Source organism: Patella vulgata, chromosome 9 (assembly GCF_932274485.2).
Source record: "Patella vulgata chromosome 9, xgPatVulg1.2, whole genome shotgun sequence".
Taxonomy (NCBI): Eukaryota; Metazoa; Mollusca; class Gastropoda; family Patellidae; genus Patella; species Patella vulgata.
Window position 1 is genome coordinate 40,288,311 of NC_065887.2, and position 72,089 is coordinate 40,360,399.

The window sequence follows — 72,089 nt, forward strand, 5'->3', positions numbered from 1 at the left end:
ACATGTATAATTTTTGTGCTTGCTTGGCATTATTTTGACAAATATAAATTTTTGTAAATGTTTTTAAAACGTTCCTTTGCTCCTTCCAGTATTCTCAATTTACCCTTGTATTTTTTAGTGCTTTTTTTATCTTTAAAAAAAAACTTAAAATGTGCTTTTTATATTGTGATTTTCAATCCAAGTGACTTTTTAAATATGTATTTACTGTTTTGTAATTCTTCCATGTATTTTTGCAATCCACTGTTTGCGATGTTGATGAAATCATTTGGTCATTATCCAAAAATAATTTTGTACAAATTTGTTTGGTAGATAGATATATGTTATTTCTTATTGCATAAATTTAAAGAGCAAGATAGCATAAAGAGATTTTCGTATCTTTCGACACTGCCTATATGGGGGACATTTCTCTTTTTTGCTTTTTGTAGAATAGATCTGAGCTGTTATGTATTTAACTTCAGAAACCAACTCGACTCCACTTCATTTAAGATATTATTTCTTTTAGAAACCCTAACTCCACAAAACTATACTCGTAAAATATTATTCCACAAAACTATACTCGTAAAATATTATTCCACAAAACTATTCACTTGATATTATACCTTTTATAAATCATAAGACAGTGCCCATACACTTAAATTATTATTCCTTTTAGAAACACATAATTGCACAATACTGTACACTTTAGATATTAAAATATGCATGTAGGATATTATTCATTATAAAAACCATAAGAGAGTCCCGATGGCCGCTACAAAGGTTCATTATACAATTTTAGATTTTGTCCTTTATGAAACAATAATTTTCACAGGAATATAATGGTGTTATCCTTTTTGGAAACCATAGAGTATATGAAATTTTTAGAAATCAAAGTATTTCCATTACATATATTTTGACAATTCTAAATACGACCTTATGTGTGATTCCATTAAAAGACAATTTTAAAGTGCAATGTTAATTGTTGATGGTGATTTTTTTAGTATTATTTCAATATTTATAAATAATGATGCAACAACAGGCCGAGATAAGATGGCCAAAACTCTTGGATCCCAGATTCTCAAAAGACAAAGGCATATCAAGGATATAATATTTTCATTGGCTGCAAGTTATAATATGTGTTTGTTAATTAATTTTCGTCCAGTAAAACCCCAATTTCCGTTTTTGAAGAAATCTGAATCTTAATAATCCATGGTTAAAATGGGATTTTGTTGTATGAAAAGCTATAAACACACATGGAAAATGATTACTAATATATTTGGGCAATAACTGTTGGAAAGATCACCCAATTATATTAGATGTTTTCCTGTAAGTCTGTTTTATGTTTCGATCCAGTTACTATTAAATGCATCCGAAAGATTATTACTGTATGATGTTGGCATGGGAAGCCATGAACAATTTTATTGAAAATACTTTAACTATTCATGGTTTTAAATAGTTATTGAATTCACCATGGTTTTTTTATAAAAGAGATCCTGTAAGATTCAACATCTCAAGTGTTAGAAAACAGAATATTTTGTGTCCTTTGTTGCACCACTATTTTATACTTATCAGTATATTATCTCCATTATTCAATTTACTTTTTTTTTTAAATCATTAACTTGTATACACATTTAGTTTTATTATGCTGGTCGTATATATTCATTCTGTTGATCTACAAATTGATTTTATGTTAACACAGAACCTAGATTGTATTCTTATCACAGGGACACGGAACCTTAATTGTATTCTTATCACAGGGGTATGAAGATATCATACAAAATTTTGATGAAAGTCCAATTAAGATTTGATTAAGGAACCCATTGAGACAAAAGATTAATTTGGATGGGAGATATGGTGAATCTTACAAGTTATTTGGATATGATTTCATGAAGTCCCTTTTCCTTTCTTCTGTAGTAATTAATGACTAGAGCTAGAGTACTGGCTATAGCTAGAATACCACTATAGATGTATTTATTAATTCATAGGATAACTCATTGTATTTCATATGTACATTTAAATCGAAGGGCATTAATGCAAAACTACAAAATATTGGATGTGAAAGTCATGTCTAGTGATGTTTTTACTGCATAATTATAAGGAAGAGGTGTGGTTCCTCTAAATTCCTCGTAACATTCTAAATTACCTTCTTAGAAGTTGAAAACTTGAAGAAAAATGATGTGGTGTCAGTGGTCTGATAGACCTGTTTTTATCATTCAGAAATCATTTCCCACCAGCTCCAATTTTACACCAAGTTTTCAGAGAAAAATACCATCGGGTGTTCTAGAAATCACAACCTGCCCCATTCGCGTTTACGATAAGATAATAAACCTCACATCATTTCAATGTTTGTATATTTTTTTTTTCTCAAAGCATGCCCAATGTTTTAAATATTCAACAGCATGTACATTTATAGATATTGTGAATTTTTGACCAAATGAAAGCCAATTAGCTTTTTGAGCTGTTTAGACGGGAGCCATGAACACCAGGTTTAAAATTAAAATTTTCTGGTTAAGATCTACAAATTGTTTTTATACAATAAATTTAAAACTTTATTATTTTTATTTTCACATAAGAAATTTTCACCCATCCATGCTCAGGTCCAGTCTTTTAAATAAAGTCAGACCCATAACTTGTCTACAACCCAGGGACCATATGCAAGAAAACTTCAATTTTATGGAATTTAGATTTCTTGAATAAGGCCTTTGGACACAATGAATCTTTTATCTGTAACCTGTGTATTGAATAGGAATGAAGGTCAAAGTTCATGTGTTATTATTATTGGCTAATGTTTACCTATTTTTGTTCTGTTAGCATGCGATGGCTATAATCTGTTTACAACAGCTCTTCTGTTGGTTCCAATAATATACCGTACCACCTTAATGCTGTATTGTGGCCAATAAAAAAATTAAAAAGTCTCCATTTAGTTGTTTGTTATTGGGGCCACGGTAGCTCCGTGCGTATGACCATGACTCACTAACCAAGGGAAGCACAGTGGCTCGAAGGGTATGTTGATGGCCCACTAACAGGTTTATTCAAACAAAATATATTTCTGAAAACTGTTTCCCACGCTTCCATTCATTTTACACATAAACCCCCTTCTGTGAGAAAGAACAACTCATGAAAGTAGGTGTTGCACGCAGAAAGGGTGGGGGGACGGGTAATCCACATGGACAAGGTTGCCTTGGGGTGGGGGAAGTAAGGTGCTCAATGGAAACGCTTAAGTTGTTTAGGGTTTGAAGGATGTATAGTGAAACAGGGGAAGGAAATCCAAGTAATAAGAGTTATTTGTGGTCCCCACCACAGATCAGAATTCCATGTCATCAGAAAAATCGAGAGTTGTCCAAAGGCAGGGAGTGTCGCCATTGGAAAAGGGAATAGTTATGATAGAATAAATTGAGGTTTTGTAATCCGGGTGGGAGCGTTCCACTCCACAAGATGGAGTATCTGGGAAAACAAGAATTGACCAAAGGGGGCGGGAATAGGATACACGGTAGAAATGATATCAACACCAAAGCAAGATGCCGCCATGGAAGATGGGGATGTTAATCTGTGAAGAGATTTTCCGATTGGCGAACGTGTTCACTTAAAGTTAGAGACATGTATTCCACAAGGTGAAGGCCCCTGGATTTTTTAAATTGTGTTCCAGTGCCATGACTGTCTTAATGTATACACACACACTGGGTATTTGCCCGAGGAACCCATTCTAATCTGTGTACGCTGTGATGAGTTTAATCTATGCTATACAGCTTGCTTTTTTATTGTTTAAACACTGATTTTGTTGAAGTACCAATAAAATAAATACACTCTTCAAATTAATAAAGTATGAGAAAATTATCATTTACATAGTCTGAATGCCAATCTATAGGCCTATTATGTCAATCTATAGGTATAATTAGCCCCCCAACCCCTCCCCCTCCCTCTGGATACCCGATCCCAGACAGACACCAACCAACCACCAACCAGTACGAAAATTCGTGGATCGGCGCTTGGTAGATTATAGCATTAGTTAGATGATCCACTTTAATAAAAACAAAAAAAGCGAGAGAGAGAGAGAGAATAAATACGTGATATCTATATAAATATGTAGCTTATTAAATAATTATAGCATATGTCTATTTTTAGCAGTCCACGCTAAATTAACATGTGTTAAATTAACATATAACATATAGCAGTGTGCTATGAGGGAAATTTTGCCCAGGCAGCGACACTGTGTCCTACTCTCCGGAACCACATGTTAGTCCCGAAATGACCTAGTTTGTAACCTACTTTACTTTAACCCCTTGTAATTAATAATTTATAGTTCTACTTTGATTCAGAATACACAAATGAATAACTTTTTCACTTAATCTCTGAGAGTCACCGGAACCCCCACCCCCACCCTCTCTCTCGCTCTCTCTCTCTCCGTTCCGTGCACGACATCCGTCACAACGTGTAGCTAAAATGCTAAGACTAGTCAGCTGTTATGGAGGCAACATTGCCCAATAATGGATTTGTGGAATGCATTTCAACCAGATACTAGGATCTTTCATCACCTGTATCACACGCCACAGTAAACAAGGGTAAGGGTTAGTCGTTAGGAACATTTGCGGTAATCGTTCTAACACTTTACGCCCTGGTGCTACCATCATATGGGGTCTAATCCCCGCTCGCATTCTCTACTTCTTATCGTCCTTTGCTCTTCTCTACCCTTCTCTACTCGTCTCTCTGCTCTGCTTTACTCGTCTCCCTGCTCTTCGTTACTCATGTCTCTGCACTTTTCTATTCGTCTCTCTCCTCTTCTTTACTCGTCCGTCTCTCTCTGATCTTCTTTACTCGTCCGTCTCTCTCTGATCTTCTTTACTCGTCTCTCTCCTCTTCTTTACTCGTCTCCCTGTACCTCTCTACTCTTCTCCCTGCACCTCTCTACTCGTCTCCCTGCATCTCTCTACTCGTCTCCCTGCCCTTCTCTACTCGTCTCCCTGCACCTCTCTACTCGTCTCCCTGCACCTCTCTACTCGTCTCCCTGTCTCCCTGCACCTCTCTACTCGTCTCCCTGTCTCCCTGCACCTCTCTACTCGTCTCCCTGTCTCCCTGCACCTCTCTACTCGTCTCCCTGCACCTCTCTACTCGTCTCCAAGCCCTTCTCGACTCGTCTCTGCTCTACAGTTTTTTTTTTGTGATCTGATTCAATCGTCCGTGATCGCGCTTGACGAAGATCGCTTGAAACCGCGACGAAGATGAACTTGTGGAATTTTGATATCATTACGATAGATATTTATGCTGCGTTCGAATCGGTAATTACGCGTTTTCGGCATTAAAAAGGCTCCGAATAACATTACACGGGTTATGTTTTCTGCTTTCTAGGTAGAGTTATCTTACCGAAGTCAAGGTAAAACATGCCTACAATTTATTTCGAAAACCCGCCTTAAGTGTACAAATGGAACATATGAACCGCAGCGTGTAACGAATCGTATTTACTAGTTGAAGTTATTACCATTAATGCGACATGGCCAGAACGAAGCACATTAAGCTTCATCTTTCAACATACCACTGTGTTTGAAATTTGAACATTGATATTTTTTAATTTTTTACAGTGTCTTGCATATTGTTTGACCCAATTAAAGTTTGTACTGAGCTCTTGTTTGACATATCAAGGGTAGTATAACCCATCCCGCACGGTGATAAGGTCAGTCAAACAGCACTGAAATGAAATGAAAACCACAACAGTTATGGCTGCCCCATTTGTGTTACGTTTGTGTCTGACCGTTTGTTTAGTTCTGACCGTGAGTACCCGGATAATCAAGCAGAAGCAATACCCAGGATGTCCCGACGGTTGTGAATGTGAGTCTTCTACCACTGTGGTTTGTGACAGCCAGGGCGTGGATTTAACTTATATTCCCAGTGTCCCTATACCGACGACAAAACTCCTGTTTCGGACCAATACTTTAGGGGATGTTTATAGAGATACGTTCCAGAATATATCCGCTGGTGCTGGAATCAAGATTCAAGTGTTAGATTTATCCGACAATGATATCACATCAATCAGCCCCATGGCTTTCTCACGGCTCACATATTTAAAAAAATTGGACCTAAGCAAGAATTTTCTACATTATTCAGACGGATTACAAAAAGCCCTGGTGAGCTTGAAACACATAAATATACAGCACCTGTTATTAAAAGAGATGGGCCTGCAGGATGAGTCAATTCCATCTAATATTTTCGAGCCTTTTACGACCCAAAATGCACTGCAAACAATCGACTTGAGTCAGAATAAATTAGGAGTATTTGACGTCCGGATGTTGATAAATCTGACAGCTTTACAAGAACTGTCGTTAAACCAAAATCGTTTGTTCGTTTTCATGGGCCCTTCCGAAGAAATCATCTTCCCAGTTTTGAAGAAACTGGATCTACGCTCAAACAGTTTTACCGAAATTCCTTTGATTTGTCCGACCAGAAATGCCATTTTTCCTAATCTGACAACGTTCCTTTTGGAAGATAATTTCATCACCAATTTCTACGCGAAAGATCTAAGGTGCCTTTGCAACGTCCACGAACTATCTCTTGGTCAGAATCCATCGGTTTTCGTTCCCGAAAATTTGATAAAAGAAATGTCCTCTTTACGGATTCTACGGATGAACTACATGCTGAGGGTTCCAATAAAGATCTCACCCACGGCGTTCACGAGCCAATCTCTTGAAGAACTTTCCCTGGCTGGCAATGAACTTAATACAGATATATTAAGCCAGAAAACTTTTACTTCGTTGGATAATTTGATTCGCTTGGACTTGGCGGGAAATGAATTTAACAGCCTGTCGTTCTTTGAATCTTCAGAAATAAGCAAGTTTTTCCCACCAAATCTGCAAGACCTGTCTCTCAGGAACTGTCGTTTGGATTCGTTACCAAAAATTATTCATAAAAAATTAACACAATTGGACGTTAGTGAAAACAAGATCGCAAAGTTGGAAAAGGGTGTTTTTTCGGATCTTCCAAATTTAACTATATTAAACCTGAATTCTAATCGGCTGACGAAAGTGAACGAATCGGCTTTCCCTCCAGAACTGAGAGATCGTCTGACTGCTGTCGGAACAGACAACAATCCCCTCATTTGCTCGTGTGCCATTTCTTGGCTTCGAGACTGGATGAAAAAAGAAGCGGAAAAATTTTTTGAAATAGGTTACGTAAATGGATGCATAAAATTGGACACATCTGAACCGATAAGTATTATAGATTACAAACAGGATTGTACAGAGCGTCATCGAAATGTGATTTTAATAGCATCTGTTGTGACTGCTTCTTTCATTACTGGTGTAGCGAGTTTCCTTGTCATTTACTATAGAAAAAGCATCAAGTTTTTCTGTTACATGAGTTCAAGGCGGAGAGACGGAGCTCAATTGGTAACGGACAGTGATACTAGTTCCGTTATTTAATCATAGACTGGGATGGAATAACAATTCTTCGAATATTGTTGGATGCGTTCTGGACGAACGATGTTAATTTAATACAAAATTTACTCAAATTTAAAGAAGCGTTCGCACTCTCATTAAAATAACTCTAGTCTCCTGAGAATACAAAATGAATTTGCACTTTTTTGCAACAGAGAATTCTGACATATCAAATTGTAAGACAACCCGATGTCTATCAGCTATTCACAGCAGTTTATCGAAAATGAAAAATGTGGAAAATGTGTATAAAGTGGAAATCAAAGACTGTTTGATGTGGTACCGTTCCAAAAGTCTACGAAACATACAAGGTCTTTGATTTTTTGATATATGGAACTCGCAATGTGTCTAGCATCTTTAACAACAAAATAAATATAATGACCTAACAATTTGACCGAATGCTGTTGATTCAAAAAAACCAAACAAACAAAGAACAAAACAGTGACGCTAACGGCTTTAAACGAATGCTGTTTATTCAAAAACCCCGATGACGATCAACGGCTTTAACCGAATCAAAAACCCCAATGATAATCAACGGCTCTAACCGAATCAAAAACCCCAAATGACGATCAACGACTTTAACCGAATCAAAACCTCCAAATGACGATCAACGCTTTAATCGAATCAAAACCTCCAATGCGATCAACGGCTTTAACCGAATCAAAACCTCCAAATGACGATCAACGGCTTTAACCGAATACAGTGGCTGATATCTTTCACCTACATCATATCCAACATATCCAAGTAGCTAATTAGATTGCGTATGTGGATGAATTAATTATTGTTGTAAATAATGTATGGATGTGTTCTTTAACAGGAGAATAACTACAAATAGTAAGGTGTATTTATTTTTTAGTTGTGGATAAATAATGTGTAATTAAATGTTTATATTTTATTATAATGCGTCATAGATTTTTTGTTTTTCTAGAACAAGATATTGTTATTTGAAGCTCCAATATGCCAGAATGAAAAATAAAATGAAATGGGGTTTAACGTCCCACACTGACATTTCTATGTCGACTTTCAGAATATAATGCTAAGTGTGTAGAGGTCAAGACAAAAGTAGTTTTAATAAAACAAACTTTTATAAGCTAAACAAGCATAATTCAAGAGTTAAAATTGACTATTGCAGGTCTTTCTTTAGGTCAGAAATGCTATATAAATTATTAATTAGACGTTAATTAACTTACCAAGACCATAATCAACTCCCGATGCTATCGGATGGCTGTGGTATAACTAGATTTTAATACGTATTGTGGTCGATGGATAATCGAGACTTTGTTTATTATCGTAACAATCCCCAGTTGAATACACGTCCCTGATAATGTTAATGAGAGGAGGGTTCTAATGGTCTAATACGTGCGCTGCCATCGAGTCAAGTGGCGTAGATTCGATTTCCAGTTTGTACTAATCCAATCTTGTGGGTTTTCTCCAGATCCTCCCACTGCTGAAAACCCATTACTAAAATAAAATTGAATTATATGTTAGTCCCGAAATAACCTAGTTTGTGTCCAGTGGGTGGTAAACGCTATAGTTAGTTCAGGAAATTAGCAAAAATTGTATACGTTCAAATGACTTTTCAAAACAAACACATGTGTCTAATTAAGATGCGACAAAAACGCCTGTATTAATTGTTAAATTAATCTGAAAAGATTTTGATGGTGGAACTGGGTGCTCGGTTTTGTCGGACAATATCTCTCGTCGGGTTCCATAAACCCTAAACTATGGGGTTTGTGTAAAATGCCTAACCCCTTATTCACCCAGGGAATGATCTCTAGTCCGCGGGATCACTTGTCTGTCGATATCTATTATTGACATATTTACGATTGGTGATCACATGTAAATGCACACCCGTAACGAACTCTGACAATAATACTAACGCACCCACACTAACAATGAAATGTAACACACCCACACGGACAATGAAATGACATGCAATACACCAACCCCGGCAATGCAATGTAATGCACCTACCCTGACAATGATATGTACGTAACACACCCCACATTGACACTGGTATGTAACCATTTTCCCACGAATTGGTTGAATTCAATATAAGAGTAGGCCAGTAGCGCCGCTATCTGGGCAAAGTTTCCCTTATGGTACACTGTATGGCGTATGTCCGTCTTCATTAGCCCACTCGGAGTAGAACAGTAGGACGTTAAACCCCATTTCACTTCATCTAATTTTCCCACTTTTCTGCGACAATCGGACTGTTGAAGATAGACATACGCTATGCTGGGTGCTATGAAGGAAATTTTCTAGGGACAGTGGCATTTCTCCATCGAATTCCAACTGTGAAGGGTTCTTTTATGTGCACGCCAATGTGTACACAGGGGCTTGTGTTTTGTCCCATCTACACAACTAGACACTGCTTTTTTAATGTCGTGGCGTCGGGTTAAAATATCGTGATGTCGAGTGTCGCCTTATGAAGGGCGGAACAACGACATCACGACATGATACCAATCAGCCACCATACCTGCTGGTTTTCTTGGGGGGAGGGGGGGGGGGGGTATACCCATATTTATAGTATTTTTTATAGCGGCGGACTAGTGCACCCGCAGACTAGTGAACCCACGGACTTGTGCACCCGCGGACTAGTGAACCCACGGACTAATTCACCCGCGGACTAGTGAACCCCTCCCCTATTGATTAAAACTGACCCAAGGTTGCAAACCATTGGAGGTAACGGGTTAGGAAGACCACGCCCGAACTATGCTACAGTACGTACCGGTCTAACCGGGGTGAACATGACTTTTTGAGGACCATATTGCGATTTTAGTAATACAGCCTGAAGGTCATGTAATAAAGTACCCGTATATCTATTAATTGTAATTAATCTGAGCTTGCATAGATAAGGCTTTGATTTAACTCGTGAAATATACCACAGCCTGGCTCTACCATTATACTATTATACCGATAACAAATACTCTTTACACTTAAATAATACACAGTGTTAAATTAACACTTCCTTATTGTAATGGCAACCAAGTCTTTAACTCAGTATCATCCAAGACATATTGGACAATTTAAATCAACATTGGGTTTAATGGGGTTCTGGTATCCAATATTTAAGACACAATTGAAAGTTTAAACTTGGCAAACTAATCGCGTGTAAAAATTCTTTCCAGCACCATTTGTAATGTGGAGGTCGGGTGTTCGAACCCTGCATTGACCGAGAAAGTTCATTCAGATTTTCCGGCGTGGTTTCCCCTTGTCAGTGATGTAGGATGGAGGGCTTGACAAGGACAGCTATCTAGTCGTTCGGATGGGACAAAAAACCGAGGTCTCGTGTACACATTGGCGTGCACGTAAAAGATCCCTTGGCAGTTGGAATTCGATATAAGAGTAGGCCGTAGTGCCGCTGCCCGGGCAAAATTTCCCTCATAGCACACTGTATGGCGTATGTCCGTCTTCATTATTAGCCCAGGTTAGGAGCAGAACAGTAGGAAGTTAAACCCCATTTCATTTCATTTCCATTGGTAATGAATTGACTGGATGAACGAGATTAAACATATCCCACAAGGGAAAACTACCGGAGTAGACTAGAATAATCAGACGTCAAAGACTACCATTCAGTTTGCACCTCTTCGCGTATTTCACTGAACATAACTGATTAGAAATTACAGTAAAAACAGAAACGATTGAATGTAAAATCAGTTTATATACATTCACATTACTTTATTATATGCGTTGCGACCCATTTGTGTCAATTTCTAGGTGCCAAATATTAGCGATTTAGCTCCTTTAACGTTCACTGAAAACAACCTTGCTCTTTTCGGGATTAACACAATATGGTAAAATTCTATTTCAATAATTCGTGGGAGGAAAACGGAGAACCCGGATAAAGGTCACCCTAACTCTTTGTCATATGAACGCAACAAATTTTCAAATGTGGCCATTTGGGTCATCGATTTTCAGGGTGCTTTTGGTGTACGCCTTTGTGTACACGGAACCTCGGTTTATCGTACCATCCGAATGACTAGACGCTGTTCTTGCCAGGCCCTCCGTCCTCAACCACTGACAAGGGGAAACCGGTTAGTGATCCAGAAACCTACACAGTGAGCCACCACGGCACCCCATATAGAATGCTTAGGTTTATACATTTGGTTCAACGCGTTCGTGTACAATAAAAAAAACCATTTTTATTCTTTCTGTAGTTTTTTTTAATACAAAAATATAAAAGATACAAAATAACTGTTACATAACGATTTTTTTAAGGTTTATTAATAGCCTATTTTTATTCTTTCTGTAGTTTTTTTAATACAAAAAATAAAACATACAAAATAACTGTTACTTAAAGGGACAATAACACTCTTGCTGGCTTGACAGCTCCAGTAAATAAATAATAGCCTTATTCTAAGTATTAGATGTGTTAGTGTCCTACCTGTTGTGTAAATTATCCATTAAATCCTATTTTACTTGTCCAGAGGGTTCGAAAATATTTTTAAATCCAAGTCACATCTGAAAAGGTTTACGTTAGGCTTTTCAAATCATTAAGTTTAATTGTTCCAATTTTTTTATTGTAAAATATTGTAAAATTGTACAATTTGTTTACCAGAATAAAGATTGGGACATATTATTCAGTTACAACAAGAGTGGTATTGAGCCTTTAACGATTTTTTAAAAGGTTTATTAATAGCTATATCTGAGGCAGTATTTATTGGATATAATGACGTATTCCTAATATAAAGATAAATTAAACGGGAATTTTAGCTAAGACCGACTTATTCCATTGAATGAAGACTTGTCAATTAAGGTTACCTCTATTTGATAAGGCCAACTTCAAGTTTGGCCAAAGGTCACGAGATGTAAACAGGACTACCGCTAATCCTAATCCTAAGCCTAGCCTTAATGCTTACCCCAACCCTAACCTACAATCTCACTAAAAATCACATCTCAGCGACCTTGACAATTGAGTTGGCCTTAGAATCAACACATGCCACAATTACATGGAATACCAGTTTATTTCTGGTGACGTTCCCACGAGGTTTCTCTCGGTTTTAGACAATCTGGTTAAAACACAGATCCTATTTCGTTTCGTTTTTATAGTTCAAAATTAACTTGTCTTTACTACACTTGGTAGTGTAGGTCATAGAAAGTATAAAAAAAAAACGAAACGAAATATAGATCTGTATTTTAATCAGATTGGGTTTTATCAAGCTTGAGCGAACCCTTCTCCAAACGTCGCCAGAATGGGAGAACCCTCGTCGAAACACTCCTGAAGAATGTTTATTCCATATAATTGTGTCTTGTAGACACCTATTTAAAATGTGGCTACTTTGAAAATATTCACAGCCATGGAAATGGTGACTATAAAACCGCCCATAAAGGCCAAAGCGCGTGTTGGCTGGGGTATGGCGAAGAGATAGAAGAAGGTATGGGCGATTCTACAACCGGCAAATATTCTAAAATGTAGTAAGGCCATCTGTACATCTGGTCCAGTTAAAGTGTACAACAAACCAATCAAAACAAAGGCAGTGATATTCTCTAAATCATTCAAGTGGCATCTGAAAATACAAATAGGTCATTTATATTAATTTACTTGAGCATGGATATAGAATGGGGTTTAACGTCCTACTTTTCTGCACCAACCGGGATAATGATGACGGACATACGTCAAACAGTGTGCTATGAGAGTTATTTTGCTAGAACTGCCGCACTACGGCTCTTATTTCATTTTCTAAATCATGATAACTGAAAATACAAATACGACATTCATATTACTTTACTATGTGCTGGGGAAGGGGGGGGGGACGGATTTTGCCCGGATTCTTATTTCGAATTCCAACTGTCATGGTTTTTTTTTTAACGTGCATGCCAACATGTGTTATGAAGCTTACCACCCCACCCCACCTGCCCAATTCCCTGAACTGCTGGCGGGATCCAAAGGTGTCACACTCGCGTTGTAACAGGCGTTTGTCTATGCACGTGGCCATTTAGACGGTGTAAAATCTAGACCGAGAAGTTCAATCAGTATCTGTTTCACAGAGAATAACGAATTGTAGCGGCCTAGAGAATATTCACTGCTGATCAGTGTGCGAGAAGTTGGGTAAGTTTTCGAGAGAAGACAAACACCAGTATATTACAGAGAATATACATGTACTTATGGCTTGAACTTTGTATTTCAATACACGTTTTACAGGGCATGTATATAATGAAAAGCGCATGCGTGGAATCATAATAATTAACTTACCGTCTCACTCTTTCCACATCTGCATGATTGAGCACGGGTTGAAGTTTTTTACCCGGTTTAGCGGCAGACCGACAATCTTCTTCATTCGCAAATACCTGAAATAAAAAAAATTCTCTATTGAAGGCCCTTGTGTTGACTAGTACATCAATAGCCATTTTTATTGGGACTCTAGTTCATTCCATTTCGGGAGTAAGGCGTTGGGTCAGTAATCTAGCTGAAGGGTCCGGTTTAATCCCGGTAATGGCCGAGAAAGTTCCTCGGGATTTTCCGGAGTGGTATCACTATATCACTGGGGTGGGGGAAGGGGCTGATCAGGAACAATTTTCAAGTCGTTCGGAGGTAAAAGAAACCTTGGCAGGTGGAATTCGAAATAAAGAGTACACCGTAGCGCCTCTGTCGGGGCAAGATTTACCCTTAAGCACACTGCATAAAGCTGTGGACACACTAGCCAAACTCTACTGAATCAATCGGTTTCGAAATTCGCCTAGTGTGTCCACGGACATCGCCCGCCCCCCCCCCCCCACCCCCAAATCTCTGATCTCCCCGGAACCATTAAGCAAAATAATCATAGGCGTACGAGTCGGGGCGGGTGGGGGCAGACGGATAACGTGAAAACAAAAAATATTATTTCATCTACATCTGTAGTTGGCAAAATAAAGTGCCCGAAATCTAATAAAACACTTATTTTACTTTTCTTTTAATTGAATACCACGAAGTTGTACTGAATTCATCTAGTTGGCATAATAAAGTGCCCGAAATCTAATAAAACACTAATTTTACTTTTCTTTTAATTGAATACCACGAAGTTGTACGGAATTTACTATGGATTAAAGCATTTTGTCTGGAGCCACTCTACTTTGTGCGACATTTTCCGGGCATCGATTATTATTTGTGAATGCAGCTGCAACAGTCTGATTGGATGGTTGGAATTCGGGTCGGCTTAGAGTGGGATTTCGGTTGCAAGCCGATTGGAAATTTTGAAGTTTCTTAATTCACGGCCTAGAATAGCAGAAAACGCATTTTCTCGGGGAGCGCGAGTCCCCCATACTCCCGAGACGATTGATTGGTTGTTTGGGATTCGGTTAAGTCACCTAAGGTAGGCAATATTGGACCATATTGAAGATGCTGTATTCACAGGCTTGAATAGCAGGAAAACGCGTTTGCGGCAGTTAAATTTTCAAACGTTCATCGAGCTCGTCCGCTTATGCATCACGGGACCATTTTATGTATAAATTTTCTGATAATTCTAGATTTATCTTGGTAAGAGGCTTCATAAAAGGCTTCTGGTTATTAAAAAATTTAATTGTCACGTCATAAATTAAATGTATAATAATGAATTTATACATACGTATACAATTTCACACACCGTCTTCTTTATATTATATATTATTATTGGCATAACTTATTCAACAAGGACGTTACTCAAATATCTATTTTATTTTACACATGTGGCGGCGTTAAGGAGCATAAAAGGTCTGACTATTCATACTATTCGTGCAAACCAGTGAGGTGTTACAATAGTTATACAGAAATAGATGTCAATACATCCGTCTTAACGCTAGGTTGCCACTATCACGACTCGCGCCAGGAAAACGCGTTTGCGACCGTCAAACTTTCTTCTTTTTTCGAGGTGGAAAGGGGGGGGGGGGTCCTATACGTCGTCTGTAACCCGTTCTGCCCCCCCCCCCTTAAAATTCATCGAGCCCGTACACCTATAAAAATAAGCACGTGCTTAGGGCATCATGGGAATGGGGGTACCACGGAATTTCATATTCCTCGCAGTGTTTCGTGTGATTATACCTAATCCCACTTAACACTGCAAAAGAAGCAAAAATCTGTTCCAAATTATGACTGGTCAATAGTCCGATTAACAACCAATAGCTAACTGCGTAATAATATCATTACAGAACTCCAAATTGGACCAACTATGTTTACATAACGTTACGTCATGATTCACAATTTTATTATGCCCAGTTAACCAGTGCATAGCAGAATATTGCAGAAAAACGAGGCTATCAAAACCAATACAATGTAAAAAAATACTGTTTGGAGACGAACAATACTTCCACCGTTTTTAATACCTTAAATCACTGTCCAAAGTTTTAGGGAAGACCCCAGATGAAACGAAGGTCTGTCATGCTGCTGTACTTGGGACAGATTTGATTGAACGGGAAGAATAGACACACTCTCTCAAAAGCTCAAGTATCAGAAGCCAATCCAGCAACTTCAAGTTGACATAAAGTTCATGTCATTATGATTGTTATTGATTTTGCTATTATTTTGTGAACCTTAGGAGGGGTGCTTACTTGGTCTCATAAGGGGGCTATCGCCCCCCCCCCCCACCTGCTTAAATCCGCGCCTGCTAAAGATCGACTACGATGTCCCCTGACAAGACTGGAAGATGTACGGGGTTCAGATAAGTAGAGAACGAGGCATTGGTAACGTAATTGAACTGACAATAGGTTGAGATTGCAACACCATTAACATGGCCGCAATAGGCTTCCATAATCTTTAAACTTGCTGCTCATAAATCATTTTTCTCTAGAATAATTTTACATGTTACAACATGTAAAAATCAGCCCCCATTTCCAGAATAGAAGATGACCCCCATCCCCGAGAAAAAAAATTGTATCTACGCAAAACAAAAGTAACCCTAGCCTAATTTGGGGTCGGGTGGGAATCGCCCACCATAACCCAATGTTAATTACTCTCGGTTTTAATTTTCATTCAGTCTTTCACTGTCCTGCCTTTGCCGGTCACTGGTCAATACATTGTCCTCCCTCCGGTTGAACCGGTCAATACAGTGTGATGTATGGTGTATAGGTGAAGATATGGGACGCCGTGAATTACGTACGTTTTTAGTCATTCTGTGGAATACGGTAAAAAGACTCATAGACATCATCTTTAGTATCACTAATGTTGAATAAAACAGGAATGATGTAAACACTGGGTTGTCAAGACTTAAAACTGTTTCAACTGCCATTTTTGCTATAGATCTTCGACACAACTTTCGATGCAACTATTGTCTATTCACGCTTTATCATCTGCATCACGTGACACACAGACGTCCATGGCCCTAAACTGATCCGCAGTAAATATTAGTTTGGCCGCTTTGACACAGCTCACGGACATGAAATGTATGGAAGCATATGACTGTCAATAGTAAATGCTGACCATTGTCAGTTACACTCACACAAATGCTATTTACACAAATGCTATTTGTATGTCAGTATGGTAGTTGTATTGAATAGACCGTTTATTACCGAGCGAAACAATTCTATAAACTAATCTGTTGTTCTCCCCACAGAGAAATGTTTTACTGTTCAATTGTGACCTCTAGAGGGACCACAAGCCCAAAACGCGATTTTTCATACAATCAAGGGCCATAATTCAGGAAGTTACGATCCGATATGCGCGAATATCGAAAGGAATCAAGATCTTTAGGTTATAAACATGAATTTCAAGCTTCATCAAAATCAGAGTGTCCACAAGCTAAAAACGTGATTTTTTGTACAATCAGGGATCATAATCCACGAAGTTTCGATCCGACTCTTACAGTCTCATATAACAACTTTTGGTCTTCTAAGGAATTATTAGTGAGCAGAAATTCGCCCATGTATATCTTATCACTCGTCACTTTAGTCAGTTATATAGAGGGATAACTCATGTTTTCCTTTTGCGTTCGTCACTTCCGATTGTTGAGACAATGATTAGGCCCACTCATCAATCGTAGCAATGATCTCTGTGATAAAATAATATTTGGAACGTGTTTAACCAGTTCTATCACATATGTGATAATGACTGGCACCAATATTGTCCTTTAAAGGAGCTAAATCGCTAACATTTGGGACCTATAAATTGACAAAAGTGGGTCGCAACGCATATAATACTGTAATATGAATGTATATAAACTGATTTACATTCAATGGTTTCCGTTTATACTCCAACTTCAAATCAGTTATGTTTGGCGAAATAAGCCAGCAGTCTCAAGCGAGTGTAAATTTCTAGCATCTGGTTATTCCAGTCTACATACGCTGTTTTATTTGGCGCAATGTGTCTAGCCTCGTCCCTCGAGTCTCTTGATACATATGGGGCTGAAGCGCATTATGGTACACGATTCGTGTACCAATGGTAAAATGTTTATTTTGTCTTAAATATTGGATATCAAAAGCCCATCTTTTTCTGGTAAGATCACAACATGAATGTTGATTTAATTTGACAAATAAATCGTGTTTTCAATGTTGAAGATTTTGGATAATATTGAGTTAGAGACTTAGCTTGTTTAAGCCCGTCAATGAACTGTATACAGTGTGATACTGATGTATGGTGTAGATAGGTGAAGAATGAAGATATGGGACGCTGTGAATTACGTACCTTTTTAGTCAGTCTGTGGAATGCGGTATAAAGACTCATAGACATCATCTTTAGTATCACTAATGTTGAATAAAACAGGAATGATGTAAACACTGGGTTGTCAAGACTTAAAACTGTTTCAACTGCCATTTTTGCTATAGATCTTCGACACAACCAACGAGGAACCTATTCAGTTCACGCTTTATCAACTGCATCACGTGACACGGAGACGTACATGCCATGATACCCGTGCACCCAAAATTTCCCGTACAGAAAGTTGGTCTCGACACGGCGAATGTACATGCTTAAGTGGCTTTTCTCGAAGTGATCTCTCACGCTTAGTACGCAGTATGATAATACTATAAATAGCCATCGCACTTGCAATTCTCTACTATCAACTATTACAGCTGTGGTTATTTGCCACATATGGTAAGCAAGAATTTCAAAATAGCCTTACGACTACAGACCGCAATTGTTACCCGATTTTAATGAAACTTACAGATTATGATAACATTCATAACATCTCTGAGTCTGAGTAGCCAAACTTTCGGCCACTTCCGGTTGGCGGTTTTCGAGATATGGGGGTCACCAACACACCTCTATGGATACCACACATTTCATGTGGCACGGCTACAGACCGCAATTACGAACCGATATCCACGAAACTTACAGAATATGATAACATTAATAATATCCCATAGTAGCCAAAATTTCGACCATTTCCGGTTAACAGTTTCGTAGATATCAGGTTACCACACATTTCATGTGTCACGACTACAGACCGCAATTACCAACCGATTTCAATGAAACTTGCAGATTATAATTACATTAATGATATCTCAGAGTAGGCAAAATTTCGACCACTTCTGGTTAGCGGTTTCCGAGATATCAGGTTACCACACATTTCATGTGGCACGGCAACAGACCACAATTATGAACTTATATCTATGAAACATACAGAATATAATAACATTAATTATATCTCAGAGTAGGCGGTTAGCGGTTTCGGAGATATCAGGTTACCACACATTTCATGTGGCACGGCTACAAACCACAATTATCAACCGATTTCAATGAAACTTGCAGATTATAATTACATTAATAATATCTCAGAGTAGGCCATGTGCTCGGATGTTATTGTCGACATTCGTAACCATCTTTCAGTGTAGTATTTATGGATGATTAAATGTTCACTTTTCTGTGGATTTTACCCCATAGCTTCAAAATTGATAAAGAAAGCTTTTTTAAATTTCATTTTTTTATTATAATAATAATTTTTATTATAATTCTGTGGATTTTACCCCATAGCTTCAAAATTGATAAAGAAAGCTTTTTTAAATTTCATTTTTTTATTATAATAATATAAATATGATTTAATTAATCTACAGATCTGAAACTTGAAATGAAATTTTTGTTGAACTGAAAAATAATGTAAATATTTTCTCAAATAAAAGTAACAACAAATAAATAATATTTGATTGATCATGAGGACCTTATAGCACATTTAAATTAGCTGTGCCTAAAAATAAAAATTCACGCAAGAAATCTTATCACAAACAAGATGAAAGAATCAAAGAGTTAATTATAACATAAAACCAATCTAATTTGTAGTTGTTCAAGGTTTTGATGAATAAATAGTCATGCAAGTCTTGTAGGGATTCATGTGCTTATTTCAAGATGGAAACTTGTAGAGGATACTTGATCAAAGGAATTGAAATCTCTCAATCTTCAAAAAAATTTAAATCAATTGAACACAAGAATTACTGGTGACAAGACATGTGCCAACAGAATATATTAGGTTGATAAATCACCATAGCTGAATAAAACTTTTGATTGTGTCACGATTCGGCTCACATCACATTTCAATTGCAATCCTGTCAATTCATAATATTATGGTGTATGGACTGACAAATGTAAATGTGACCTAATTAAGACAAGTGATGACCACTGTCCCGTTCTTTACACCACAACCCTCTGTTTAGCTTGGAAAAAAGGAAAAGACCTATTTGGTTAACAGACAGACCTTTACAAACATTGTCAGATGTTTCAAACACACCAGCTAAAAGATTATTATTAACAAAATTTCTGGTCTAAAAAGCATCTGTGATGAACTTAGTATGATTTATCATTTTGAAAACCACAGTTTTAAGTATTTGATTTTGAAGGAACATGACTCTTGGTATCTAAAAACACTGATATAGTCTTGATCGCCCAGGCTTAACATGTTGCTACTTTCACTAGACAAATTTTGGTCTGGACAAAATAGTGTGGATAATCTGTATGGTCTCAGGTCTTACGATTGGTTGAGAGGAATAATGGCCTTCACCTTTTTTTGGAAGTATGCACAATTATAAACTGGTTGTCTGAAATAAGTCATTGTGTGAACTGTAGACAGGAACAGCCAGAGAACCAGTTAAACACAATGGATGCTATTTTATCCAGACTCACATTGATTACAGTTAAAGCAGACAATAGAGGCTGGAATGATCAAGACTATTACACTACATGTATATATAACAAAAATAAATTACGAGAAAATTATGTACAATTTTTGATATCTATCTTAAAACATTAAAATATGACAATGTCCACAAAATCCGTTTTTGAAATGGTTAACATTTTTTTCTGTGGACAGTAGATGAATACTATATACGTTGGAATGTTTCACAGTTAACATTAGATGACCAGTATATTTGAATTATTACAAAACAAATGACCATTGATGAGACACTTCTCTATATCAATAAAATCGTTCATAAAACAGGAAGTAAGAGCAAGGAATCTGTGATTAATCTTCACAGGATCCAAATTAGCATTTTCCTTAAAGATGCATTATGTAAAAGCTAAATCTGCCTATTGTCGGTGTTTATATTGGCTTGAAATGTTATATAAACTATTATTTAGATATTTATTCACATGACAAGCCTTTAATCAACTCTCTAGAGTATTGGATGGCTGGGAATTAAATGGATTAGAAAGCCTGCAAGATTTAAATTGTCCAGTACCGTTGCTATGATAATAAACAATCTATTCTACATCTTAAAACAGTCATAACTTCGCCAAAAATAAATAAATTAACTGAAAATTTCAATATATTCATTTTTCATTATCGTCTTTCATTTATCTAAATCTTACATAATGCATCTTAAAGAATAACCTAACAATAATTATAGGAATTTAAAAAAAAAAAAAAAAATCTTAAAATGGAAGTCGGCTTTGTTGAGAAGGGCAGTTTTTCAGCAATTCATTGTTCTGGGATGGCAAATATAGGTATTAACATTTATGGGTGATGAAACAACCACAGCAAGATGATCCTAACTTGGTATGTGGCTAATAAAACATTTTTCTAACCAGATAATAAATGGTAGCTAAAATATTTGTCTTTCCATCTTATTGATATAGTCTAAAATCCTTTGAACTCTTCACTACAGAAAGTTCACACATATAAAATCTTTAAACATTTATTAAAATTATATCTACAATGTCAGAAATTTATCTACATATATTTAAAATGGACGGAAAATATATACAGAGTTCTTTTCCAATTCGTAACAACCATATATAGTCAATACAAAATCCTAGCATGTAGGAAAGTTAATCTTAATTGCAAACAAAAAAGGTTTTTACCCCCAAAATGGCATGACATTTATATATCACGACGCAGAAAAGAAATCTTCATATATATGCTGGATATTTTGTTTTGTTTACTTTTAAAAATATTTCTCAGGGTTCCACACATACTTCCCTTTGGGTTTCTTCACTTTACTCTTATTAACATTAGCCTTGGATGCAGATTTTGGTGCTGGAATTTTTATTGGTTGCCATGGTATTGGGTTACAGAATGTTGGTTCTGGATATGCACCAAAGTCTGGCTGATCTGAAAAACATGTAATGACATCATTAAACTATGGAACTATGGAAATACATGTAACGCATAACATCTCGTCAAAATACTTCATTCATTTTGAGACTAACATATGGTAATATATAGCTTTATGATCAAGGTGTGCACTGCTAGGAAAGCAAAGTTTGCCCACACAACAGTGTACCTACCTGGTTTGTTTTTTCTTTTGGTCCTACACTTACGTGTCCTACCCACAGATACAATACCTATATGTAACAAGAGGGAATCTTGCTTGTCCTACCCACAGATACAATACCTACATGTAACAAGAGTGAATCCAGCTTGTCCTACCCACAGATACAACACCTACATGTAACAAGAGGGAATCCAGCTGGTCCTACCCACAGATTCAATACCTACATGTAACAAGAGGGAATCCAACTTGTCCTACCCACAGATACAATACCTACATGTAACAAGAGGGAATCCAGCTTGTCCTACCCACAGATACAATACCTGCATGTAACAAGTGGGAATCCAGCTTGTCCTACCCACAGATACATCACCTAACAAGAGGGAATCAAGTATGTCAAACCCATGGGCACAACACCTAGCAAGATGGAATCCAGCTTGTCAAACCCACGGAAACAACAACCTACAAGAGGGAATCAAGTTTGTCAAACCCACAGAAACATCAACTAACAAGAGGGAATCAAGTCTGTCAAACCCATGGGCACAACACCTAACAAGAGGGAATCAAGTTTGTCAAACCCACGGGCCCATCACCTAACAAGAGTGAACCGGGCTTGAAAAATCCTGAGATTATTTTCGACCTACGCTGTACATCAAGATTTAAAACTGGGAGATTTTTGTCAAGAGTCCAGTATCCTTCCCCCGCCCCCACCCTGAAAAGATCGTGCAGTATCCTGTCCTAAGGAGTGCGCCGCCATACTGATAGTGCAGTACCCTGCCCATCATTACTGAGAGTGCAGTATCCCCCCCCCACCCTGTACTGGTTTCCCTAATTTCCCCTTTTATCAAAAAGAGAATAAATACTGTACACCTAACTAATATTACAATTAAATCTTCTAATAATTATAATTATACAAGTAATTAATTTTGTTCTTTGATCCCACCAATCAAATTAATTTAGATAATTCTAGCAAGTGTTTGGCGCTGTGCTTGAATGAAATTGACTTGATGTACTGATTTTTCTGTAATGTATGACAACCATTGGCGTATTACCCATGGCACATATGGACCAGGGTCCACAAGCCTTCAGGACCCCTTAGAAAGTTAGAATACAGAAATGAAATGAAATGGGGTTTTACGTCCTACTCCTAAACTGGGCTAATGAAGACGGGCATACGCCATAGTGTGCTACGAGGGAAATTTTGCCCGGGCAGCAGCGCTACGGCCTACTCTTATATCGAATTCCAACTGACAAGGGATCTTTTTCGTGCACGCCAATATGTACACGGGGCCTCGGTTTTTCGTCCCATCCGAACGACTAGACAGCTGTCCTTGTCAGGCCCTCCGTCCTGCATCACTGACAATGGGAAAGCACGTCGGAAGATCTGGATGAACTTTCTCGGCCAATGCAGGGATCAAACACCCGACCTCCAGGCTAGCGAGCCAGCGTCTTACCCACTTAGCCACGTGATCCCATCTTTTTAAAACAACTACATACTTCGACACCAAAAATGTATAAAATTCTCTGGTTGCTTTTATAACCATTCTAATCTCTAATTACACATTCTCTTCCTTCGTTTATTTGAAACAAATTCAATCAACTCTGCTCATTCCACTAAACATTTACAGTGTACCAGGGTCCCCACGTGTCTTAACAACATGTGTTAAACAAATAAATCTTGTTTTACAAATATTATTAAAAAGTATTTTTGTCTCCGAGCATCATTTGTATTTTTGTCCCTGAGCATCATTTGTATTTTTGTCTCCGAGCATCATTTGTATTTTTGTCTAAGCATCATTTGTATTTTTGTCCCTGAGCATCATTTGTATTTTTGTCTAAGCATCATTTGTATTTTTGTCCCTGAGCATCATTTGTATTTTAGTCTCCGAGCATCATTTGTATTTTTGTCTCCGAGCATCATTTGTATTTTTGTCTCCGAGCATCATTTGTATTTTTGTCTCCGAGCATCATTTATATTTTTCTATGATAAAAACTTCTCAAACTGATTTTGTAACATTTAATTATGCAAAGAAACCAAGATATCAACGATGGATATTCTTCCAGCTTGAATTTAATCGGATTAAAATTAGGCCCATCAAAAATAGGAAATGAAATGGAGTTTTAACGTCCTACTTGCTTGTTTATATAATCTGAAGAGGATGCTGAATGTTAAAAAATGTTCAGCTGACCGCATTTCTCTCTTAAAGATGCACTATGTTAGATTTAGATAAAAAAAAAAGATGGCTGTTTTTGCTATACTAGTTTCAAAATAGATAATGAATAAAAGAATATATTGAAACTTCCAAACTACTTTATTCTGAGGGAAGTTATGAATGTTTAAGTTTTGACAAGAAATGGTTTTGATTGTCAAGTACCATTGTTACAAACGAAGATATGGCAAATATTGTTTAGTCCACTCAATATCTCAGCCATCCGATAGTCTAGAGAGTTGATTATGAGTTTAATTGTCCTATGAATAAATGTCTAAATAATAATCTTTATAAAATTTGAAGCTAGACAGCAGTCTTAGCTATTACATAATGCATCTTTAATAGCCTAGTTAGCAGGGGATTCTTCAATCCTACAAATGATTATCAGTAACTTTGAACAGACTTTGACTGTGACTATAAATGATATCCATGATGATTTCTGTATTTTTATTTACACAAATTATTACTCTATAAAAGAAACATTAATCAATTACCATGGTAACCATCACACACATTTATCACACAAAATAATTAAATGACAATTTTTACGCAAAAATTCAATAATTCATTATATCTGTTGGCCGCAGGCTTCTAAATAAATATAGTACTTCAGGTAGAGGAATTTCATTGATCCATGTAGATTATCATTAAACTTCTGTTTTACTCGATATAAATTGTGTTACCGTGGTAACAAAGAAATAACAGTTAATATGTTGGTGAGGTTGTGTAAAAGTGTAAATTTTTGTGATAAACCGTCAACATTCCACAATAGTTGTAATTGGTGATGTAGAAATATTGAATACAAGAAACCAGGTACGTGGAAAACTTTTTACTTTACTACTTTTTTTGTTTATCCCAGGAGGATAATAAAATTGTATCGTATGTTAGTTCTCAAATGACCTGGTTTGTGTCGATGCAACGTTAAGCTCCATTTCTCTCTGTAATGTTTATACAACCCTAAATAGGACAAGATGAGGGATTTAGTAAACAAGGAAAGTTATATCATTCATAATAATAATAACTAGACCTGCAAGCAGCACTGAACCGGCTTTCAGGAATCAGACAGGAAGTGTGTCATACAATAGCCCATTCAACTTGCTACCAAACGATACTTTAGTTGTTTTGATTCAGTGACACCCAGCTGAGAAATTGCGATTTTTTACTATATTTTCTCAAAATATCGAATATTTTTTCGACTACTTCCGGTTTACAGATCATTGTTGGAATAAATTTAACAAGTGGTATGGGAACTTAACTTCCTGTACCATAAGTTTCAGAAAGATCCGTTGGACAGTTTTTAAAAGAAAAGAAAATTAGAAGATATTTAACGATAATTAGCAAATAATTGGTAGTCTGATTCCAAATAAAATACACTGGTTACCTCTAATAAAAACAGCAGTGCATTTCCGAAGTTTCGTATTGTTTCTGAATATCCCCTTCTTTTTTTGAAGAGTATATTCAGGATTTCTAATCTAAGTTGCCAACACAATTACACAGTGAATTGGCCATTTGTCAATGATATAAAATAATATAAGGAAATTATTGGAAGATATTTTCTGATGATATGTGTTCGATAAAAAAAATCCCCCTTGATACAGTTTCAGTAGCTTGATGACGTTCAAGCCTTAAAAAACCACAACTACTTTGACATTCTTAAAACATACATATGTATGACATCAGATATTTAGCTTCTTGCATTGATTAAATTATTTTGCGACTATGTGGCTGATCATTAACACATCTGAAATATAACACATTGTTTATTGATATCTGTGTTCATTTAGAAGTATATATTATTTCATTATACCTGGTCTAACATAGCAATAATCAATATTAATACCTTTAATGGTACCATCATTAATAGTCTCATCATTATCAAATACAATTACTCCTTAATTAAACTCGCTGATAGTAATCTCAATCTTTCAAACAATATCTGATTTTGCAAACAGCCAATCCACACTAAATACCCTGATTATTGAACGTTTAATTTTAAAAAGTATATATATATATATACAGTATATCAAACGTTGATAAAATATGGACTTGGATTCAATCAGAATAAAAAGAGGCCCATCAAAAGATTTAAAACAACACTTAAACGTGGCGCTGGTTTGTTTATATCGTCTGCAGTTGATGTCGAATGTTGAATAATTTTCAATTCATTATTTCTTTGTAAATACTGAGTGAAATGGAACCAATATTCTAGTTGACTAGGAATTCATTCTGGCATGTTAGGGATTAATCAAACTAATTAAACATCCTCCTTTACAGCAGATCAATAAACAATGGAATTTGAAAGAACTGAGGTGTTCCAGGCCATATTGAATAATGATATTGATATTCTGAGACATCATTTAATACATCATAGTGCTGGTAATCTTCGTGGTAGTGATGGACGATCTTATCTACATGTTGCCGCAGATCAGGGTTCTGATGACATCATATTCTTAGAACTCTTGTCATATGTTGACATTTCGTTGCGGTGAGTATTGTTCGTATTTCACTCTGCAACTAGACTGAATTTAGTTGTATTAAATTATAACGATATATCCATCCTTAATTCTAATCAGATTTCCTTTTGGTTTTTTTTACTTTTGATGGCTTACACTAGGATGTGTGTTTTAATCAGATTGATCCTTGTAGATCCTTCACTGAAAACAGATTGCATTCTTCACACCCAATAAAATTACTGAATATTTTCTTCCAGGGATGAAAGTTCGTCCAATGTTCTTGATCTGGCTATATCAAAAGGGGAAGGCCATGTTCAGAAAATGATATTACAGAAAATGGTTGATGTTTTATGTGATGGATCTTTTAAACAGATAGAAAATCTTATAACGCAAGGATGGTCCATGTGGCCCAGTGAATTTTTATGTATTCCAGGAATAAAACAGGAAATTCTTCCATTTCTTAAAGATATACAACCATTTTGGGTAGGTGTTACACATCCTCTTAATTTATTTTTTATATAGGAAGGTCTGTCATTGAGGCAACTCGCATGGTTTCGATTCCCCGGTTGTACGTAACAAGGAGTAGGGCCATCTGTCCAACCTCATAGGTTTTCTAGGGGTCCATCGGTTTCCTCCCACTGCCAAAGACGCACAAGCAAATTATTGAAATAAAATTGAACCATATATTAGTCCCAATTAGACCTAGTGTGTGTCAAATGGATGTTAAACCCCATCTCTCTCTCTCTCTCTCTTATAAAAGGAATGATTTGAGACTGACACAGTTATTTTTTAATGCTTACATAATAAATACTTGGGATGAGCATTTTGTTCCAACCTGATTTTAAATCATGTTTGTTTTTATCAAGACAAAACATATCCTACATTCTGAAGTAAAGAAAAATAAAATGCAGATTTCTCATAAACAGCTAGGGAACCACGGTGGCTCAATGAGTAAGATGTTGGCTCGCTAGTCTGGAGGTCTCATGTTCGATCCCTGTGTTGGCTGAGAAAGTTCTTCAGGATTTTCTGCCGTGGTCCCCCTTGTCATTAGCCCTGTCAGAGCAGAATAATACAATGTTAAACCCCATTTCATTTAATAAACAGCTAAGGTATCCAAAGAAAAATTAATTGGGGTTTAACATCCTACTTTTCTGCTAATATACGCAGCACAATAGGCACGAAGAAACCACACTTAAAAATCCTGAGGAACTACCTCGGCTGACACCGGGAGCTAACCTGTGACCACCTGGTTATCGAGCTAGTGTCTTACGCACTGAACCACCATGACTCCACCAACGAATAAAGGCATGATAAATTTACAAGCTCAGTGGGGCACATTAATGTGAATTATGAACAGCTATCCACCTTTCCAATCAATGACCTGACTCTTGGATTTCGTTTGTAGTTTTTCTGTGCCTAGGGCATGATTATTGTTAAAAAAAAAAGCACAATCTTACAGCATGATAAATGAAGGTATGGTATTCCGACCTACATTAGTTAAAGATTTAAATCCAATATTATCTTGTACAACAATAAATGGCAGGGTTTTCTTTTAAAAGGATAAGATCAACGACCTGCATTCTGCGATACTGATAGAAAGAAATGGACCAATCAGCTGTGACAGCCGTCTGGTAGCAGAATCAGCAGATGTCACTGGTCTCAGACCACTACACAAGGCCACCATTTTTAACCGCGCCCACCATGTCCAGTATCTGATCAACAAGTTTCCTCATGTACTCAATTTACAGGATTATGTAAGATCATTTATTGTATTACATACCGGTAACAAGATTTCTGAATTCCCGAAAATAACATTTTGGGTTTTTTTGTGCAAGAACTAACACTGTAACCTGGGTATCATTTAATCTTGTGTATTAAGCATTAATTTCTTTCACATTCATTCAATATCCAATCGTTGTTTCAAAATTCAAACAAAATTACTTAAAATCACCCAAAATCATCTAATTTGTGTCAAGTTAAAGGCTGACCATTCAATTTTGATAATGAGCGTCCAATTTACAAATGTTTAATTTCTCGAATAATGTAGCCTATTATTATTGCGAACAAGGAGGCTCGGACTAATGAAGAGGCTTGATCGCAAACCCGTTTTCTCACCTTGGTCTACAAAGTCAATCGCATGTGCATCACCCGAATGCCTTCTTCCCAGCTACATATATGTTGTTTTATCAATATTATGTTTCTCAATTATGAACAGCTACAATGGTCAAAATGATACTGATTTGGATGTAATATGACCACAGAACCATAGACAGACTGGACATTTCTACTACATACATGTAATTTGTCTATATTTTAGTTAGGAAGAACAGCATTACATTATAGTGTAGTGATGGAAGATGAAGATATAACCCAGATATTATTACAGTCAGGAGCTGAAGATCATATTCAAGATGTGGTAAGTATGTGAATTCATGCCGTGAATATAAAAGATAAACAATAGAAAACATATCAGAGAGAGAGAGAGAAATGGGGTTTAACATCCACTCGACACAAACTAGGTCATTCTGGGACTAACATATGGTTCAATTTTATTTCAATAATTCGCTTGCGTGTAGGGTTCTTTAACAGTGGGAGGAAACCGGAGGACCCAGAGAAAACCCACGAGGTTGGACAGACGACCCTACTCCTTGTCACATATAACTGGGGAATCGAAACCACGCATGTAGACTCAATGACAGACCTTATGATACAATGCGCACACATAACCATTCGGTCATCCAACGCCCGGAAACATATCAGAGAATGCAATTTTTAAAAAATCAAATAAGTCTATTTATACTGTTGATAATCCAATAATACCAAAAAATTGAGTGACTTAAATGATTAAGGTTGAATCACATGCTTAAGACACAATTTCATTTTAGAGAAATTATGCTTATTTTTCAGAATCATCACACCGCCCTGACATATCAAGAATTTCCTCACTTGATCAGCATCCCTGATATACAGCGCCACATCAAATTTATTCTACACAAACCCCAAAAGTTACAGTTCTTTAATCCTGTGACTTTTGAAATATTTGATCCTCCAGTTAATGAAATCTTTCAGGATGATTTGTCCAAATCTGAATCAAAGAGAGATCAAAGCAAAATCAAGCACATCAAAACAATCGTGACTCTCTTGCGTATGCAGCAGGTCAAATCTGTCAGTAGTCACCAATTAGAGATATTTGAAGATACCGTTTTATACGAGGCCATAATCATCAACGATGTGGAGGAAGTCAAGTTTTTAGTAAATCACGGCCAGAATGCGCAATGTCGAAGTCTAGAGGGACAAACATATCTCCATCTGGCCGTTACGCAGAATGTCAGCCTGGAAATTATTCAGTTGCTCTTGTCGATTATCGATATATCATTGTGTGATTCCGACGGACATACAGCCCTTGATTTAGCAATCTGTGAACATGCATCGCTGGATATTCTAGACTGTCTCTTGGATTATGTTGTAAATTTTTTAATTGAGGAAGATTTTACACGATTGGAAGAAATGGCGCAAAGAGGTTGGACACATTGGCCACCAGATGGCACTAACGTTTACTTTACTACGGAAACTATAGAGTTCATAAAACAGACACTTAATATTCAGGTTTGTACAAAACAGATTGGCAGGTAGCTTGACACACCCCCTCCTCCCCCCAGCAGCTTTGTCATCCAGTCAGCTTTTATAATGGCATGCTCCATGCAAATATAATTATAAACTGTTCCAAACTACAACTGCTGCTCCTCAAGCCCTTTTGCCATCTAGCTATGCAATTTTCAAATGTAGTTATAGTTTTACTTGCCCAACTAGAGGCTTTTTCCCTTGTTAGGCCCTCCGTCTTGCCCAACTAGAGGCCTTTTCCCTTGTCAGGCCCTCTGTCTTGCACAACTGGAGGGTCTTTCCCCTTGCCTCCATCCTGTACAACCGAATCTATCTTATAATATCTGAATGTTGATTTTTATTTTGTGCAAAGCAAGATGTGGTAGAACTACACAATCTGATACTGGATGGTGAAGAAGATATCGGCCATCTTATCACCAATCAAACAGTTAGATACTGGGATAGGATGGGACTAACATCTCTACATAAAGCTGTTATAGCGAATAATATTCCCTGTATAGAACTAATTCTTGATACTGTACCTGATGTTCTCGATTCCACAGATAATGTAAGTGAATCACCAGTATTTTTATCTGTGTGTTATATTTTCTTACATTACAATGAGTGTTTGCTTCCAGTCTAAATTGTTAAAGGAATGCAACAAGGAGTTTACATACGTGGGATTTTTGACAGAAAAAGTCCCATTCTATTCATTACATTAGCACCGGAGTCTTGTTTCAGATCACCGGAAATGGCATTTCCGGGCTTCTGGTTTTCAAAATTTTCCAGGGGGAGGTCAACCAGGAACTCATGTTTTGCACTTCGCCACCAATGCGACCCCACATCCATGGACCTGACCCTTGTTTTTTGGGGGAAACCTGGCTCCGGTTTCACAAAACATTCTCAGACTTAAGTTAACAATTAACTAAAATATAGCCCATTATAGAACTTTTGTTGTTTTAATGTATCAAATACATTAATAAGAAACTATGTGCAATTTTTTGTGTTTCGAACCCAGGTGTCTTCCGATTAGTGAGTCAGCACCGGGATCAAACCCTGCTACTTTGGGCTCATAGATCCAGTCCTATTGATTTTTCGTGTTCTTTTCAGTTATCAAGAAGTTCATTACATTATGCAGCATGTATTGAAGATCATGTTTTATACAACATGTTACTATATAAATACCATGGTGATTGTAATATACCTGATACTGTAAGTTATATATAATAACATGTTACCATGGTGATTCTCTTATATCAAATACTGTAAGTTATATAACATGTTAGATGGTGGTTGTTACCATGGTGATAGTAATATACCAGATACTTTAAGTTTAAACTTTAATCAAAGTGTTCATAATTTAAAGCTGTTGATTGTCTGCTGAGTAAAATTTTAATTCTATGATCTGTAAATTGACTAACAGCAACAGGTATGTTTTCATGCTGGTCATTTTCACTGACTGGTAATTATGGACGGAAATGAGAGTCCTGATTTCAGTACATTGCAAAACTGAAAGTAGCTGCCGCATACATCATCCAGCAAAACAATGGTAAAAGCAGAACAGTATATGCTGTGATAAAATAACATTATAAATGTATATTTTTCAGTGGGGTTTTACTGCTAAAGACTACAAGTTTCATCCTAGCTTGATCAACATTCCTAACTTATACTACCATATACAGATGACTTATAAACGATGTCCAATCATTGTTAGTGATGAATACTGGTATAATGTACTACAACCATATAGACATCTACATGGTAATACACGAATATAATACTAATGATTATACAGGCATCTGACAAAATGTCTGACATCAAAATAGAACCGGACATTTTGAACTTTGTGTCGGACATGTATTAAAAATATCAATAAAACATTGAAAAGACAAAGATGTGTCGAGAATAATGAATGGCAGCTATGGGATTGTGTTTGACAAATCCTGATTTAATGCCTGACAATCTTTGACAGTTGTCTAGTTTTCAGACTTGATTATAGTCCCTACTATGCTGGATCTCATAGACCCTACTATGCTGGATCTCTTGGTTTCATAGCCACCACTATGCTGGGCTCTTGGTTTCATAGCCCCTACTATGCTGGGCTCTTGGTTTCATAGCCTCCACTATGCTGGGCTCTTGGTTTCATAGCCTCCAGCCCTCCACTATGCTGGATCTCTTGGTTTCATAGCCTCCACTATGCTTGACTCTTGGTTTCATAGCCTCCACTATGGTGAGCTCTTGGTTTCATAGCCTCCACTATGCTTGGCTCTTGGTTTCATAGCCTCCACTATGCTTGGCTCTTGGTTTCATAACCTCCACTATGCTTGGCTCTTGGTTTCATAGCCTCCACTATGCTGGGCTCTTGGTTTCATAGCCTCCACTATGCTTGGCTCTTGGTTTCATAGCCTCCACTATGCTGGGCTCTTGGTTTCATAGCCTCCACTATGCTGGCTCTTGGTTTCATAGCCTCCAGCCCTCCACTATGCTGGATCTCTTGGTTTCATAGCCTCCACTATGTTGGATCTCTTGGTTTCATAGCCTCCACTATGCTTGGCTCTTGGTTTCATAGCCTCCACTATGCTGGGCTCTTGGTTTCATAGCCTCCACTATGCTGGGCTCTTGGTTTCATAGCCTCCACTATGCTGGGCTCTTGGTTTCATAGCCTCCAGCTCTCCACTATGCTGGATCTCTTGGTTTCATAGCCTCCACTATGCTTGGCTCTTGGTTTCATAGCCTCCACTATGGTGAGCTCTTGGTTTCATAGCCTCCACTATGCTTGGCTCTTGGTTTCATAACCTCCACTATGCTTGGCTCTTGGTTTCATAGCCTCCACTATGCTGGGCTCTTGGTTTCATAGCCTCCACGATGCTGGGCTCTTGGTTTCATAGCCTCCGCTATGCTGGGCTCTTAGTTTCATAGTCACCACTATGCTGGATCTCTTTGTTTCATAGTCACCGCTTTGACAGATCTGGATCTCTTGTTTTCATAGCAACCTCTATATCAATTTGCAGACATGTCACATAAAAAGCATCAATCTGCAGTCTTTAGGTCAATGAGTTCCGAGGGTTGGATGGCCAAATGGTTAGGGCTTGCGCGTTGTATCATAAGGTCTGTCATTGAGTCAACTGACGTGGTTCCGATTCCCTGGTTGTACGTGACAAGGAGTAGGGTTGCCTGTCCACCCTCGTGGGTTTTCTCCAGGTCCTCTGGTTTCCTCCCACTGCTAAAGACCCCTACATACAAGCGAATTATTTAAATAAAATTAAACCATGTTACTCCCGAAATTAACTAGTTTGTGTTGAATAGCATTTAACCCCATTTCCCTCCCTAAACACAGTTCCAGAGTTTCGGCTAGGAACATACATCAAGTCTCTTTAAAGCCTCAGAGAGCAAGAAGGTGTTTGCACTGATTTATTCAGAGATATGTTTTATCTTTAATCTACATTCAAGATGATCTGTAACTTTATACATGTAACTACAGCCACATTGCTTTCATATTGACACCCAGCAAGTCATTCATTCAATGACAATACAGCTGTCATTTAACCTCAGGGGTCATACAGCTATTGATAAAACCCTTAGATACCTGTTGTCAAGGTAAACAATGCTCTTAGTAACCCTCTACGGTATACATTAATGGCGTGTAGTGAGGCTTGAATAAGGTAAAGTGATTGTAATATTTACGTGTATAAAACATTATTATCTTTGACCAGATTTAGTTAATCTGATTAAGTAAGATTAATAATTAATATTATGTTATTTGTAGAATATTGATGATTTAATCAAAGATAATCAATCATAGTATCCCAGATTGTTATTGATATCATTTTAAATAATCATGGCACATATCATGTTGATGTTTTACAAGGTTTGCATGTCAATTCACGTAATCTGAAATTATTTATTTATAAATATTTCCTATTATAAATACTTACATGGCATATTTCATAAATATGAAATTTTTATTACTAGATACTATTGAATTAAATACTATTTTGCTGTGTTTATGGTTTTCTTTGTAACACAATACATGCTAATGAACATACATTTAGGATATTTTGAACAAAAAAACCCACAACATTTACTGTACTCTTTGTGCTAATTATATATATGTAAAAAAAAAAGTTTTTTTTTTTTATCACATATTATGTTTGGATAAAGCTTGCCAAATTTGCTTTGAACATCAAACAGTTAACATCATAAATAAAACTTAAATAAATCAAACCAGACTGACTTCTGCTTGCTCGACCCAAGTCTGTGTGTCATCAGAATTTTACGGAGCTTCAGTTTTCAGATTTTTGTATCATGCGAGGGATATATTAAAGATACATTATGTAAAATTTCGATAAAGAGCTGGTCGTTCTTGCTGTAATAGTTTAAAAAAAGATAATGAAAAATGAATTTCAAATTATATTCTGAGCGACGTTGTCACTGTTGGAATTTTTGACATAGATTGTTTATTATCGTAGCAACATTATTTGTTAATCGAAACTCAGCCTCGCACCTCCATCCTTAAATAAAATCATTTAATCTGTTTACATCTGCACCATCGGATGTCCTAGAGAGTTGATTATAGGAATGTCATGTGAATAAATGTCAAAATAATTTATTTAACATTTGAAGAAAAAATAAAAACCTGTAATAGCAAATACAACTCTTACATAATGCATCTTTAAATCCATAAAACAAATAGAAATGTAATCCTGTAAAACTTTCTCCATCACTAATTGAAATAAGACACCAATTCCTTTCAACTGAAATCTCTTTAAGTCAATAAATTGATTTATTTTCAGTTAAAACTATGGAAGATTGTAAACTTTATCAAGCCATCAAAGACAACAATGTTGTTGATGTTAACAAGTTGCTAGCAGACGGTGAAGATACCAAACTAAGGAATGAAAACGGTGACACACTGCTACATGTAGTCGTCAAACAAAATGGCAGTCTGGAGATTTTTAAAGCCTTGGTTTCAAAAATATCAGATACAAGTCTGTTAGTTAGAAATGAAGCGGGACAGACCGTCTATGATCTAGTTGTGTCAAGCGATTACGCCAATGAAGCAGGAGATGTGTTAAAGGAAGCCGTCTGGTCGTGGGGTGTGCAAGGAGGCTGGGAACGACTCCAGGCAATAGCTGCTCAAGGATGGGATGCATGGCCATATTCCACTCAACAAGCCACAGAAAAGTCAAAAGAAGATGGAGAATATATGGATAAAATAGAAAAATTTCAGGTTAGCTATGATAAATTGTTTTCATCCTTTGTCATTCATTTTCATAATAAAATATTTCTTATTGGTGCCATTTTCATAATAAAATATTTCTTATTGGTGCCATTTTCATAATGATATTTTTCTGTCTCATATAGTATTAACAGACAGCAAGAGAAATACACAAAGAGGGTTTAACGTCCTACTTTTCTACATGAACAGGGCTAATGAAGATTGGCATAAGTTTTACCCAGATAGCAGCGTTTCCAATTATTCTTTATCATATTCCAACTATTAACAGCTCTTTTGCTTTCATGCCAATGAGTACTCAGGTGGTCTTCACTTTTTTGTACCATCCGAATGACTAGACATTATTTGTCTAGCCAGACTCTCCCGTCCTGCACCAATGTCAAGGAGAAACATGTTTTGAATTTGAACTTGAGGCCTCCTGGTCAGTGAGCCAGCACCATCATCACTGAGCCAGCATAACTCCCCTGTTGCTCAAGTCACTTGATGACGTAGATTTAGAAAATTATGAATAAAATTACGTATACTTATTCACAAATTTCCTATTTTAATTTCAATATCCATGGCAACAGTTTTGTAAATTTATTATTGTCTATTTCAATGTATTCAGGAAGAAGTGAACAAGCTTCATTCTGCTGTAATGGAAGGAAATGAAGAAGTGGTACGGAAATTTCTAGAAGAGGGTAATGTTACATTATTGACATCTGCAGACAGAACTGGAACTCTACCTCTTCAAAAAGCCATCATATTTCAACAAATTCATATAATAAATCTTTTCTTAGACTCAAAACACAAGAAAGAAATTCTCGATACCCTAGATAATGTAAGTACATGTAACTAATGTATGACATCTTTAACTAACCAAAGCCTGGATTTGTGTCTGACAACGTCTGTGACAGGTACCTTATTTCAAGGCTTGTCTTTGTAATTTAGCTGAAAGAAAACTGATTTATGATACCATGGTGGGCGCTTCATCCTTTTATAAATCGCTTCTAAGATAAACAATAGAAGAAGTAACATCAGGACACTGTCATACAATAATTCTGACCATTTTGTGAATTTCAGATGAAGAGAACAGCTTGTCATTATGCTGGTGGTTGTCATGACGCTGGTCAAATTTATTCCATGTTACAAGAAGCTGGTGCCGATGAAAGTATTAAAGATTTGGTAAGTTCTACATGTTGCTAAGATCTAAAAAATTGGAACAAACTAAATTACTATAGTTTGTAGACCTGAAGTAAAATAACAACAATCAGAAAGCTCTCATCTTTTGTAGGTAGGAAAGTTGCCATCAGATTACAATAATAATCCTCTGGAGCTGTCGGTCATGGAAGTCAAGAAACGAATCTCAGCGATCCTGACACCAGAAGACAAAACAGACACTACTGAATCATCTCCCCTACAGGAAGTAGAAAATAAACCAGTCACAGATACGACACAAAGTACAGAAACCAGTGAAAAGGTTTCAGGTATGACCATCCATTCTATTTTACTTGATAATCATTTACATGTCTCGGACAACTTCTAACTGTTCTCAGGATAATCCATCATTAATATCTAACTGTTCACAGGGTAATCCATGATCAATATCTAACTGTTTATGTGGTAATCCATGCTCAATATCTAACTGTTAACAGGGTAATCCATGCTCAAATGTATTGATCAATTATTAAACTTTAACTTAGAAAAAAAATCAATTCTACCAGCTTACATTTATTTGGAGAGAGAGAGAGAAATGGGGTTTAACGTCCACTAGACACAAAACATCCATTTGGATCATAATGAGGCCCATTAAAAGATCTGAGGGAAGATTATAGGTGGCGTTTGCTTGTTTTTACACCATATCGTATCGGCAAATCTCACTTGATCATACATGTACATTTGTAAATACTGAACAGAATTGATAGATTTTTGATTGATATTCCTTTTAAAGATTCAACTTTCACAATATTGTTGTTTGCAAGCGGTTAGCATGGATAAGGTCATACAAAATTAGATATAGTCTGAAAAATGCAAAATTAGGATTGGTGACTTGAAACTGATATGATATAGAAAGAAAATCATTTCATAAATTATTATTACATGTATTTGTCTATTTTAGATTCCCAATCAGACTCCGCCTACAAGCCTTTAACTCCATCTACATCTTCCACTAGAAAACCCATACAGATGTACATTTCAACCGATATTTACGAAAAGAAAGATGTGCCACCGCCAGCGACAGTTGACGGCCGTTACATTGCTCGACATCTTGGTACAGCACTGACGTCAGCCCTAGCAGAAATAGCTGAATGCCGACCCTGGGATCCGATTGAATACTTGGGGCACTGGCTGATTAAATACAGAAAAAATCTTGATTATAATAAATCAGTAAGCGGATTTTCTAGTTGAGTTGTCCTCCCCTAGATTCAACTTTCAGATCTGACTAAAAATTTGTACCGTAGCTGCCATTTTGGTCATTATGGTCTTTTTGGCTTCCAGAATAAAATTCTGGCAAAAGATTTTATTTCTTGAAACAGGGGTGGGGGGTGGGGTGGTGGATGGCCGAATGGTTAGCATGTGCATGCTGTATCATAAGATCTGTCATTGAGTCAACTGACATGGTTTCAATTCCCTGGTTGTACATGTATGTGACAAAGAATAGGGTCCTCCAGTTTCCTACCACTGCTAAAGACCACCACGCACAAGCAAATTATTGAAATAAAATTGAACCATGTTTTAGTCCCGAAATGACCTAGTTTGTGGCGAGTGGACGCTAAAGCCCATTTCTCTCTCTCTCTCTTTACTTCTTGAAACATCAACTATATTTCTTATTATGAAATGGGATTTGAACTCACTGAAGATGGACTACATTTACGGCCAATTAACATCAATAAGTAAAATATGTTTATGCATAGCTGAACATATATAAGAGGCAAAAATAAGTCTGAAGGTAGAATGTAGCATTAAATAAAAATGGCAATTTTTGAATATATTATTGCATGTAAGGTTATAGAGTATAATTTCACGTTTCATCTGCTGCCAACCAGTGGTAACTAATTCAATAATATCTTTTTTAGCAAGAAGACATTATGAAAGATGTTCGTTCAGAAGAGGCAGCCATGGATGAAGAAGAAGAATTACGAGCTAAACGCCTGGAAGAAGAACGACAGATTCAAGAAGCAGAAGAAAAACAGAGACGAGAGAAAGAAGAGGAAGAAAGAAAGAAGAGAGAAGAAGAAGAAGAATTACAGAAAAAGTAAGATATTAGAAGTACTGCAACATGTTATTGTGTTGCATTTGGCATGAGCTGAAATAGGGTTTAACATCAACCATGCTAATGAATACAGTGATGTTATGTTGTAATCAATTGAAATGTGGTTTAACATCCATAACTTTTCTGAACCAACCGGGCTAATAAAAACAGGCATATGTCATACAGTGAGCTACTGTATACTGAGGGAAAATTAGCCCCCCGAAAATAGAACTACAGCCTACTCTATTTTGAAATTTGATTACCAAATGACAGGGGATTGTTTAACTAACACGAGACCTCATTTTTCGTCCCTGACTAGACGCTTTCCTCCATCCTGCTACTGACAAGGGGGAAAACCAGACAACAAATCCTGAACAATTTTCTTGGTCAATACTGAGTCACCTTGGCATGTATAGCATACAGATGATATATACCGAGAACCATGTAACCCAAACAAGATGGCGTATAAAGATATTGTCATGGTAATCAACTATTGATTCAGTTCAGATTAACTCCCCTTATAATGAAACACGTAATATCTAAAACACAATGAATGAACTGGTGTTAATGTATCTGTTATTTTTAGAGCTAAAGAAGCAGCGTTATTACAGAAACCACTGTTACCAACGGTAACTGAAGAACTAGAAGAAGATACCATGTATAAAGAACGAGATGAACGAGGTCAAACAGAATTACATAAACTAGCAGCTCAGGAAGGTACAAAATATATTGATGAATATATTCATTGAAATAATCAACTTAACGCCCTACACAATTATTTGGTGACTGTCTAGAAACACATCTAACGAATGTAGACACCAAACTGATACTAACTTTCTGCTTAATCGTAAGATGTCAAGCATACTGACTGTATTGTCACTGAAATTTTGTTTTTAATTTTGAACATTTGTCAAATATCTTTCAAGAATCTTCAAGGATTTAAAAGTTTATTTCCTCAAGAATCTCTTTCTAGGCCTGATTAATAATGTTGATGTAAGGAGTTTTAAATACATGTAAAACCTAAGTAATGTATGACTGTCTTTTTCAGGAGCCGACCTTGTAGCACTATTTAACCTAGGCTACAGTCTTGCCGATCGTGATGGGAATAACCAGACACCAAGAGATATTGCAGAAGATCATGACATACAGGAAAATATTGATGCTATGGGTTAGTATAAATTGAATAACACAATATTTATCTAATAAAATCACATTTCTCAAATGGTTTTTGTTTCCAAAAATAACTTAACTTTTGAAGCACCAGTCATTTTTGAGGAAAATGTACTAAAGGGGCAATCTAAGTTCAACAATCTACAAACAAAATCAAAAACGAATAAGCCTATCCTGCCACATAAACATCACCAAGTCTTGAAATAAGGCTCTTGTCACAGAAAATGTTAAGCACAATTTCAGGCTTTGTCGGGTACAATCACTCTTGTGTTTTTCATTTTGTCTGGGATACAGTTGTCTTTTATCAGTGTATTTATTGATTTGATACATGTCCGACAAAAAAGTGTCAGGTACAATTTGAATAGTATTTCCAGGTCTGCATATACCACCCTCTATTACAGTATACAATCCTGAATTTAAACTTGATGGTGACTCTTGGACGATATCAAACAGAATTTTACCCAAGTTAATAAAACTATTTCATATTTGAGAGATTTGAAGGATACAAATGATATTTTATATATTTCAGATTCATACATCAGTAATATGATAGAACAGGAGAAACTGGAGGCTTTACAACAATTATTATTAGATGGTTACGATAAACTTGGTGTCGTTCTATCACAAGTCTCCACAGACGGTCTACCCGATGAAGTTACAGATTTCCTGAAAGCTGTTCCAGATTTTCAAGTAATTATGCTTTCAAGCTTTGATGTAGATCTCGAAATAAAATGGGGTTTAACATCCTACGTTTCTGCATATGGCATGCAGTGTACTATTGGGGAAATTTTGACCAGCCAGTGGCACTGCAGCCTACTCTTTGTTTCAATTTCTAACTTACAAGTGAACTTTAAAATACTGCCAATGGTAAACACAGCACCTCAGTTTTTTGTCCGTCGGAATGACTAGATACCATTTGTTGTCCGGTCCTACTTCCTGTACCATTGAACCAGGGAACTAGACTTGAAAATCGAGAGGACCTTTTTCAACCAACACTGGGATTAAAACCTGGAATCTCCTGGTCAGTCAGCAAGCCACGATATTTAGTCAGATTAAAATTTTCAATTATACATTATTTGAATTTCAGGCTAAAATAAGTCAAGCGTTGAAAGCGGTAGAAAGCGGAGTATTACGAGATGTAGCACAATATCTGGATAGAAAAAAGATTGCTCTAGCCAAAGATATCTATGGACGTTCACCACTACATATAGCTGTTTTAATAGAAAATAAAGAAATCGTACAATATATTATAAAACATTATCCTACAGCTGTTAAATGTCGCGATAATGTAAGTTTTGTTTATTTAGACTAAATTCATCCTTGTCCCATAGACATTTACTCAGTCAGAATTGCAAAGAATTACATTGCGATATCTTTAGATATTTATATGACCATAAACCAACAGTTAAAATTCAACCAGAGCTAATATTAGTTTAGTTTAACTGATTATATTAAACTGATAAGAAAGAGGAATTCTGATTAGTTGAAAGCTAGTAAGACCTACTACCCTTACTTGCTGAAGAGGTCTTTCCTGTATGCATTCTATGGCCTGATGGGTGTTTCAGAGTAAATAAGGACATATTTGAAACTGTTGGGAGTTAATAAGGACACTTTCAGAGTAAATAAGGACATATTTGAAACTGTTGGGAGTTAATAAGGACACTTTCAGAGTAAATAAGGACATATTTGAAACTGCCTTTTCCAATCCAGTTTAAGCCATAAAACTTTAGGCTTACATTTGATTCTATTTTCTACAATCATTTTAAACTTAAATATAGTTACTGTATTAAACATGCATTATGCAAGAGCTAAATCTGCCTATTGCAGGTCTTTCTTTAGGCCTGAAATGTTTTCTAAAGTATTAATTAGACATTAATTAACTGATCTAGGCCTTAATCAACTCTCGATGGCATCAAATTTCTCCGATATTAAATAGATTAGAATGGTTCAGCAATACTTTGATTTAATCAAATATGGAGGACCGAGACTTAGCTTCGATCGACCAGTACGGTTGTTGAAATTATTGCACACGCCTGTCAAACCTTAAAAGGCTAATATCTTCGCTTGCAATAGAGTAATTTGAATGAAATTTTCAAATTATTCATTTTACATCATCTACTTTCGAACTATTATAGCAAGAATGGCTAGTTCTTTATCTAAATCTTACATAATGTATCTTTAATTAAATGGCTCTGCTATGCCATTAATTTAAAAATAACCCTTTAAAATAATTTTTCAGTTAAACAGAACACCGTTACATTATGCATCCGCTTTATCTGAAGAAATTACCAACATACTGACGTCCTCGTCTGCCGATCAACAGGCTAAAGATGTGGTAAGTTATATAAATGATTTAATATTTTAAACAAGTACGACCACACTAATGTGAACCATGTATACAAGTATTCTAGAATCGATTATTAGTATCAATTTTGTACTATTTCACAAACGTATCTAACTGGTGTTTTCAGAGGGACAGAATACCAGCATATTACAGCACAGAAAAATCAGAAATACAGCAAATACAAATAGCATTCCGTACAGGGAAGGTAGATAACTCTGACACAACCCAAACAGAAACAGAATCAGAACAAGTAGCCGAACAGTCAAAAACCGAAACAGAACAAGTCACGTCGGCAACTGATTAAAAGAGGAATAACTCTAAACTAGCGACATGACGTCCATTTCAGCATTGACTATTTTTATGTACTAATCAAATAACTAACTGTATGTTCAGCATTAAAAGTAAACAAAACTTTTTGCATTCAGCATTCTTTTTTTTTCACGGAAGTTATGACTTTTTTAAAAGATAGTATTGTGATAATTCCTGCCATTTTTTAAGGCTATGCTTCTCCAAGGTAAAACATCAGTCTCTGGGGCAAATGATGCAAAATGACCCCTCAGAAATTTCTTTTTCAATGATTTGCTTTTGAAACAGTAAGAGAATTTACCTATAGGCTATGAAATCTTGTAGGCCTATAGGCTATGGAATCTTGTAGGCCTATAGACTATCGAATCTGGTAGGCCCATAGGCTACCGAATGTTGTATAACTCACAAATAACAGGACCAGTACAGAACAGGAAAATATTGTGTGGTCAAAATGCATGTATAAACGACAATCCATCGAAAAATAAAATAATGCATGTAAATGTACATTGTATCAGAGCACATGTATCACACATCATAAATTATTCTACAGCATTGTATGTGTATTCTTTTTATATACATGAATTATATAATAAACAGCATTGTCCAAATCAAACCCCATGCCATTCAAAGTACATACATTGTACATGTATAACTGTACTTTAAAGTTGTACTTATGCCAAAACCTTTGGAATATTTGTTCCTTGGAAACACCTATATAATTCAAGAAATAAACCAATAAACCCTATTTCATTTCTTCAAGAAATAAAAAATTAATGCAAAAACTACTGAGTTAAGAAAACACTGTTGATTAGACTGAAAGTGCTATTTATTCCTCGAGACACCAAAAGAACTAAAAGTTAAATTACCTTGGACTTACAGATTACCACAACCATTATTGTATAAGCATTATAAAATAATGTATAAAATTTAAATAATTTATTGACATTATCCACTTACTTTTTTTCTACGTTTTGACATGTGACTTTTTACAATTTTACATAATCATTTGATGAATGTGATATTTATATTTCAAGTGATGTTTATGCACTGTATATTCATTATCTGAATGTGATACATGTATTTATATTTCAAGTGATGTTTATTATGTACTGTATATTCATTATCTGAATGTGATATTTATATTTCAAGTGATATTTATATACTGTATATTCATTATCTGAACGTGATATTTATATTTCAAGTGATGTTTATATACTGTATATTTATTATCTGAACGTGATATTTATTATCTGAACGTGATGTTTATTTGCTAAATGTATTTGATCATGTCTTGTACTAAATTATAAATATGGAAGTACTTTTAAAAAAAGGTACTGTGCATGAGAAGGATGTATTTATAGAACATTTTATTCAAATAAACTTATTTACTATTTTTATGTAAATTATTATGAAATAAATAAATATTTATTACAAGTTTTATTTTCACTGCTTTTCTGAATTCACAGACATCGATCGATGCACGACATACTTTTTTAGCTACACAAATGTATTAACTCAATTTGTTAATAGATTTTAAGTTCATATTTTGTTAATTTGGAGAAATCAATCTGATTATAAAAATACAGATTTAAATTGCATTCAATTTTTTTATACTTTTGATGGCCTTCCCCCTATACAGGTCTGACAAATGCTGGGTGAATAAGTTAAACTATTTATGGTATATTAAACTCTTTGTTTTCTTTAGTGCTCTATACATGTGTCCCATAATTCAGTGTACACCTAGCCTAAAGCTCATCATAACAGACCATTTCATTGGCTAATCTCTTAAATCAATGAACACACAGCGGATAAAATGAAATTTGAACTTCAAAATATGAATGGAAATAATTTTTGTATCTTCATCAGATTCACAGTGATTTGGTATAAATTATAATAAAAATATTGTGTGATAATTTGTACTTAAAGTCCAGGCTTGCTTGTCATCTAACACAGTCAAGGTACTGCATGTATTTGATACACTGACATGATTGGATAAGAAATAAAGACTTACCTGTTAGTCTGTTAGATGATGAATTACGACTACAATTAATGCTAGCAGACATTGGCCTTTGCTTCGCTTTTTCTACCCATTCCTTATACTTCTGTTCCGCTTTCAATTTCCTGGCTTCTTCCTCTTCTTTTTCACGTTTTAATTTCTCTTTTTCTTCTCTTCGCTTGCTCAGCTCTGCCTGTTTTTTTGCTTTCATCCATTCTTTGTATTTTTGTGATGATTTTTCTAGTATCTCCATCTTCTTTTCTTCTTCTTTGCTCTTTTCCAATTCTTTTGCTTCTTTTTCCAGACGTTTTTGTTGTTTGATTTTTTCTATCTTTTTTTCTTCCCACTTCTCAATTTCCTCCTCCGTTCTTCCTATTTTCTCCATTTTCTTTTCTTCTTTTTTCTTTTCTTCTTCTTCCTTTGCCCGTTTATTTCTCAGCTCAAACTTTTTCTTGATTCTCTCCTCCCTCGTTTTGATTAGCAACCATCGTTCCCATGGTGACAAGCCCTGAAATTCATCCTCCATTTTTCTCTGTTTTCTGATTGGTGTGCGAGGTGATTTAGATTTTGATCTTTCATAAGGTGAGTAGCTACTGAAAAATTAAAGAAAGGTATCAAGTTTAACGTGTTTTCAACAGTTTCATCAAACTGATCAGCAGTGAATATTCACTTCGCCGCTACTACATCACTGAGAGGGATGACTTCAGGGCGAGTTATTAAATCCAGCAAACCATTATTGATGCGTCTGTCTTCCATAGCATGTACCTAAATTAGAAATGAATTGGGGTTTAAAGTCTTGTCAACTCAATACCTCATCATTTTGAGGTTATTATTTTCTGTGGTCACATGGAGGAGAATTTTGCCCAGACAGTGGCATATTTGTCTATTCTTCATCAAATTCCAGCTGCCAAGAGTGCATACCATTCTACACACAGGGACCTCCATTTCATTGTTCCATGCCAGCCACGTGGACACCACTCTTGACAAAGGAAAATGTGGCTTGAAAAATCTTGTGAGTTCTTCTCCGACCGAATCTGAGCACTGGACAGTCCAGTCAACCACCGCGGCCCCCGCTTAATATCAGACATGAATCCAAACACTAAAACAGATCTATTCGGAAAATCTGTCATAGTGAATTTTAATCATTTGGTTCATTCTAAGTAATCCTTCTGATACATGTATTTATATCCTTCTTTCTACCACACATCGGCAGCACCATCCATTTTAACAAATCGGCTGACAAATCTATAATGTGGTCCCTAGTTAAATTCTTTGAATATATTTGCAAAATTAATTTCAGCTTTATTTACGCATAGCAGTTTTTTTTCTCTATGCAATAAATATGAGAGGCAATATGGACATACTGATTAGCAATTTTAGTATTTTCTACCATTTCAAATAAGATACTATATGTTTGTTTGTACACCGTTTTTAAATATCTTTGTGTGTTTAGCAAATGAACCTAATTTGATTAGCAAATGAACCTAATTTGATTAGCAAATGAACCTAATTTGATTAGCAAATGAACCTAATTTGATTAGCAAATGAACCTAATTTGATTAGCAACTGTACCCAATTTGATTAGCAAATTTCACTGCCAGGCTGCTTTATTTTCCACAACTCACCTTAATTGATCATCTGTTGTATAATTACATGTATCATCTGTTTTATCATCTGCTGTTTTATTGTAAGTTGAATCAAGTGGACCCTCCTCTATTTTCATATCATTAAATGTATGATGTATATCATCATCATCTGTATAATCACTGATATAACTATCGTGGTCTAATACCGATGTCAGGGATGCTGTTGATCCTTAAATTATATAAATAACTCACTATTATTCACGGGAAGAAAAAATGGGGTCTAACTTTCTTCTTGAAATGATTTAATAAAATTCTTGAAATGATGTAACAAAATTCTTGAAATGATAAAATAAAATTCTTGAAATGATATAATAAAAGTCATATAATTTCAAGGGAAGCCGAAATGAAATGGGGTTTAATATTCAACTTTTCTGTACCGAACAGACTAAGGAAGATGTGCACATGGGAAATTTGGCCAGGACAGTGGTGTTTCTGCCTATCCTTCATCAAATTACAACTGTCAAGGGTTCTTTTACGTACACATCAAAGAGTACAGGAGGGGCCTTGAGTTTTCGTGCCATCAAAACAACTGGATGTTTACTCGTTGCCAGACCCTCTGTCCTGAACCACTGACAAGGGGAAACCATGCTGGACAATCTGGAGGAACTTTCTTGGCTAATGCAAGGATTGAAGTCGGACTTCAGTGTTAGTGGGCCAGTACCATGTCAATAAAATACTCTAAAACCATGTCCAGTTGTATCTAAGAGAGTACAAGGTGAAATTAATGTACCTAGTTTAACAATTTGGTAGCAAAAATATAAGTAGGCTTGTTAAGGGGACCAGTGTTAAAAACAAGATAGTACAATGTATGTTCTGTTTCCTAATACTGAAGTACTGAAATCTGTCCCTTCTTAAAGAGAAGAGAATGCTGGTGCTGAAAGAAAAGTAATGCCATTTCATTTTGAGGAAACATGTGTCTGAGAGGTTATCGCAGAGCAGGAAAAACTAAAGTTACAAGATATGATAGCAACAGGTTAGATTTGCCCACCACACAAATCCTACAAAGATTTACAATAGAGAGTGTCAAGGTCCAAATTCCACCTTTTAACGTATTATTATTTTATTTGAAAACTATAGCTTACCAGTAGAATCGAGTGAATGACGATGTGTAGAATTACAAGGTGGTTCCATCCATTTTGGTTTTGTGACAGTTGCTGTGACCGGTCTAGGCCGACTACTGGTTAGATAATAATCATCCATTTGTAATAATTATTAGATGAGATCTGAAATGTAGGATTAAGAAGTTAAAATTATAACAACACAATATTTATCATAATAGTAGTTATAGAATTTTAACAAAAAAGAAACTGGAATTTAACACAATACTTGGATCAACTTGAGACTAACAGATGATATGATGGTCATTAGTGCAATGCTATGACAGGAGAATTTTGCCTGAACAGTGGTGTTTCGGTCCATTCCTAATCAAATTACTATTACTTTGTATATTTTACATGCACTTCAATGTGTAAAAATTATAATGAAATGATGTATAGGTTGTTGCCAAATGATTGAAATTTATCACAGTATCATTAAGGCTCGTTGTTTGTAATATAAACACGTAACTGTTTTTGACACCTAATGCAGTAATGGCAATGCCACTTCTGAATTAGTCTAATAACTGCACAAGCAAACACAGACTGAACAAACACGGCTGGTACAGTGTCAAATTTTGATAGATAATTGATCTACATGTACTTAGGCATCTGAGAATTTATTATTCAAGGTGTATAATAATAACAATATATGTACATGACATGTGATGATGTGTATTTTACTAACTTCATTTGGAAAGGGTAGAAAAATTTAAATATGCAAATATAACAGTAAACAGCAAAACATAATTAATTGAATCGGCAAAAATACAAGACAAGTTATGCAATAGGCAATAAAAAACATAGGCCACAGGCCTTTGCCAGTACCAGCGACTGAAAATTTGAATCGTGTTATCTGCAATCATGATGAATCACTATCTATCAGTCTACATCGATTCACCACCAGGCACCGATTTCTATTTCTTTCCCCCAAAAAATCAACCCGAAATGGTAATTTAATTTAATAGTATGATCATTATTATATCCAACGGCTTATCCTTGAATAATCAATAAAATTAATATCAAATTTTACAAGTAATTACCCTTAAAATGACAGTTTGTTTGGTGTTTTAATTTTATTGTTTACACATGTCAAAACAAAGCTCCATAATGGCGCTGTCGGTAGTAAATAATATTCGGAACCATCCGTTTTGTTCTGTGTAACTAATTTTTACAAGTAATTTGTGAACGATTTTCAAAGTGAATGCTGCAAAAGCCTATGGAATTTATAATAAGGCTTTGCAATTTTTTTTATATTTGCTTTTTAATTTAAAACAGTAACAAATTTACCTTTAATCTAGGGTAAACCAAGTCTAAATATTAGTTTTGATCAGCCAGTCTTTGGACTGCCATACCAATTAATGCTAGAAAAATAAGGGGGGACTACTCTAACAATAATTTTATTTCAAACTCCTAGCGCTATGTGATCGTTTTAATTCCAAAATACACGAAATAATTCACATTTGTTTCTCATAAAAAGCGTGAATTAATGAAATAATTAACTGTAATTGCTTTGTTTTATATTTTTTCAGTTAAATGTACTTATAAATGACATTCTGAGAATTTCTATTACTGTCTGTCAAAAATATTTGCCAATGAAAATAACATCAGTTTAGCTGCGGTACTGGTTTGTTGTACTCAACAAATATGGCGGCCTAACAACAACTGTAAAAAAAGTGCCAGAAAGTTTTTGGTGCATAATTTAATTATTAATTATGTCATGTTGATTTTAAATTATAAGGAAATAAATCACACAAAAGTTTTAGGAAATTTAAAATCTGCAGAAGGTAATATGTAACAGGCATTGCCTGAGTAGAGCGAAGCTGATTATTGTCAAATATAAAACCTTCATCATAATTAATTTTCTCAAGTGATACAAAAAATGTTAAATAATTTAGTTTTTCCAAATTGATTTTCATTTAGATCTAAATTGTATACATTAATTTTGTTTTTTAAAAAAGAACAAAAAAGTGTGAGAATTATTTTCATTGACGTCAAAAATATGTGACGTCATTGATTAGACGCGTCATAGAAATAGTTCTATGAGGCGCGTAATCTAGCTTGGGCGAGATTTGGTAAGTTGACATGCGCATTGCCTGTTTTGCCCAGTGTATCCGGTTCCGGTCTGAATTTTTTTTTAATCAACAGTCTGTGGGTGACAATTTCAGTTACGTTCCTGTGTTACCGGAAAAGAGCTTTGCTCAAGCACGGCGCTTTGCGCGATGCTGTAGAGCTTCGCTCTATATTATCTTTGATTAAATTTAACTAATAAAACAAGAAAATTTATTGCCTGTGGCTGTGAATGTGATTGTGTCAGGACTGCCAAAACTATCAGTCAGTGAAGTGATAGTGCCAGGAGTTAAACTCTCGGTCTCGCCCTAACTCAGCAGGACAGAGACACCATTACCGTTAACTTTCGAACATGCTATTATAAAAGAAAACATAAATCTAGAATCTTTTTTACTGGCAGTAATATATTCCTGTGGCATCGCAGTCACAGCTGCTGTTCAAAATTTCCATTTTCTATCTACTAAAATAAATCTGTAGTACTGTTTATTATTATTTTTTTATAGTAAAATGAAAGTTGGAGGAGTGAGTGGTTTAGATTGGGAATAGAAATTGGTTCATCATGACTACAACACCACAATTACCATCTTTAAATGAAGGCAGAAGCAGTCTGGTATCACTGCAATCCATTCCCAGAACAGAAACTCCCAGAGATAGGGCTTCCAAATGGGCACTGGATGTCAGAAAAAGGTAATAATAATTCCTGCATAGTCACAGTGCAGCATTTCAAACTAAAGTCTGCTCTGTGCGTGTACTGTGAGAGTACAGTTGTTCTATATTGGAAACTTTTCTTGAATAGTCTGGCGTACTCTTAAGCTAAGTTTTAAAGTTCTGATTTGATAGTCTGTGGTAGGTTGTTCCATAAGACAGCAACATTGTAATAAGCAAATGGAATTGATGTCTTGACACAAGAAAGTTTAAATAGCAAAAATCCCTTTATAGGAAATCTAAATACAAGTAGGTAGAGCCGATGTCATGGCAAAATTCCCTCATGTACCATGGCATATTACATAGAGTTTATGTATAATAGAGTTTATGTATAATTTCAGCCTAGAAGAAAGTTTGCGATCGGAATGTGAAATAATTGAAGAAGATGTGAAGAAACTAAAAAATGAACTGATAGCAGTTTTTATAACGGCTCTTCAACAAGATAGGTAAGTCTGATATTAATAGAAATAAACGACCTAGAAGCTCACCGAATTCCGAGTCATAAAAGCAAGAAATAAATAAAAGAGATAGTTTAACATTTGTAATTGTGATAACTTAACCACTTGTAAAAATGTCTGGTGAAAGGAGATATCCGACTAATCCAGATCGAATTTTTGCTGGGTCATGCTATCACTGAGAGGCATGAAATAGGGAAAAGTTATCATTTGATTAGCTGCCGATAAATTTCTGAAACCATTTTTTAAATTATTTAAAGGATAAATGAAGATATATATTATACTATAAATATAAATGTTTTGTTTTTGATCAGACGAAATTAATGATTGATCCATGTTCCATGTTCTTTGGGTTTTTTTCAGTCGACCAACGTGGCTTTACTTACAAGAAATATTAGAGCTAGTCGAACCATTTCAGACTTTCTTACATTATTTTGATACGAGAGCAGAGGTGATTATTCTTTAGTTTATTTACAGAGAAAAACAAAAAAAAGAATCATTACAAATTTTTGAACATGTGGTGTTTTCATGTGAAGGATTTTAGGTCCACTATAAAAATCAATCCAATTTAAAGGACAATATTGGTGCCAGTCTTTATCACATATGTGTTAGAGCTGGTTAAACACATTCCAAATATACTTTTAACACAGAGATCATTGCTACGATAGCTGAGTAATACAGGTTTCCCGTATCGGAAGTGACGAACGCCAAAGGAAAACACGAGTCACAGCTCAATATAACTGACTGAAGCGACTAGTGATAACAGATATACAGCCAAATTTCTGCTCACTAATAATTCCTTTGAAGACCAACAGTTGTTGTGTGAGACTGTGAGAGGATATCTGACAATTCATAAAAAGAATTGACTGCCACTAGATAAGAAAACACGAAAGAAAAACAGAAAAAGTCCGTGCAATACTGTGTTTTTATAAGGTATAGAATGAATATAAACAAGGGAATGTACGGACTATTTCTATTTTTCTCGTGTTCTCTTATCTAATAACATTCAATTACTTTATTGAATTGTCAGGTATCCTCTTACAGTCCCATATAACAACTTTTGGTCTTGGAAGGAATTATTAGTGAGCAGAAATTCGGCCATGTATCTGTTATCACTCGTCGCTTCAGTCAGTTATATTGAGCGGTGACTCGTTTTTTCCTTTGGCGTTCGTCACTTCCGATACGGGAAACCTGTATTACTCAGCTATCGTAGCAATGATCTCTGTGTTAAAGATATATTTGGAATGTGTTTAACCAGCTCTAACACATATGTGATAATGACTGGCACCAATATTGTCCTTTGATTAGTATAGCTGTTTTGTTGTGTTTTTTTAAAAACTGACTGAGAATACAAATTTTTTTCTTGCTCTTTTACAGTTCACACATTACTTGGAACGGATTAGCAGCCATTTTGAGATACATCGAGAACGTTTATTTGATCTGCAGATTGTTGATTCGTTGGCAAAAGTCTTTCCTGAGGTATGTTAATGTTGGCGCGATTACGTTTTACGTTTCAGTTTGTTAACTGAATGTGCAGTGATTAACCTAAAATGTGTAGCGATCAGCCTGATTTTGTGCAGTGATGTAAGGACACTATCTGAAATCATGTGTTAAAGTATATACTGAAATATTTGTTTGTTTGTTTATATTTTTTCAAATGTCAATCAGCTGTACCTTACACTTCCAGTAATAAAAGTAATCATTAATCATAATTAGGGTGTGCCGTTTTAATTATAATAAGCTTCCACAGGGGATTGTTCATGAAAAGGGTGGGGTGGGGTGTAGAAATGGTTAGTTCGTGCGCTTGCTTTATCATAAGGTCTGTCATTGAGTCAACTGGCATGGTTTTGATTCCCTGGTTGTACCTGACAAGGGAATAGGGTCACCTATCCAACCTCGTGGGTTTTTCCTGGTTTCCTCCCACTGCTAAAGGACCCCCTACGCCCAAGCGAATTAAAATATAATTGAACTATGTGTCGAGTGGATGTTAAATCCCATTTCTCTCTCTCTCTCTTTATTCATGAAAATGTAAAACTAAAATACTTTAAGAATACTGCCGTTAATCATAATATACGTTCAATGAGTAATTAAAGACATGTTGTTCAATGCATGGTTGGTTAGAATAATCTGTCAACTTGATGGGAATGTGTACTCGTTATTCTCTCAATATTTATTGCTTTATGTTTTTATTTTGACAGGAAATGGAAATTATTAAAGCCAAGGGGAATCACCTAGTGAAGAATTATTGTGTTAATCCTGCTCTATTAAAGACTGCGTCACTATCACCAAGAAAATCTCCCAGAAATCGTTTGCCCGATGGAACAAACCCATACTCTACCCATGTTGCTGTAAGATTTGATTATTTATTGATTACTTTCTGTATATTTGAGGGGGGATGACAGACCAACATCATCCCCCCCCCACCCCAATGTAAAAGAACCTGTGGAAGTTGTAAATTAAAGAAGAGTTGATAATTCTAATCAAAACGTTGCTCAAAATAATAAAGAGTAATTATTTTCTGTATAAATGTAGGGTTGTTGGGTGGATGAATGGTTAACGCATGCACATTGCATCAGAATGTCTGTCATTGAGTCAAGTGGCATGGTTTCGATTTTCCACTTGTATGTGACAAGGGGTAAGGTCACCTTTCCAACTTCATGGGTTTTCTTCGGGTCCTCCGGTTTCCTCCAACTATTAAAGACACCTACGCACAAGCAAATTTTTTGAAATGAAATTGAACCATAAGTTAGTCCCGAAATGACCTAATTTGTGTCCAGTAGACGTTAAATCCCATTTCTCATGGGTTTCCTCCAAAGACCCCTATGCACAAGCAAATTATTGAAATGAAATTGAACCATATGTTTGTCCCGAAATGACCTAATTTGTGTCCAGTAGACATTAAATCCCATTTCTCTCTCTCTCCATAGAATTGTGTCCTGCTCTCTGAGTTGGTTTAGGATTAGTCTAGCCTATTTTATTGTATGAAACATATGATTATATTTTTAGTCTGATGAAGAAATTATGACAAGACAGTCGTTAACGTTTCGAGATCTAGGTAAATCAATCGGACCAGTTGCTTTTGAAATGGCAGCAAGTAAGTAGATCTTTCTGATTGTTTGGAAATAACAAAATCTCCCGGTTTGGTTGGAAACAAAACACGAGTGAAAATAACTTTTAAATCTGTCAAATTATCAAAAAACCAAGCTACATATTTGGTATGAGCTTTACTGAAATTTCTGAAATAGTATTTTAAAATATAAATTATGCAAGAGCTAAATCTGCCTATTGTTAGTCTTTTTATAGGCCTTAAATGTTATATAAACTATTAATTAGATATTTTTTAACATGAAAAGACCTTAATGAACTCTCGATGCCATCTTATGTGTCAGATTTTTACTGGATTTGAATCCAATCTGCTGCTCAACGCTCACTGATGATTAAATCCAAAAATGGACAATGTTTTTTAATCGTACCGACTTTAGTAATGATGATCAAGGCTAGACCTAAGATTCAATCAACAATATCTCGGTTCAAAGTGAAGCAATTTGACTGAAATTTTCAGCATATTCCCTTTACATTATCTAGTTTTTAACTATTATAGTGAGAACCGCCAGCTCTATCTAATCTTCCATAATGCCACTTTAAAATATAAATTTGAGTTACATCTCAGCATCTAGATTTTTGAAACATAGTTTATGATTATGGTTATTAATTTGTGTTTTAGGAGAATCTATATGGAAACATAGTTTAGGTACTACAGCTTTAGCTTTAAACACAGATATACCAATCCCTGTAGAGGTAAGTTCATTTAGATATACCATAGGTATATATGTATACAAATACCTGTACAGGTAGGTTCGTTTAAATATAGATATACCAATACACGTACAACCATTTATCATTTTACAAGAATTCATGTTTCTGCTTGGGACCTAATTTTATGGTGGTCCAGACATTTAGCTTTTTGTAATGGTCCCCACAATCTGGTATCTGTATAAAAATTCCTGCAATTTCCAATAGCAAGTAGGATCAGGAAAGAGTAAGGAAACAACCAGGATCAACTTTTACCCCAATAAAGGATGTGCTGAAGACACTAATGCAAAGATCGAGAAGCATCAAATAGTTTTGAGATTTACCATTGTACATATGAACCAGAAACCTGAAAAGGGTGCCTCACAATAAACAACGTAAAATAGACGTATACATTTACAAGAAGAATATTAATGATGATAATATTTATATTTTTTGTATTAATATGGTTTAGTAGTGTTTTTATTTTGAATTATATACATAGGTGCACTATAATCTGTTATGTAAATGAGCCCCTAAAGGCCTTAATCTGGCCTTGTGTACACAACATTTATCTCTGAACTATACAAAGATGCACATAATCTTAAAGCATGAAACTAAAGGCTGAAAAGATCTTCAATGCTGGTTGACATAAACATTGCCGACTTATTAACATTTGTTTTTCTTTTTGTGTGAAAATTTATGGTTTTGTTAATATGATGTCTCAAATAATTGTATACTTGAAATCACAGGAGTGATATCGCAGACATTTTCAAAATGTCCATATTATTTTTTGTAGCCTCAATCATCCAGAAGCTCGTCCAGAAGAACAAGCAGTATACATACCAAACTTTCACCAGAAAAACTTAAAGCAGTAATAGCTAAATCAGTCAAACCTAGTCAGGTAGGTGGTCATGTCTTTCTGTACTTTTTAAAAAAGGGGGGGGGGGGGAGTGGGTGGTCTAGTGGTTTAACGTGTGCACATGAAATCATAAGATCAGTCAAGTGGCGTGGTTTTGGTCCAACATCTTATTAGGTTGTCTCTGGGTCCTTTGGTTTCCCCCCACTGCTAAAGACCCCTACGCACAAGCGAATTATTGAAATAAAATTGAACCATATATGTTAGTCCCGAGATGACCTAATTTGTGTCGAATGGATGTTAAAACCCATTTCTCTCTCGGTGGAATATTTAGAGGAACTTTCTTGTTCTTGGCCAACACCACCATCAAACCCCCTGTACATCCTGGTTAGTGAGTCAGCGCCTTACTGATGGAGCCACTGTGACTTTCTACAAGATTTCTATGGACATTCCTGAATGTTATGTAATGAGAGTAATAACAAAAACCCAATGTGATAAATTTATTGTATTATATGATTTATTTGTTTTGAAGGAGGAAGTTCCAGTAATGACTGGTCGTGAAGCTGTAGAATATTTTGCTAAATGTCATCATATCGGTAAAATAGAGTCGATTTATTTCAATCTGGCACCATCACGGTATTATAGACCCTATGATTTAATATCATGTCCACAAAATAAGGTAATTTCTCACTTTTCAAAATAACGTCATTTCTCATAAGTCTGTTTCAAAATAAGGTCATTTCTCACTTTTTATCATATTTCAAAATAAGGTCATTTTTCATCAGTCTGTTTCAAAATAAGGTCATTTTTCATCAGACTGTATGTTCCCCGAATTCTCGTTATGTTACGAATGCTTTATTCTTACATTTGGTATTCTTGTTTTTATTCTCTTTGAATAAAAGCCTACAGTAATATTGACATGAAACTGGTCAGGCTTGTTCTTCTTTGCACAATTAATGTTTATGTGTTTCAGGTCACTCCAGGGTTAATCCAGAACATTATGTGTTTTGTACAATTATTTGTTGCAGGCCAATCCAGAGCATTATGTGTTTTGTACAATTATATGTTTCAGGCCAATCCAGGGCATTATGTGTTTTGTACATTAATGTGTTTCAGGCCAATCCAGGGCATTATGTGTTTTGTACATTAATGTGTTTCAGGCCAATCCAGGGCATTATGTGTTTTGTACATTAATGTGTTTCAGGCCAATCCAGAGCATTATGTGTTTTGTACGTTTGGTGTACTACGTGTTTTCCCGAATCAGGATAATGAGAGTCTGTCATTAGCTGACTGGCAGAAAGAAGCTGTTTTATGGAAGGCCGTTTCTTCTATACCTTTTTTTAAATATTTTCTTGTATCTAAATCTTTCAAAAAGTAAGTTTTAAAGTTGCTGGTCCATCATCTTGAATTCCTTTACAAACTTTATTATCGTGAAAGTTGAATCTCTATAAGGTATATCAGTCCAATAATGGTTCAATTCCTTTCAGTATTTACAAAGATATGATCATTTTAAATTTGTGTCACGCTATGCACCTTCTGCAGATGATATGTACAAACCAGAGCCACCTATAAATGTTTGGTAAAAGCTTTCCATGGACCTCTTTTGAATTTTGTGTGTGTGTGTGTGTGTGTGTGGTGGTGGGGGGGTGGGGGGGTGATGGCCGAATGGTTAGCGTGTGCGTGTTGTATCACAAGGTCTGTCATTGAGTCAGCTGCCATGGTTTCAATTCCCCGGTTGTACATGATAAGGAGTAGAGTTGTCTGTCCAACCTCGTGGGTTTTCTCTGGGTCCTCCGGTTTCCTCCCACTGCTAAAGACCTCTACGCACAAGCGAATCATTGAAATAAAATTGAACCATATTATGTTAGTCCCGAAATGACTTAGTTTGTGTCGAGTGGACATTAAACCCCATATCTCTCTCAGTCTTATCATTTTCAAGCACCAATAGTATTTGATTGATTATTACCAATTACATAGAGCTTATCAATGCCTGTACCTTCCATAACATGTCCAACATGTTGTTATTGTCTTATGTGAAAAATAAATATCACTATCTTTATTATTTAATTATAGATGGCGATCTAATAAATTGTATATAGATTTTCTACGTAGAAAAGAAATGCTGTCAAAATCTCTACTACAGGCTGTGCCAGCATTCGGTGCTGCTCTCATGCAGGTCTCAAGGTTTGGAATTTCTTCATTTATTTGTCCTCTACCAGTGAAACCAGAGGGACTATGGGTTTTCTCTATGTTCTTGGGGTGGCACTCGTCAAAAAAGTCTTAGGCTCTGCCAATTAGACTAAGAATATGATCAACGTCAAACTATGTAAAACTTGGTATGCTGGTTTTTTGGACAATCAGAAATCGTGTGACTGACTTTGATTTTTGATATGGCGGCTGTGATGACGCCATGGTCTGTTTCTGTCGTACTTACCAATTATATTGATCAGGGGAGTTGGGGGGAGAGGCGGGGTGGTATCTAGTGGTTTAACGTGTGCGGGGAAATCGTAAGGCCAGTCATTGAGACAAGTGGCATGGTTTTGATTCCCCTCTTGAACGTGACTAGGAGTAGGGTTGCCCGTCCCACCTTGTTGAACATGACAAGGAATAGGGTCGCCAGTCAAACCTCGTGGGTTTTCTCGCACTGCTAATGACCTCTACAAGCAAGCGAATTATTGAAATAAAATTGAACCATGTTAGTCCCAAAATGACCTACCTTGTGTCAATTGAATGTAAATTGATCAGTTATTAATGATTTGCTATGATCCTGTATTTGAAGTATATCAATGTTCAGTTATAAATTGTATGTTATAATGAAGTTGTATTTTTAATTTTTTTATTTAGATTGTTAAAAGAGTTACTTCTCGTCAGTTTTTTACCATTTGAACTAGAGTAAGTTGTTAGTAATTTACTTCATATAAAAATACAACTTCTGATATTTGATGATAGTTAATGTCTGTGTTATATCTGTACCGAAGATTATAATGAAATAGAGTGGAAATGTTCACAACATCATCACCATCATCAAACAATGAATATTCTTGTACATATAGTGTTATTTACCCACTGAAGTGAGGCGTATGAATTAACATTGCTGTTTGAGAAAGTTCTCGAACCACCGTGACTATTTCATTGTCATTACAATTAATACCTCATGTCTCTAGTTATATATATGGACATATCTATAGGCCAGAAGTCTGAATAATAAAACAAGTACAGATTACAAAATAACGCTTTTATTCTGATTTTAGATTATGTTAAAACAGACAATCGTAATCCAATTTGAAATGCGCGCCTCTATTAGTTGTGACATAATATATAACCTATATATAATTTTTGTTTTGTTACAGTAAAACATACCAGCTAGGAGAATATGAAAATGTGATAAATTATAAAAATATTCAGGCTGATAAAATACTAGAACGATTCTTCAGGTGAGTACTCAATATAAAGTCTGTTTCTCACTTGTCGGAGATAGTGCTGGGGTGGCTGATAAATAAGGTGTTGTCTAGTCAATTGGATGGGACAATAAAATTGAGGTCCACCCATGTAATCATTGGCGGCACATAAAAGAAAGATTGACATTTGGAATTACAGGTACTGAAAAGTAGACAGAAAAAATATTAATGGTATTTGGGGAAAAAATGTCCTCCCATTGCACATATGACCAAATAACTGTTTGATAGAATTATTGTTTCATTATGGATATCTCTACATTTTTCAGATTTTGTCGAACAGTAGCTGATGTTACTGCGGAGGAATCATTTAAAAAATTACGATATTGTGATGAACAAGTCAAAAAGAAAACATTGTTGTAAGTACATATATATAATCAGTTTGTTTTATTTTTTTTACCTGTAATAATTAAATGTTTCAGATAGTTTGAGTTCTTTTTACCTGTTATAATTAAATGTTCCAGATATTTTGAGTTCTTTTTACCTGGCATAATTAAATGTTCCAGATAGTTTGTTCTTTTTACCTGTCATAATTAAATGTTCCAGATAGTTTGTGTTCTTTTTACCTGTTATAATTAATAATGTTCTGGATAGTTTGAGTTCTTTTTACCTGTCATAATTAAATGTTCCAGATAGTTTGTGTTCTCTTTACCTGTCATAATTAAATGTTCCAGATAGTTTGAGTTCTTTTTAACTGTCATAATTAAATGTTCCAGATAGTTTGAGTTCTTTTTACCTGTCATAATTAAATGTTCCAGATAGATTGTGTTCTTTTTACCTGTCATAATTAAATGTTCCAGATAGTTTGTGTTCTTTTTACCTGTCATAAATAAATGTTCCAGATAGTTTGTGTTCCTTTTGTCTACTATAGTAACTGCTCTTCCCTTTGCATTGCATGCGTAAGCTAATGACTGAAGTATTATGTTAGCAAGACTTAAAACACAAAACCATTCCATTAGTCCCAGAATGAACTGTAGTTTAACCACATTTCTTACCTTTAACAGCTTAAACATTTTTTTGTTTTGTAGTTCAAAAGATTCGATGCATCTGCAGAGAATGAAAAACGAACAGAGAGAAGAGAATTTACGGAAAGCAAAATCTGAAACAAGGTTGGTCTCAAACAATATCTTTTCGTTGAAACTATCTTGGACTATTAATCTAACATGGGCGACTTGCAATGCCTATTAAATTCCGGTGTCAGCTGAGATCGAAGAAGCTTCAAGGTTTTTCAAGGCCAGTTTCAAGTTGTCAGAGCATGTATTTGTGGATGGTACTAGTTAGATATAAATATACATTGAAAGTGTGACCAATCATTCAGATAGTAAACTGGATGATTTTGTAATTCTACATCTATTTTTAGTAAACTGGGTGATTTTGTAATTCTCCATCTATGTTTAGTAAACTGGGTGATTTTGTAATTATCTATGTTTAGTAAACTGGGTGATTTTGTAATTATCTATTTATTTTTAGTAAACTTGGTGATTTTGTAATTCTCTATTTTTAGTAAACTGGGTGATTTTGTGAAGTTGATGGATATGATGATTGTAGAACATATGTTTGATATCACCAAGAATCAAGTTATACGATTTATAAATCAGGTTTTGTGTGTAGGAGAACTTGCACCACGTGATGGTTTCTTTAAAGCAAATCTTGTCTTTACCAAACATGGTATGTATTAAATAGGGACGCCCATTGTGCAAGTCAGCCTATTAACATATGTTGGAGTAGTTGAGGGTTGAGGCCTCTGTACTCTGCACTTATGTCTTTTGGACTTAGCAATGCACCAACTATATTTCACAGGAGTCAACTTTCATCCCCAATCTTATTACTGATGTATTACAAATGCTATGCATTCCAAAGATCTGATAATCTTTTGTACTTTCAGAGTAATGAATACTACAGTATTTATGAAAAGACTGCTAGGAATGGAAAGGCATATAATTTTAAACCTTTCTTTTCATTTTCAGATACTTTGACTATTTCCCCTTCTAAAGAACGATTTCAGAGGGTTTTAAGTCAAACTTTACAAGGAATTCCTGTTGTTCTATGTGCTCAAGCTAAATCAATGGATGGATCTGTACCAGACTCAGAAATACTAGATGATGCGAAATCTACAGATGCCTCGCAGGCAGATTCCAAGTAATTGTTTATCTGATTTATTTATTAAAATTAAATGGTCTATAAGGATGAATTATAGAAACATAGAATTAAATTTACTGTAACTTATACATCAAATTGACACCACGTATTCCTGTTCCCTAATCCCAAATGAGAAGAAAACATCTATATATAATAATGATTTTTCAAAATAAAATTTTGCCTTCAAGCCACATCAATTTGAATTTCTTTTCAAAATTTGGCCTCCATTTCTTCAGGGAAAGAATATAATTTATAAAAAAAAAGTACTTGTTTGTTCTTCTCAAAAGCTTTTAGTTCCAAATATTCAAGATTTTGAAATTTTAACAAATCATCCCACATAAGAATTGAGTGAGATATTTATTGAACAAGAAGAACTAAGAATTTAACTCATTTGGCCTTGGCCATATTAACCAATTAGAGACACAGAATCTGTGGTAATTCTGTTAGTAATCATATACATTGGATATGTTTGAACCTTGGTGGTCTTCGTGGAATATTGTTATGTTGGTAAAAGGATATTTCATTGGCTGGCAACCTATTTTTTGTTTTATTTTCTATTATGTAGGTTTCTAGCTAGTATGTCACAACTTGGTAGTAAGAAAAGTGCCACAGCTTCGTATGTTAGTTCGATGAAACCAGAAACAGCCCACACTATGACTACATGTGACAAGGCTTCTCAGAAAGGGGAGGTAACTAGTAGAGCCTCAAGTACTAAGCCTACTACAAGCCAGAGTGTAGATAGTTACTGTGGTCCTGATTTACCAAAGCAAGGTTTGTAAGAGGAATTTCAAGAATAATTTAAGAAAAATATCTAGATATATGCATTTCAAGAAATTTTAATGCGCTCGTGTTGGATCATAAGGCTGTCATTGAGTAAAGTGGCGTGGTTTTGATTCCCCGTTTGTACGTGACAAAGAGCAGGGTTGCTTATCCAACCTTGTGGGTTTTTTCCGAGTACTCCAGTTCCCTCCCCTTATGTGCAACCAAATTATTGAAATAAAAAATTGAACCATATGTTAGTCCCGAAATGATCTAGTTTGTGTTGAGTGGAACTTAAACCTCATTTCTCTCTTGCTCTCTTACGTGCACACCAATGTGTACTGGGGACTTTGGTTATTTTTTTGTTTCGTTCAAATGACCTGACACTGTTTCTTGTCAGGCCCTCTGTCCTACACCAATGAATTATCACAGTCCAAATTCAAGACTTGTGATTTTTATATTGTCCAAATAGATCATACTTCTTGATGCAATTCTAAAGAAAATGGTGATTGCAATGATTGTATAATATGTTCATTTTCAACAGTTGTACCTAGTAAAAGTGATGACGATATGGGCGTGGCAACCCCAGACCTAGTACTAAAAGGAGGAGAGGAGATGTTGGTTGTATCAGGTGAAGGATTTATGGGACAGTATGAACCTTTAGTTAGAGCTAGCTTAGAAGAAAAACTATTACTGGAGTAAGTAAATCATATTAGTTGAGTTGAGAATTTACTCAAAATTGTTCACCTTAATTTTACTAAAATATAGCCCTTTATAATGCTTCTGTTGTTTTAATGTATCAAATACATCAATAAGAAACTATGTGCAAAGTTTTGTGTTTCTGGATCAAAGATATTTCTCATAAACAGTGATTGAAAGTTGAATAAATAATGTCCAAAATATGGCCTTGTAGCTCCCTATGTGTCTTTACCATCAATGGTAAAGACACATAGGGAGCTACCAGGCCCAACTTTGGACATTATTGGAGGGCACCCCCCAAATCACTAAGCTCTATTTTAATGATAACGACAATGGACAATGACGTTCATTTAGTATTTGAAATATGAATGCATTAATTGGCAGAGAGAGTATACCCAGATTTACCAGGTACACAATGGCTGCTATTTTACATATACTATATTTGTTTTAAGCAGAGACAGAGACTCAAATGATCAACACTATTCTTTCTCTTAGTATATATAGGGAAGTTGTTTTTATATATTCTTTTTTGTCTTCAGCTCTGAATATCAGGAATCACTGAAGATCCAAGGGATATTACTCTCAGCAGCTTTTGTAGAAATTGATCAGTATTGTCAGTCTAATGATTGGCTGAATGAGATTAGTTTATTCTGTCATAAATGGACGGATAAATCACTGAAAGAATTCAAGGGAGCAGCAGCTTTCACTATAGAGGTATTGAACAAAGAAATATAATGGGTTTTAAAGGCTTACATTTTGGACTTAATTCGGGTAATGCAGATGGGTATACACAATGCAGTGTGCCAGGAGGGGAGTTTTACTATGTCTGCGGGCTACGGCCTACTCTTATATTCATTTCCTATTGTCGAGGAATCTTTAACATGCTGCCAATCTCCCAGAAAAATTGTAAAATGCTTTTCCTTGCCAGGCCATCCATCTTGCCAGGCCATCCATCTTGCCAGGCCATCCAATCCATCTTGCAAGGCCATCCATCTTGCACCACTAATAAAAGAACCAGACTGGAAAATCTTTCGGAAATTTCTCGACCATCTTTGGGATCAAACCCCGGGAGCTGCTGAGCCAGCTCTCTACTCACTGAGTCACCGTGGCTTCTACAACAGGAAATACTATTATATTATTATAATAAACACTATAGGTAATAGATTGTCAGGGACAATAGAGGGATATTGTAATGGTTTTATTATTATAATAGACACTATAGATAATAGATTGTCAAGGACAATAGAGGGATATTGTAATGGTTTTATTCCTTATACTAGAAACATAAAAAGTCGCTTATCCAACATTTTTCAGACAAACTGAAACAATGTCTAATTCTCCACGTCATTTGAATGATTTTTAATCCCTTTCAACATAAGTTCAGTATTTACAAAGATATGATGAATTGAACGATTTTTAATCCCTTGCTACATAAGTTCAGTATTTACAAAGATATAATGAAATGAAATTTTCGCAACATTCAGCATCTGCATTTGCAGACATTGTTTCAGTTTGTCTGATCAGGGTCTGTAACATTAAAGGTACATTCCCAGAAAAGTATTTATCGGGTGATTATTTCCAATAAAAGTATGGCAATTTTGGTATATATGGAAAGTAGAAATATCCAATCTTACTAGAAAAATACTGGATTCCCTGAAAAACACCCATGGAGCTCATACAGGACAAAAATGTAAGGGTTTCCCTAATCGACAGCCCAACGATTAGGAGTGTCTGCACGCGTGTCGTTGAAGGTTGCACACGGAGATTGAGCGCTTGATGTACATTTTGATAAACTTTATGAAGAATCACGGAAAAAGACGCGGGCAGTGGATAATTCGAAAATTTAATTAGGCTTCGATATTTGTAATAAATAGTCAGCGATTAAAGACAACATCGTCTTGTGTATGGAATGAATTCTCCTCCGACTTCGCTTGCGTTGCTAGGTACCAAGAGAGGTAAGTCACGTGACACAAACATGACCTCTTTTGATCGATTTTTTATAGCCAGGGTATTCCCCGACAATTGCAATGTTTTGAGAAGGATTTGAAGCAAAATTATGATAAATTAAATAGTTTGAATATGTTTTTAGTCCAAATATATCATCAAATCACCCAGTTTGTAATGGGGAATGTATCTTTAATTGAATGAAATAATTAATCATGCCACACTTACATTTTGTATTTGTTTTTTTAGCAAAAGTTGACAGAGCTTCGTATGTGGTCTGAAAAGATTCGAAACTTTGATCAAAATTTTACGACAGAGAATGGCTTATTTTTGATAGATTGTTCAACAATACATGATGGTCTACTACCAAGGTTAAATGATATTTATCAACAACTCATCTGTTTTATTGCGGAAGAGGCTCGAACTATGTCTAAAGCCTTCTGTGAAGAGATGAAGATTGTTCTCAAGGTAAGGGGAATAATCTACAGACCTGAAATAACTAGTATCTGACATCTTTAAATCTGTACCGAACAAAATGACAAACACCAGAAATTTTTGTCTAACAAAGCCTGAATCTGTGAAAGGTGTATTATTTCCATTCTTGGGGATATAGAACAAACATTAGCTGTATTCAAATCCCAACTCAAAGGTTTAACAAGGAACTGTTTCGTTACTTGTTTCTATGGTGACCAGCTTACTGTGACTATTGCTACACTATTGTTATTATTATAAAGATTAAATAGCATGTAATTTTTTGGTTACCAACATTGGTCAATGTGGTCTTTTGTTGACTGTATGCGTTAATATTCTAGGCCTAGAATGAGCCCAGTGACGACCTGGTGATCCAGAACCCACGTTGTGAAAGGATTAAAGCAGTGAACATCAGAGTTAGCACATGGAATTGATTTTGTGTCTTAATCTTAAAGATCACATTCTCTTCTTCATTGTCATTGATAGCTTTTATTTAGGGTGTCTTGATGGTTCCAATGTCATTCTCAGCTTTAGGATGTGTTGATGGTTCCATTGTCATTGACAGCTTTAGGATGTGTTGATGGTTCTATTGTCATTGACAGCTTTAGGATGTGTTGATGGTTCCATTGCATTTTTACATGCACATGAAGATGTTGGAGAGCTCTAAGCTTCACACAAATACCTGATAAGGTTGCCGAACCAGATTACTTATTCAAAGTTTATATATTTGTTATAGAACATGAAGGATAAGAAACCTGTAGTCAGTGCCTTTGCTGTTTTTGCCAAGAATTTTTCCCAGTATAAGAAGAATACCCCACAATATCAACAGAGAGTGGAGTATATTAAATCCCTGTTTGAGGTAATTTCCAGGATCTTATTCACGAAACAAACTAACATATTTTAACGATGCAGCCTTTTCTTTCGATAAGAATATTGATGCAAATTTTAGCTCTTAGCCAATATAAAGGAAGAGTTCATAAAATGTTTGAGTTTAACCCTTTAGAACTTAGGCAGCCCTAAAACCACCTGAACGATTTATACATCTTTGGCTGGTTGAGGCGGTCTCAGGAATAGAAGTTTCAGACTCGTTTGGTCTGTCCGGTACTAATATATCACTTTTCTCCTAATTTGTTTCAAAGAACAGTCATAGTCAATATTTACATGCACCAAGTGCAAGTTAACATCCTGATTGTTGGAGTCCTCTATAATATATCATATAATTTATATTCTGTGTATTATAGGTGAATGAGGCATCAACCTCTATAACTTATGATATAATTTATATTCTGTGTATTATAGGTGATTAGAATGGGATATCGTCAGTTAACACCAGAAGAGGAAAAATATGAAGAGAATGTTTGGGCAGCATGGGAAGCATTCCTCATGCAGATGCAAGATGCATCTGAATTTGTTAACACACAGACTCCATTGATGACCCAACAATTAGAAGATACATATCAGGTAAGAGAGTGGTTAAATATGTTACAAGTTCTGAATTCATATCATGTTGTAAAAAACGTTCCAGCTTCTAAAATCAAGTTATATCTACCAGTTTGATTGACAAGTGATTCCATAGCAATAGATATGCTGACCCTTTCTGGGAACCTGTCTTATATTTTTGAAGTTTTGCAATCTAAATAATTTAATGAAATGCGGTTTAACGTCCTACTGTTCTGCTCTGACTGGGCTAATGAAGTTGGACGTACGGCATACAATGCGCTGTGAGAGAAATTTTGTCCGGACAGTGGTACTACAGCCTACTCTTATAACGAATTCCAACTGTCAATGGTTCATTTATGTGCTTGCTGATGTGTACACAGCCCTGGGATCTAATAAATGACAATTGTATTTTTGAGATTGTGTTCATGCCATAAAACTTTTAATTAGGCAGCTAATATTTACACACGTATTGAAAAATTAACAAGACTACAAATATTTAACTGTAAACAGTTCTACGATACAGTGAGCAATTCACATGACTGGCAGTTTGAGGTGGTCTAAAGTGTAGTATTTTCAGTTGTTTTCAGACTCTCCTGGGGTATAATATTTCTGTCTCTGCAACTCGAGGTGTTTTGGATGGCCGAATGATTAGAGCTTGCATGTTGTCTCATTGAGTCAACTGGCGTGGTTTCGATTCTCCGGTTGTATGTGACAAGGAGTATGGTCGCCTGTTCAACCTTGTGGGTTTTCTCCGGGTCTTCTGGTTTCCCCCCACTGCTAATGAACCCTACGCTCAAGCAAATTATTGAAAAAAAATTGAATTAAACCAGATGTTAGTCCCGAGATGAACTAGTTTGTGTCAAGTGGACGTTAAACACCATTTCTCTCTCTGCAACTGGGATAATCAATAAATATATCTATGAAATTAAATGAAATGGGGTTTAACGTCCTACTGTTCTGCTCCTATACTGGGCTAATGAAGACGGGCATATGCCATACAGTGTGCTATGAGGGAAATTTTGCCCGGGCAGCGGCACTATCGTCTAGCCACCGTGGCTCCAAAATATATCTATGGAAGTGATAAAGGGTTAAATGTGTTTAGTTTATGTACTGTTTGCTTATTTGTCTTTAATGATAAAACAATTCCTAACTTATTTTACCGTTTCTTTTATGTATTGTATTATGTTTTAATCATCAATGTAAAAATAATAAATTGTTCTGTGATTTGACAGAGACATGCTCGTCTGGGTGCCAAAAGACATGAAGAAGAACCAAGTCTATTTATGGTACCAATAATTAGTTTAAATAGGAATAAATTTAACTTATTTGATGTAGTTTTTACCAGAAACAATTTTAACTACTAGTCAGTACTAATGATAAAGATATAGTAAAATTTTCACCTGATCGTTTATATCACCTGGTTTTACATGATGACAGGAGTTGTATTGCACATAGAGTCATTATTAAGATACAAGCTTTTGTAGTCAGTTTTGTCCGTTGGTCGGTCAACTTGACAATTTTCTACCCTTTCCTGAACCACTTGATGGATTTCATTGAAATTTGGTCTACATTGCCAGGGTGGTGTTTATTCACATCTGTTCAATACAAGGAAATAACTGATAAAAACGTCATAATTTGTTGGCATTTATATTCTCACTGAGCAAAATCTCTAAAGTACACATACCCTAAACTGATGGACGATCTTGTCTGTGAGGAGATGACTGGCTGAGTGGTCTAACATGCATACTGTTGATCATGTTAAGGAATAGTGTCACCTGTCTGACTGACCTCTCTTGGTACTTCGATGTCCTCCCACTTCTAAAGAAGCGAACTATTGAAATAAAGATCTAACATTGGCCATATTCAAGAAGTTTTTTAAAAATATAGCTATGATTTTATTGTTAGTCCTGAAATGACCTAGTTAGTGTTGAGATATCATTTAACTGTTCATTTATCTCTTAGTTTTTGGTATATAATGAAGATTATTAACCTTATTTTTACTTTGTAGATAGTATTAACATTTTGTGATTAAATGATAATAATGATTTTCATCTTGTATTTTCTCAATATTTTTGTAGAAACTCTGATAGAATTTTACAAGCACCAAATTACTTGTTCCTTTCCAGATTTCTAGAATTGTAAATTAATTAGGCCTATATTTTTTAAAAAAAGCTAATATTATCCAGACTTAATTACCACTACATATACTTAGCATGGTTTCCAACCATATGTGTATAATATATAACTGTATTATATGTGTATTTGTATGGTTTATTGTTTGTAATATAAATATTTTACAGTTTTATATATTTTTATGGTATTAATGTATATAATACATGTATATAAGCTTATATTTTTATGGTATTAATATGATATATAAGCTTATATTTGTATGGTATTATTATATAATATATAAGCTTATATTTGTATGGTATTTTATGATATGTAAGCTTGTATATGTATGGATATATAAGCATTTGTATGGTATTTTATAATATATAAGCTTATATTTGTGTGGTATTAAGGTGCATAGTTACCAGTGGTATCTTACCACTATAATATATGTATTGGTGTGTTATTAATGTATATATTATTTGTATTATAACAGAGATTAGAGAAAGAAGCATATGAATTATCAGAAAAAGCTACCAGTGGCATTTTTCTTGATCCTGATCAAAATGCTTCATTTATTCTGAAACAGATGAAAGGGGTAAGTTTCCTAAAGTTTTTTTCCACCCAAGTTCATACTTATTAAGTGTGGAGGGTAATGGCTGTCGTGCTGGCAGTTTTTTTGGATAGCATATAAAAATCTGATCAGATTAAAACACAGATCCTATTTCGTTTTATTTTTATAGGTCAAAATTTCATTTTACTTGTCTTTACTACACTAGGATCTGGAATAGTTGTTATAACTTGCGTTCTAGTTAATGTGAGCTAATGAAACGGTCTGTTGCAACGAGTTCTTGACGTGCGATGTACGGAACTGTGGGTATTCTACTAGAAACATCAACGTTGATTCGTTAATCCAATGTCTGACATCATAGGGACCTCCCACTATGACTGGTCTGATCTTCATGTAGTAGAGACCATCAAAAGTATAAAAAAACGAAACGAAATATAGATCTGTATTTTAATCAGATTGAAAAAAATGTAAATTTACCTATTCACATGTAAAGAACTTTTGAAGAGGACTAGATCTATTCTGCTACTGTCTGTGAAAAATTCTTTTGCTGCTCAGAATAGAAGTAACATTATTTAAAACTTACTTATGTGAATTGAAGATGTTACATTAAACATGCAGTATGCAAGAGCTAAATCTGCCTATTACACGTCTTTCTTTATCTAAATTTTTGATTAGACATTAATTAACCTATCCAGACGATAATCAACTCTAGATGGCATCGCTAGCCTGCGATCATTAGTGGATTATGAGCCGATTTACTGCATAACTTTCCTTCACGATTTAACGATTAAATGTATAATCGAGACTAGGCTGTTTATCGTACTGACTTTAGTAATGATGATCAAGGCTAGGCGGAAATTTCAAACGCTTAGTTCTCGATTCATAGTGGATCAATTTGAATGAAATTTTCAGCAAATTGCCTTTACATTATCTAGTTTTTAACTATTATAGTGGGAACTGCCAACTCGTTATCTAATCTCCCATAATGTATCTTTAATTTTCCATTTGTTTCTTTTGTGGGATTATTTTAGATACGAGAAAAGTTTTTCTCCGTCCAGCTACAACTACAAGATGCTAGTAAATGGCGGGAAGCTATCTGTGGGGAGGCGTACAATCTTAAATTCCTGAATGACATGACGGCCAGAATGGATGTACGACAAGAATTGTGGAAATACGTTGAAGTATCAAACAATGCTATTAAAGACTGGAAGCAGACGTTGTTTAAAAAGGTAAAATAAGTACAGCATGTTCTCGCCATAAGGCCATGCTGAACAAAGTTAACTGAGGGATATTGAAATGAGCTACGTCAATCTGCCCGTACTGGTTGTTATGTTTCCAGGACATATCTCATAAACCATTAGATATATCGTTGGAGTCACAGTGGCTAAGTGGGTAAGATGCTGGCTCGCTAGTCTGGAGGTCGGGTGTTCGATCCCTGCATTGGCCGAGAAAGTCCATCCAGATTTTCCGGTGTGGTTTCCCCGTGTTAATGATGCGGGACGGAGGGCCTGACAAGGACAGCTGTCTATTCGTTTGGATGGGACGTAAAACCTAGGTCCCATGTACACATTGGAGTGCGCATAAAAGATCCCTTGATATAAGAGTAGGCCGTAGTACCGCTGCCCGGGCAAAATTGCCCTCAACACACTCTGTATGGTGTATGCTCGTCTTCATTAGCCCAGTTCGGAGCAGAACAGTAGGATGTTAAATCCCATTTCATTTCATTTCAGATATATCGTTAGTAAATCAATCTATTATAATATTTCTGTCTTTTGCTAATTAGAAATTTAATAATTTTTGTGTTTCCATGGAAACAGATTGAGTTTTGGTATACAAAGGTGCGGAATGTTGAGTCTTGTTGTTTTGATTCTTTCCATGATTTCTTCCATCAGATGAATATAAAGAAAGCGTTAGAGAAAGTGACGGAATGGATTGGAGCAGCCTCGCAGTTAAAGTCACATTTACCAGGCGGAGATCTTGTGTTAGCCAACTGGTATAAAAGATTGTCAACCTTTAAAAAAGATTTACCCTTACTACATAAACTGTCTAATGATGCACTTAAGGTACGTTCTATTTAAATATTTTCCATGGGATTGGGAGGGCCTAGTAAGGTTTAGTGTCTAGTTGTTCAGATATCATTATGATAAATAGAGAAAAATCATGTTTTTCGTCCACTCGACACAAACTAACGTAGTTTAGTTTTATTTCAATAATTCAATAGATAGGGATCTTTAGCAGTGGAATAACAATTATTTTTGTCACAAATTTGAGAAACCCACAATTGACAAGGCAAGCATTTTATTTTTTCTTTACAATTGTTTAATGTGATGATTTTTTATTTCAGGAGCGCCACTGGAAAGCCATATTCCTTGGAATGAATGAACCCTATGACCCCTTGCAACCCCTGACCGTGGATGATTTATTAATGTGTAATTTATCAGAACATGCTGATTTGATTCACCGTATCTATCTCAGCGCTCTAGCTGAATATGACCTTGAACTCAACATGAATAAAATCACCAAATTATGGGATGAAATGTCATTTAAATTGGCCAAACATATTCCTGATAGTGTGTATGCTATAGGTAGGTATTTACAATCGTTTACATGCAGTTTGCTTCAAAAACAAAAATGGAATGCTCCTTCAGTGTATTCATCAAATTGTATGCTTTTCCTGTTTCCTGCATCATCAACAAGGGGAGACCAGGCTGAAAAAGCATGAGGAAACCTCTTCGACCTATAATTTGATTGTACCATTGACTTTCTGGTTAGAGGAAACTTTCTTGATCGTACCTCTGACTATTTGGTTAGGGGAAACTTTCTCAACCGACATTTTGATCATACCTCAGACTTTTTGGTTAGTGAGTCAGCGCCTTGCTCACCAAGCCACTATTGGTTTTTTTTTTTAAGTTGATCGACATGACAATTATTATTTGTTGTAGATGCCAGTAACAAAAGAGTTGCAAGTTCCACGAAACGACCAACTAAGTTAGAAAGATTCCGTAAAGATAAGATAGCGGCTGCTCATGGTTCTATCAGTGGTTTAGATGTGGTTAACGATGATTTATATCTGATTATAGGAGTCGAAGAACTGAAATATCAACTAGAGGTAAATCAAAACTTACTCAAATTCAATAATTCACATAATTCCGGTTTCCAATTATACTTCATATGTAGTGTTATGTTTCTCATATATCTGGACATGTAACTATGACGTTGGAGTAAACTTCCATTTTTCTGGACCCGATCTTTTGTTTTCAATATAGTGCAATGTTGATGTGCAATTGAAGAAATGTTTGATTATTCATAATTTTAAAGTTTTCAGTGGGTTTTTTACAAATTTGTGAGATTGAA

At 35.6% G+C, this 72,089-nt stretch overlaps 5 protein-coding genes and 1 non-coding gene across 8 annotated transcripts in view; 4 read left to right on the forward strand and 2 right to left on the reverse strand.

Annotated features, from left to right (window-relative positions):
• The window catches only part of LOC126831954 (retinol dehydrogenase 13), a 19,923-nt gene extending 17,032 nt beyond the window's left edge, over window positions 1-2,891 (forward strand). The window contains exon 10 of the mRNA XM_050562619.2: window positions 1-2,891. This exon is cut by the window's left edge and continues 4,363 nt beyond it. The gene's annotated coding sequence lies outside the window, so the exon portion shown is untranslated.
• Window positions 2,892-5,610: 2,719 nt separating this feature from the next.
• LOC126831952 (protein slit) lies at window positions 5,611-8,289 on the forward strand. Its single transcript, XM_050562617.2, has one exon. It carries the CDS (start codon window positions 5,667-5,669, stop codon window positions 7,380-7,382), a length of 1,716 nt encoding a protein of 571 aa, XP_050418574.2. The 5' UTR covers window positions 5,611-5,666; the 3' UTR covers window positions 7,383-8,289.
• Window positions 8,290-11,536: 3,247 nt separating this feature from the next.
• On the reverse strand, window positions 11,537-18,147 carry LOC126831962 (microsomal glutathione S-transferase 1). 2 transcript variants are annotated; one of them, XM_050562628.2, is made up of 3 exons: window positions 17,965-18,147; window positions 13,591-13,685; window positions 11,537-12,904 (listed from the first exon to the last, which is right to left on the reverse strand). In XM_050562628.2, exons 1-3 carry the CDS (start codon window positions 18,091-18,093, stop codon window positions 12,661-12,663), a joined length of 468 nt encoding a protein of 155 aa, XP_050418585.1. In that variant the 5' UTR covers window positions 18,094-18,147; the 3' UTR covers window positions 11,537-12,660. The 2 variants fall into 2 exon arrangements, 1 of the variants encoding a protein (XP_050418585.1); XR_008789195.1 differs by lacking the exon at window positions 17,965-18,147 and adding an exon at window positions 16,445-16,675 and having other exon boundaries at window positions 12,858-12,904.
• A 1,117-nt stretch (window positions 18,148-19,264) lies between these two features.
• Window positions 19,265-48,388, reverse strand: LOC126831959 (coiled-coil domain-containing protein 34). Of its 2 annotated transcripts, none has more exons than XM_050562624.2 (5): window positions 48,311-48,388; window positions 47,256-47,396; window positions 46,153-46,342; window positions 44,543-45,117; window positions 19,265-21,820 (listed from the first exon to the last, which is right to left on the reverse strand). In XM_050562624.2, the coding sequence occupies exons 2-5, from the start codon at window positions 47,371-47,373 to the stop codon at window positions 21,654-21,656; spliced, it is 1,050 nt and encodes a 349-aa protein (XP_050418581.2). In that variant the 5' UTR covers window positions 47,374-47,396; window positions 48,311-48,388; the 3' UTR covers window positions 19,265-21,653. The 2 variants fall into 2 exon arrangements, with proteins under 2 accessions (XP_050418581.2, XP_050418580.2); XM_050562623.2 differs by having other exon boundaries at window positions 19,267-21,820; window positions 44,543-45,120.
• LOC126831951 (FK506-binding protein 5) lies at window positions 33,846-43,965 on the forward strand. Its single transcript, XM_050562616.2, has 13 exons — window positions 33,846-33,905; window positions 35,037-35,473; window positions 36,087-36,299; window positions 36,542-36,643; window positions 36,753-36,945; window positions 37,578-37,846; window positions 38,536-38,714; window positions 39,298-39,428; window positions 39,760-39,879; window positions 40,411-40,571; window positions 40,969-41,169; window positions 42,121-42,216; window positions 42,353-43,965. The coding sequence occupies exons 2-13, from the start codon at window positions 35,045-35,047 to the stop codon at window positions 42,527-42,529; spliced, it is 2,271 nt and encodes a 756-aa protein (XP_050418573.2). The 5' UTR covers window positions 33,846-33,905; window positions 35,037-35,044; the 3' UTR covers window positions 42,530-43,965.
• Window positions 48,389-51,872: 3,484 nt separating the features above from the next.
• Window positions 51,873-55,810, forward strand: LOC126831945 (uncharacterized). Its single transcript, XR_008789258.1, has 6 exons — window positions 51,873-51,976; window positions 52,696-52,845; window positions 53,504-53,591; window positions 54,222-54,295; window positions 55,086-55,190; window positions 55,678-55,810. It is a non-coding gene; the product is annotated as an uncharacterized LOC126831945 (transcript).
• The last annotated feature ends 16,279 nt before the right edge of the window (window positions 55,811-72,089 follow it).

Coding starts and splice junctions, on each gene's coding strand:
- LOC126831959 (XM_050562623.2), bottom strand. CDS start 47,373: ATGGATGATTATTATCTAACCAGTAGTCGGCCTAGACCGGTCACAGCA. Junction 46,343..47,255: donor TCATTCACTCGATTCTACTG/GTAAGCTATAGT, acceptor ATATAATTTAAG/GATCAACAGCATCCCTGACA. Junction 21,821..44,542: donor ATCATCTAACAGACTAACAG/GTAAGTCTTTAT, acceptor CATGTTTTTCAG/ATCAGCCAGACTTTGGTGCA.
- LOC126831962 (XM_050562628.2), bottom strand. CDS start 18,093: ATGGCAGTTGAAACAGTTTTAAGTCTTGACAACCCAGTGTTTACATCA. Junction 13,686..17,964: donor TCCACAGACTGACTAAAAAG/GTACGTAATTCA, acceptor TTTTTATTTCAG/GTATTTGCGAATGAAGAAGA. Junction 12,905..13,590: donor GATGTGGAAAGAGTGAGACG/GTAAGTTAATTA, acceptor TTGTATTTTCAG/ATGCCACTTGAATGATTTAG.
- LOC126831951 (XM_050562616.2), top strand. CDS start 35,045: ATGGAAGATTGTAAACTTTATCAAGCCATCAAAGACAACAATGTTGTT. Junction 39,429..39,759: donor TAAACTAGCAGCTCAGGAAG/GTACAAAATATA, acceptor TGTCTTTTTCAG/GAGCCGACCTTGTAGCACTA. Junction 40,572..40,968: donor AAGCTGTTCCAGATTTTCAA/GTAATTATGCTT, acceptor TTTGAATTTCAG/GCTAAAATAAGTCAAGCGTT.
- LOC126831952 (XM_050562617.2), top strand. CDS start 5,667: ATGAAAACCACAACAGTTATGGCTGCCCCATTTGTGTTACGTTTGTGT.